Source organism: Salvelinus fontinalis, chromosome 17, assembly GCF_029448725.1.
Source record: "Salvelinus fontinalis isolate EN_2023a chromosome 17, ASM2944872v1, whole genome shotgun sequence".
Classification (NCBI taxonomy): Eukaryota; Metazoa; Chordata; class Actinopteri; order Salmoniformes; family Salmonidae; genus Salvelinus; species Salvelinus fontinalis.
In genome coordinates, this window is record NC_074681.1 from 25,022,207 (window position 1) to 25,093,822 (window position 71,616).

Genomic DNA, 71,616 nt, shown 5'->3' on the forward strand with positions numbered 1-71,616 from the left:
CACCAAACTTCAATCCCCATTAAGTCCCTTTAACTTTAACCCTCAATGTGTTGTGCAATCTGTCATTATAATCTCACATGGAGAACAAGGATTAACATACATTTAAACAGATAGACACTTTGTGCATGTGAACCGTAATACCATGTCTCTGATCTGCCGCAGGGGGAGTGAGGCGTCGGGAGATGGGGGTGTCAATAAATAGCCAATGCCATCAAGGGCGAAGGTCTCAAACTGAATGTGACACCATTAAATGCCAGTCTGAAGCCCATTGTGTGGACCCTATGATAATGAGGATTTCCATCCTTGTGTATTGTGAATATGTTATTATATAAGAGTGGCTTGTTTATTCATAGTGTGTTCAGTTTGTGCGAAAGCCCCCTTTTGATTTCACTGGCTTCATTATTGGGGCACGGTTAAAGCCTTTTTCAAACTTCAAACATAAGAAGTTCTCCCTCCCTCGCCTGGCCATGCACACTAACACTGGCCTGGTGGTCTGAATGAAAATGCTGAAATTAAATTACACTGACTGTACGTGCGTAAATGTATTTTTTTCAGAGTGAATGAGACAGTGTGAGAATGTACAGGTAACGGCCAAAATAAAGGAAACACTTGAGTAAATGAGGGATACAAAGTCTATTGAAAGCAGGTGTTTTCCACACACGGGTGGTTCCTGAGTTCATTAATCAATTAACATCCCATCATGCTTAGGGTCATTTATAAAAATGCTGGGCAGGCCATTATTTTGGCCATTATTTTGGCTATCATGGCTATGCCCCCATTGGATGACATTGCTCCCATCCACAGGGCAAGGGTGGCTACTGAATGATTTGATGAGCATGAAAGCTATGTATGTCATGTCTCATGGCCATCTCAGTCACCAGATCTCAAACCAATTGAACACTTATGAGAGATTCTGGAGCGGCGCCTGAGACAGCGTTTTCCACCACCATCAACAAAACACCAAATTGTAGAATTTATCTTGGAAGAATGGTGTCGCATCCCTTCAATAGAGTTGAAGGTGTCCTGGCTTGTAGTGGCCCAACGGACTATTAAGACACTTTATGTTGGTGTTTCCCTTATTTTGGCAGTTACCTGCATGTGATGTGTGAGTGGGTGTGTGGCTGTGTGTGTGTGTGTGCGTGTGTGCGCATTGCGTGCGTGTGTGGTTATGTATGTGTGGGGTTAGAGTGAGGGTGTAGCAGGCAGCAATCTGCATCCGTATCCTCTTTTGATGTGCATTCTTGGAAGCACCTGAGATCAGCTGTGTTGCTGGGGCTTTATTCATATGGGCTTAAGCCAGGTGGCGTAACTCACCCATACCCTGTAACACCACAGAACACCGCAGTAACATAGGCACGGCTGAGGACTCTTCCATTGACCTGTTCAGTGATACTGATAACGGACCCCAGGGTTTCCGGTATGTTCCGCACATAAGCTCACTCTGGTGTTAGCTAGCTAGTAATAGCCACAGCATCACAAAGGAGAGGAGGGCACCAAGCTGTGGTGTTGTTCCTGGCGGGCGCCTGTGTTGTAACGTGTCAAGCCTCATTAAGAGCTGATTCCTGTAAGCCTCTTATGGTGCTGGCTGCACCAGTCACTGCATGCACCAGGTACAGCAACAGCTATGGGCCAACGCAGAGGCTCAGGGGCTGGAGGAGATGACCTTGTGTGACCTGAAGGTTGTTGATTCAAATCCCATTTCCAGGAAAATGCGGGAAAAGATCTTCAGAGTATTTGTTACATTTTTAGAATCATATTTAAACAGGCCTTACACTACATCCTGTAGTCTATATAAAACAGTTTATAATAGTGTTATGATGGACAAATGACCTAAATAGAGAATGGTACTCCGAGAGAGTGTTTTTTTCATAAAAGTTATTAAAACAGTGCCCCACCACCAGTGAGGTTCAAAGTCAGGCGATTTGGTTCAGGCAAGCCTGTTTCTTCCCTCTATACAGTAGATGTAGATGAAAGCCACAGCAGGATTAACAGCATGGTTAGCTCCGGGAAAAGATTCCAATCCTGGAACCACTTCCTCTCCTCTCCTCTCCTCTCCTCTCCTCTCCTCTCCTCTCCTCTCCTCTCCTCTCGATCAGAATACGTTTTATGTAAGAAATATTTCTATGTGTACACAGATCTAAGTTCATACATACAAAAACAGCATTTATATTAATGTTTTTTGGGCCCCAAACAACCCGCATCCCTCTGATCCCCTAAACAATCTATTTGTTGTATTTACATTAAACTGGTTGATATTCTTTGCATAGAACAAGAGATTAAAGCTCAGGTGGCAGTTGTGTGAAACCTTCTCTCTCCTCTCGCCAATACTCATCATGATGTCTCTAGTAGTTTACACACATTATGTAAAGACTTTGGTTTGATTAATTGTCTTCCAGCACCACATTATTATTATGTCTGTCTGACCTATGACTTAATAACTTGCACCATATTCAGGTCTACTACATTTCTGAGGATGCAGAACTGAATGCAAAACCAAAGCAGTGGAATTGTGATTATCAAGGTAAATATATATACATTTTGAATACACTACAGGCCAGTATTCATTTGCCTCTCTTTCTGTCAGAGAACATATGATGTAATGTCATGTAAGGGCTAAGTACTTCATCACCTTTGGAGCTTTTATCTTTATTGACCATGAAAACATCCTCATAACTTAAAAATAAGAACTACCTATCCCTTGTCTAGTTGTGTCAATGGAAGGCTCTCTTATGGCATCTGGAGTATGCTGACATCACTATCACGCTGGCAGTGTCACAAGTCTAGCCGTATGTCAGTCTCAGGGTGAGTGACAGTGACACTGGGCGCAGCCTTCTTGCATGGCATCTATCTATCAACCCTTTGATCTCTACAGCAGGGAGGAACACTGAGTGGAACACTGACAGGCAGTTATGTAAAACTGTCTGGGCACAAAGTGCTACTCAAAGTAAAAGATCTGCTACTCAAATTATAACTGATAGCTTGTGAGTGAATTTCATAAATTTCCTGCGTAGGTAGACATAAGGTAGTTATACTGAAATATTCAGACTATTTTTTTAAATATTTTATGCAGGATGCATTGGTTACACTGCATGACAATCCACCACATATGTAACATGATAAACTAATGACATGCACAAGAGAGGTCCACATCACATAATATTTCTATCAAGAAAAATATTACAAATCAGATAGGGAAAAAATGGGAATATGTCCACTGCCCATTATTCACAAAGAAATACAGGGGGATGCGGGTGCTTGTACCCAAACTGGTCGAATCTGGTCCAGACTGGAACTGTATTTGTATTCCTCTATTCCCTGCCCCTCTGCAACCCCCTCCTCTCCTGCAGAAATCGGTTATGTAACAGAATATACTGAGACCCAGTTTTGCACAGGCTTCCCTTTCTCAGGATCGCTGCCGGAGCACTATGTTGTTGTTTAGGGTGAAGTCTGCATTAGTGGGATATCAGGTGTAGTGGGACATTTGTGTTTGTGGTAGACTGATTAGGATTTTCTACATAGCGATGTACCAAAAAGTGTCCCGCTAATGCTAATTTCACCCTACACTTCCACAAGGACATGCATGCACCCATTCCAGATTTCACGTTCATTTAGATCCTTTGAAAAGCCATGAACGGATGTTTTTATTGCTACTTTTCCCGCCTAGAGAGAGTCTATTTCCATCGACATATCCACATGAATTTGTAGGGGGTGATATGGACATCAAACAAGTGTATTGATTCAACACAGTCAATTCTGTGAGCTAGGAACTTTTTTAGTAAGAGAACATTTTTCACGCATCAGGAAAGCACTACATTTTCACACACTAGCAAAGCATTAAATGTTCCCTTGCAAAAAAAAGACCCTAGCTTACAGAATTGACTGTGTGACAGGAAGGAGATGACCTTGGAGGGTTGTGACATTCTGAGCTACAAAGAACTGTGCTTGACAATATCCACCATAAGCAAAAATGTTGTTGAATGAAGGGTGCAGCAACACAGGGTGGGAACCACTATTATCGCAATTAAGTTGAATAGAAAGAAGTATTGTGAAATTGTAAAACAAAACCTAAAATCCAGTAAACCTCAACAACCCTCACATTGAATCAGGAGTCAGGAGTCCAAATTAGGACACATTAATAGTTTCCTGTCTGTATCTTATTTCATTCATCAGTTTCCACATTATTGTGTAGTGTGTAATGTTTTCATGCACCCCCCCCCTCTCTCTCCCCCTCGCTCTCTCTCCCACCCCCCCCCCACCCCTCTCGCTTTCTTTCTCACACACATACACGCACACTTTCTCTCTCTTATTCACTCTCCACATAATATATTTAAAGCAAAGTGTTCATTCCATGGTTTTTCTACATTGTAAAATAATAGTGAAGACATCAAAACTATTAAATAACACATATGGAATCATGTAGTAACCCAATGTAAATTGTTCGGTGGTGATTTTATGAATTGTTCAACAGTCTTATGGCATTGGGGGTAGATGCTGTTGAGGAGCCTTTTGGTCCTAGACTTGGCGCTCCGGTACCGTTTGCCATGCGGTAGCAGAGAAACAGTCTATAACTTGGATGACTGGAGTCTCTGACAATTTTATGGGCTTTCCTCTGACACCGCCTATTATATTGGTCCTGGATGGCAGGAAGCTTGGACCCAGTGATGTACTGGGCCGTACGCACTACCCTCTGTAGCGCCTTACGGTCAGATGCCGAGCAGTTGCCATACCAGGAAGTCCAGGATCCAGTTTCAGAGGGAGGTGTTTAGTCCCAGAGTCCTTAGCTTAGTGATGAGCTTCATGGGCACTATGGTGTTGAACGCTGAGCTGTAGTCAATGAACAGCATTCTCACATAGGTGTTATTTTTGTCCAGGTGAGAGAGGGCAGTGTGGAGTGCGATTGAGATTCCGTCATCTGTGTATCTGTTGAGGCGGTATGCGAATTGGAGTGGGTCTAGGGTGTCCGGGAGGATGCTGTTGATGTGAGCCATGACCAGCCTTTCAAAGCATTTCATGGCTACTGACATGAGTACCACGGGGTGGTAATCATTTAGGCAGGTTAACTTTCCTTCCTTGGGCACAGGGACTATGGTGGTCTGCTTGAAACGTGTAGGTATTACAGACTCGGTCAGGGAGAGGTTGAACATGTCAATTAAGACACTTGACAGTTGGTCCGCGCAGGCTTTAAGTACACGTTCTGGTAATCTGTCTGGCCCAGCGGCTGTTTAATGGTTTTGTTCACATCGGCTACCGAGAGCGTTATCACACTGCCATCCAGAACAGCTGGTGCTCTCGTGCATGCTTCAGTGTTGCTTGCCTTCGAAGTGAGCATAAAAGGCCTTTAGCTCATCTGGTAGGCTCGAGTCACTGGGCAGCTCGCATCTGGGTTTCTCTTTGTAGTCCGTAATAGTTTTCAAGCCCTGCCACATCCGACGAGCGTCAGAACCGGTGTAGTAGGATTCCATCTTAATCCTGTATTGACGCTTTGCTTGTTTGATGGTTCGACTGAGGGCATAGCGGGATTTCTTGTAAGCATCCTAATTAGTCTCCCGCTCCTTGAAAGTGGCAGCTCTAGCCTTTAGCTCAATGCGGAGGTTGCTTGTAATCCATGGCTTCTGGTATGGGATATGTACATACAGTCACTGTGGGGACGATGTCATCAATGCACTTATTGATGAAACCGATGACTGAGGTGGTGTATTCTTCAATGCCATTGGATGAATCCCGGAACATATTCCAGTCTGTGCTAGCAAAACAGTCCTGTAACTTCCTCCTGTAGCATCCATCTGACAACTTCCGTATTGAGCGAATCACTGATACTTCCTGCTTTCGATTTTGCTTGTAAGCAAGAATCAGGAGGATAGAATTATGGTCAGATTTGCCAAATGGAGGGCGGGGCAGAGCTTTGTATGCATCTCTGTGTGTGGAGTAAAGGTGGTCTAGGATTTCTTCCCCCTGGTTGCACATGTGACATGCTGGTAAAAATTTGGTAAAACTGATTTAAGTTTGCCTGCATTAAAGTCCCCGGCCACTAGGAGTGTCGCTTCTGGGTGAGCATTTTCTCCTTTGCTTATGTGTCACGCCCTGGCCTTAGTATTCTTTGTTTTCTTTATTATTTTAGTTAGGTCAGGGTGTGACATGGGGAATGTTTGTGTTTTGTTGGTTTTGGGTGTTTCTATGGTAAAGGGGTTGTTGGGTGTAGTATATGGGTTTGTGTTGAGTTCATGTGTCTAGCGTTGTCTATGTATGTTTAGTTGTCTAGGAGAGTCTATGGTTACCTGAATGAGTTCCCAATTAGAGACAGCTGATTTCGGTTGTCTCTGATTGGGAGCCTTATTTAGGGTAGCCATAGGCTTTCATTTGTTGTGAGTAGTTGTCTATGTGATACGTTTGTAGCCAGTGTGTGCACATCGTTGTTTAGCTTCACGATCGTTTTCTTGTTTTGTTTAGTTCGGAAGTGTGTTTGTTTCGTGTGCCTTCTTCTTCAATAAAAAGGAGATGGCTTATTTTCCTAAAGCTGCGTTTTGGTCCGTCAATCCTCCACACGATCGTGACAGAACTACTCACCAATACAGGACCAAGCGGCATGGAAAGCGGCAACAGGACCCACCTACACAGGATTCGTGGACATGGGAGGAGATACTGGATGGTAAGGGGCCGTGGGCACAACCGGGAGAACATCGCCTTCCTCGTGAAGAGCTGGAGGCAGCTAAAGCCGAGAGGAGGCGATATGAGGAGACAGCACGGAGACAAGGCTGGAAGCCCGTGAGTACAACCCAAAAATTTCTTGGGGGGGGCTTAAAGGGAGTGTGGCGAAGTCAGGTAGGAAACCTGCGCCTACTCCCTGTACTTACCGTGGAGAGCGAGAGTACGGGCAGACACCGTGTTACGCAGTAGAGCGCACGGTGTCTCCTGTACGCGTGCATAGCCCGGTTCGGTACATTTCAGCTCCACGTATCGGCCGGGCTAGACTGAGCGTTGAGCCGTATGTCATGAAGCCGGCCCAACGCATCTGGTCACCAGTGCGTCTCCTCGGGCCGGCGTACATGGCACCAGCCTTACGCATGGTGTCCCCGGTTCGCCTACATAGGCCGGTGCGGGTTATTCCACCTCCCCGCACTGGTCAGGCGACGGGGAGCATACAACCAGGTAAGGTTGGGCAGGCTCGGCGCTCAAGGGAGCCAGTACGCCTGCACGGTCCGGTATTTCCGGCGCCACCTCCCCGCCCCAACCCAGTACCACCAGTGCCTCCTCCACGCACTAGCCATATGGTGCGTGTCTCCAGCCCTTTACCACCAGTGCCTAAACCACGCACCAAGCCTCCTGTGTGTCCCCAGAGTCCTGTGCGTCCTGTTGCTGCTCCCCGCACTAGCCCTGAGATGCGTGTCCCCAGCCCGGTGCCACCAGTCCCGGCACCACGCACCAGGCCTACAGTGCGCCTCAGCCGGCAGGAGTCTGCCGTCTGCACAGCGATGCCTGAACTGCTCGTCTGCCAAGCGCCATCTGAGCCATCCGTCTCCCCAGCGCCATCTGAGCCATCCGTCTCCCCAGCGCCATCTGAGCCATCCGTCTCCCCAGCGCCGTCTGAGCCATCCGTCTGCCATGAGCCTGCAAAGCCGCCCGTCTGCCATGAGCCTGCAAAGCCGCCCGTCTGCCATGAGCCTACAGAGCCGTCCGCCAGACAGGAGCCGCTAGAGCCGCCCGCCAGACAGGAGCCGCTAGAGCCGCCCGCCAGACAGGATCTGCCAGAGCCGCCAACCAGACAGGATCTGCCAGAGCCGCCAACCAGACAGGATCTGTCAGAGCCGCCAACCAGACAGGATCTGCCAGAGCCGCCAATCAGACAGGATCTGCCAGAGCCGCCAGCCAGCCATGAGCAGCCAGATCAGTCAGCTAGCCATGAGCAGCCAGATCAGTCAGCTAGCCATGAGCAGCCAGATCCGTCAGCTAGCCATGAGCAGCCAGATCCGTCAGCCAGCCATGAGCAGCCAGATCCGTCAGCCAGCCATGAGCAGCCAGATCCGTCAGCTAGCCATGAGCAGCCAGATCCGTCAGCTAGCCATGAGCAGCCAGATCCGTCAGCTAGCCATGAGCAGCCAGATCCGTCAGCTAGCCATGAGCAGCCAGATCCGTCAGCTAGCCATGAGCAGCCAGATCCGTCAGCTAGCCATGAGCAGCCAGATCCGTCAGCCAGCCATGAGCAGCCAGATCCGTCAGTCAGCCATGAGCAGCCAGATCCGTCAGTCAGCCATGAGCAGCCAGATCCGTCAGCTAGCCATGAGCAGCCAGATCCGTCAGCTAGCCATGAGCAGACAGATCCGTCAGCTAGCCATGAGCAGCCAGATCCGTCAGCTAGCCATGAGCAGCCAGATCCGTCAGCCAGCCATGAGCAGCCAGATCCGTCAGCCAGCCATGGGCCGTCCCTCAGTCCGGAGCTGCAGTCCCTCAGTCCGGAGCTGCAGTCCCTCAGTCCGGAGCTGCCGTTCCTCAGTCCGGAGCTGCCGTTCCTCAGTCCGGAGCTTTGGTCCGTCAATCCTCCACACGATCGTGTGGAGGATTGACGGACCAAAACGCAGCTTTAGGAAAATAAGCCATCTCCTTTTTATTGAAGAAGAAGGCACACGAAACAAACACACTTCAGAACTAAACAAAACAAGAAAACGATCGTGAAGCTAAACAACGATGTGCACACACTGGCTACAAACGTATCACATAGACAACTACTCACAACAAATGAAAGCCTATGGCTACCCTAAATAAGGCTCCCAATCAGAGACAACCGAAATCAGCTGTCTTTAATTGGGAACTCATTCAGGTAACCATAGACTCTCCTAGACAACTAAACATACATAGACAACGCTAGACACATGAACTCAACACAAACCCATATACTACACCCAACAACCCCTTTACCATAGAAACACCCAAAACCAACAAAACACAAACATTCCCCATGTCACACCCTGACCTAACTAAAATAATAAAGAAAACAAAGAATACTAAGGCCAGGGTGTGACATTATGGCCTTATAGAGTTGGTTGAGAGCGGTCTTAGTGCCAGCTTCACTTTGTGGTGGTAAATAGACGGCTACGAATAATACAGATGAGAACTGTCTTGGTAGATAGTGTGGTCTACAGCTTATCATAAGGTACTCTACATCAGGCGAGCAATACCTCGAGACTTCTTTAATATTAGACATTGCTCACCAGCTGTTATTACCAAAAGACACACACCCCCACCCCTCGTCTTACCAGAGGTAGCGTCTCTGTTCTGCCGGTGCATGGAAAATCCCTGCCATGTCTCTGTGAAACATAAGATGTTACAGTTTTTAATGTCCCGTTGGTAGGATAATCTTAATTGTAGGTCATCAATTTTATTTTCCAATGATTGCACGTTAGCAAGAAAAATGGAAGGCAATGGGAATTTACTCTCTCGCCTCCATATTCTCAGAAGGGTGCCCGATCTGCGGCCTCTTTTCCAATGTATTTTCTTCAAGCAAAAGGCGTGGATCTGGGCCTGTTCCATGTGAAGCTGGTTGAAAGAATGGCAAGAGTGTACAAAGCTATCATCAAGGAAAAGGGTGGCTACTTTGAAGAATCTCAAATATTGTCACGTTCTGACCATAGTTCTTTTGTATTTTCTTTGTTTTAGTGGTCAGGGCGTGAGTTTGGTGGGTTATCTATGTTTTGTGTTTCTATGTTGGGTTTGTCCTTTGGCCTGATATGGTTCTCAATCAGAGGCAGGTGTTTTTCATTGTCTCTGATTGGGAACCATATTTAGGTAACCTGTTTTGTCTTTTGTTTTGTGGGTGTTTATCTTCCGTGTCAGTGTTTGTCGCCACACGGTACTGTTTCGTTTGTTCACTTTGTTTATTGTTTTGTTCCAGTGTTCAGTTTTGTTTATTAAAAAGACATAAACACTTACCACGCCGCACCTTGGTCCGATCCTTCTTCCACCACAGACGATCGTTACAAATATAAAATATATTTTGATTTGTTTAACACTTTTTTGGTTACTACACGATTCCTTGTGTGTTATTTCATCATTTTGATGTCTTCACTATTATTCTACATTGTAGAAAATAGTAAAAATAAAAGAAAAACTCTGGAATGAGTAGCTGTGTCCAAACTTTTGACTGGTACTCTATCTACAGTATATACTGTGTTCTAGTCATATATAACTACTACTGTACACAGCTTTTCTATTCATATACTGTCCATACTATTGATATTCCAGACTCTGACATTGCTTGTTCTGATGTTTCTTATTTTATTTATTTTTTAACTTTTTGAATTATGTATGTATTGTTTTGTATTGCTAGTTATTACTTCACTGTTGGAGCTAGAAACACAAGCATTTCGCTGCTCCTGCGATAACATCAGAGACCAATAAACTTTGATTTGAATTGACATTTACCCAACCGCCTAGATTGTATGATAAAGGGTGTGTTTCCATGGCTCAGTCAAATTCTTTCCTCCCACACTCCTCAGGTCAGTGAAGTATTGTTCATGTGTCATCTGATGTCACAGAGCAGGAGGAGGGGTAACTTATTGTTTATTGGCTTTCATGAGTCAGCTGTGTCTGTGTGGGCTGCACTGATTCTGGGGAAACCCCGGAAACAGGTGTTTCCTTCATGCCTGGTGCTACCCATTAATGACTTTTCCCTAACAGAATAATTGTAAACACTGTTGAGAGACATCTGGTGGAATTAAGTTACAATAGCCTGCTATGCAAACTTTCAAAACATTTTTTTTTAAATAAATTCCTCGAATTAAGAGATTCAAACGTGAATCTTTTTAAGATTTTAATATTAGAGATCATGAGATACAACTTTTTGATGATTACATGAGCACATTGACCAAAGTTTTGAATAGTCAAACAATTTTACACAACTTTACACATACAGTATACTGCAAGTACTGGCTCCAACAGCAGAGTCTAGACTTATAGCTTGACCTCTGTGTGAACAGGGGTTGACACAATGGTGGTATTACTTTCATTCTACTCGTATTCTGTCATAATCATGGCCAGTTTAACATAATGCCTGGTTTCAGGTTTCCTGACTTTCTGTCTCCACTTTCTCTTGCTCTCTTGCTTTTGGACGGAGAGGGGGAGTGAATGTAATCAGATCGTAGACAGAGGGTACAGGGGAGAAGGACAGCACAGCAGCACCTTGTTATGTGAAGAGCCTACCCATGAGGACACAATGAAAGCCCAGGATGTAATAGAGACTCAGCAGCCAAAGGAGTAGTTGTGTGACCAACCTTTGTCATTGGCCAGGTCAGAGACAGTGTAGTTCTGTACCATGAACCTGTAAACTGTCTGAGAACACTACTTTATTTATGTGATAACACCCGAGAAGCCAGAGTTTGGAGGATATATTGGCGTGGGTGTTGTTATGACGAGATTAATTCAAATAACGATTTACATATTTTCATTAAAAATGTTATTTTCATAAATGTATTCATACTATTTCAGTCTTCCACAAGATACAGTTGAAATCGGAAGTGTCCATACACCTTAGCCAAATACATTTAAACTCAGTTTTTCACAATTCCTGACATTTAATCCTTGTAAAAAATTCCCTGTCTTAGGTCAGTTAGGATCACCACTTTATTTTAAGAATGTGAAATGTCAGAATAATAGAAGAGAGAATGATTTATTTCAGATTTTATTTTCAGCTCACATTCCCAGTGGGTCAGAAGTTTACACATACTCAATTAGTATTTGGTAGCATTTCCTTTAAATTGTTTAAAACCTGTTGAGGACGGAGGGCGCTGTTTTCACTTTGGGGGAAAATCGTGCCCAATTTAAACGGCCTCGTACTCAATTCTTGCTCGTACAATATGCATATTATTATTACTATTGGATAGAAAACACTCTCTAGTTTCTAAAACCGTTTGAATTATATCTGTGAGTAAAACAGAACTCAAGTTGGAGAAAACTTCCTGACAGGAAGTGGAAAATCTGAAATCGATGCTCTGTTCTAGGGCCTGCCTATAAATGGGCTTCATATATATCAGTATACATGCACTTCATACGTCTTCCACTAGATGTCGACAGGCAGTGAGAGAAGAAATGGAGTGTATAACTTGATCTGGCGTCTAATAAAAGCTCTCGGCATGACGTGTCACCAGTTTCCTGTTTTCTGGAGAGCGTGTGAAGGGACCTGATTTTGCCTTCTGAAATGCTGCCGTTATAGACGACTAATATCTCCGGCTTTGATTTTATTTGATACATGTGACAATATCATCGTAAAGTATGTTTTTCCAATATAGTTTTATTAAATTATTGAAATTTATTCGGGACGTTAGGCGTGTTGCGTTGTGTGCCTTTGTTCAGGAAGGAGAGCTTCGCGCTACTTTGCTAGCTTTCCGTGCTAATTGACTGGAGAAGAGGACATTCTAAATCCAAACAACAATTGTTCCCGACAAAGGACCCCTTGTACAACATTCTGATGAAAGATCATCAAAAGTAGGACCCATTTTATGATGCTATTTCATATATCTGTCGAACATGTGAAATAGTCGTTTGCGCCCAGATTTTGGGTACTCTCTCGCTATACCTAAGCTGGATGTCGTAATGAAGTTATTTTTAGAATTCTAACACGGCGATTGCATTAAGAACTAGTGTATCTATCATTTCCTATTCAACATGTATTTTTTAGTAACGTTTATGTATAGTTATTTGGTCAGAATAGTTGAGTGCCATAAAAATATCTGCACATTCTGGGAAAAAGATGCTACGTTAGCACAATGTATAACCACTGATTTCAGCTCTAAATATGCACATTTTCGAACAAAACATAAGTGTGTGTATAACCTGATGTTATAGGACTGTCATCTGATGAAGCTTATCAAGGTTAGTCAAAAATTATATATATTTTGCTGGTTTATTCGCTATCGCTAACGTGCCTATTGCTATCGCTAACGTGCCTTGATGAATGAATGCGGTAGTGTGGTAGGCTATTGTAGTAAGCTAATATAATGCTATATTGTGTTTTTGCTGTAAAACACTTAAAAAATCGGAAATATTGGCTGGATTCACAAGATGTTTGTCTTTAATTGGCTATACACCATCGATTTTTCAGAAATGTTTTATGGTGAGTATTTAAGTATTTGACGTTGGTGTCTGTAATTACTCTGGCTGCTTCGGTACTATTTGTGACGGTAGCTGTGATGGTAGCTGCAATGTAAAACTGATTTATACCTCAAATATGCACATTTTTCGAACAAAACAGATTTATTGTATAACATGTTATAAGACTGTCATCTGATGAAGTTGTTTCTTGGTTAGTTTGGTTGGTTCTTGGTTAGTTAGGTTGGCTTTGTGCATGCTACCTGTGCTGTGAAAAATGTCTGTCCTTTTTTGTATTTGGTGGTGAGCTAACATAAATATATGTGGTGTTTTCGCTGTAAGACATTTAAAAAAAATCGGACATGTTGACTGGATTCACAAGATGTGTATCTTTCATTTGCTGTATTGGACTTGTTAATGTGTGAAAGTTAAATATTTCTAAAAAATATCTTTTGAATTTAGCGCTCTGCCTTTTCAGTGGAATGTGGGAGGAGTTCCGCTAGCGGAACGCCGGAGCCAGACAGGTTAACTTGGGTGAAACGTTTCAGGTAGCCTTCCAGAAGCTTCCCACAATAAGTTGGGTGGATTTTGGCCCATTCCTCCTGACAGAGCTGGTGTAACTGAGTCAGGTTTGTAGGCCTCCTTGCTCACACACACTTTTTCAGTTCTGCCCACAGGATTGAGGTCAGGGCTTTGTGATGGCCTCTCCAATACCTTGACTTTGTTGTCCTTAAGCCATTTTGCCACAACTTTGGAAGTATGCTTGGGGTCATTGTCCATTTGGAAGACCCATTTGCAACCAAGCTTTAACTTCCTGACAGATGTCTTGAGATGTTGCTTCAGTATATCCACATACTTTTCCTGCCTCATGATGCCATCTATTTTGTGAAGTGCACCAGTTCCTCCTGCAGCAAAGCACCCCCACATTATGATGCTGCCATCCCCGTGCTTCACGGATGGGATGGTGTTCTTCGGCTTGCAAGCATCCCCCTTTTTTTTCCAAACATAACGATGGTCATTATGGCTAAACAGTTCGATTTTTCTTTCAACAGACCAGAGGACATTTCTCCAAAAAGTACGATCTTTGTTCCTATGTGCAGTTGCAAACCGTAGTCTGGCTTTTTTTTATGGCGGTTTTGGAGCAGTGGCTTCTTCCTTGCTGATCTGCCTTTCAGGTTATGTCGATATAGGACTCGTTTTACTCTGGATATAGATACTTTTGTACCCGTTTCCTCCAGCATCTTCACAAGGTCCTTTGCTGTTGTTCTGGGATTGATTTGCACTTTTCGCAACAAAGTACGTCCATCTCTAGGAGACAGAACGTGTCTTCTGCCTGAGCGGAATGACGGCTGCATGGTCCCATTACATTTACATTTAAGTCATTTAGCAGACGCTCTTATCCAGAGCGACTTACAAATTGGAAAGTTCATACATATTCATCCTGGTCCCCCCATGGGAATTGAACCCTGGTCCCCCGTGGGAATTGAACCCACAACCCTGGCGTTGCAAGCGCCATGCTCTACCAACTGAGCCACACGGGACCTATGGTCCCATGGTGTTTATACTTGCGTACTACTGTTTGTACAGATGAACGTGGTACCTCCAGGCGTTTGGAAATTGCTCCCAAGGATGAACCAGACTTGTGGAGGTCTACATTTTTTTTTGTGAGGTCTTCGCTGATTTCTTTTGATTTTCCCATGATGTCAAGCAAAGAGGCACTGAATTTGAAGGTAGGCCTTGAAATACATCCACAGGTACACCTCCAATTGACTCAAATGATGTCAGTTAGCCTATCAGAAGCTTATAAAGCCATGACATCATTTTCTGGAATTTTCCAAGCTGTTTAAAGGCACAGTCAACTTAGTGTATGTAAACTTCTGACCCACTGGAATTGTGATACAGTGAATTATAAGTGAAATAATATGTCTGTAAACAATTGCTGGAAAAATGACTTGTGTCTTGCACAAAGTAGATGTCCTAACCGACTTGCCAAAACTATAGTTTGTTAACAAGAAATTTGTGGAGTTGCTGAAAAACGAGTTTTAATGACTCCAACCTAAGTGTATGTAAACGTCCGACTTTAACTGTATAGTCACAACACACATCTAGGGTTGCTACCCAAGCCGGCTGGTCGTTTGTTCTATCGGTTTGGTTGCTTGAGCCGCGACCCAGTCGTGCTGTCTTTTTGCTCTGTATCTATGGACGCGACCCAGTCATTCGTTCGAAATGCTCCATTTGCATACTGGCTGGCAACGTTCTTATCCCTTGGTTGCTAGCTAGCCAACTACGGCTAACGTACAGTCACATCAAAAAGTGCAGCCAGAATAACAGCAAGTAGGTCCATTTGCATTTGTTTAAGCTGTTTTCTAGAGATATTTATTTGGATGCATCCATAACAATGAGCTAATGAGGTGTGATTTCGCCTGGCATAGAAAATGTGCTCCCCCCTTCAGGACACTGTTGTTCAGAGGAGCTAGCCAACAACACAGCTAATCACTTCAAACTGAAGTTGGAAAGACTGCAAACTAGCTGCAATTCGTTAGACCTTTTTTCAATTGACATTTCTTTGTATATATCCATAAAAATTGTGCCAGCTGATTCATGATATCGACTGTTTGAGAAGCGTTGCCTGCCTGTCTGTCTCGTCCCGACTCCCGACATGTTCATTACTATGGGACAGCTGGAGATCGAATTTTAATATTTTAACAATGTTGCAAGAGAGAGAGAGTCTGTCGGAGAGACAGACAGCAAGGTTTATACAAATCTCCTCTGTTGAAAATGAAATGTTAGTCTAAAAGAAACATGAGAATGTCTAGGTGCTTTTTATATTGGAGATCAAGGTTATTAATTGCTTGGCTGGGCTGATGAGACAGTGGATTGCGCAGTCCGATGGAACAGAGTAAATAGGCATTTTAACATCATAGATTTAGCCGGTAGTAACTTGTGGAATAGACACCGGCTGGAATGTGGTTTTAACCAATCAGCATTCAGGATCTGTCTTTACTCCAATTGTAAAGACAGATAAGGGACAGTTCTGTAAACTGGGTAACTCCTTTATGTGACACAGCAACCCAGACTGTAACTTTGTATCAATGTCCGGGAAAGTGAAGGTGATTTACCAAACCTCTTATTGTAAATGGTACTACTACACACAACAAGTTTTACTGTTTTTCTACACTATTAGGCAGTTGGCACTCTTGACTGTTTTTGCCATTGCATTACTGGGTGTGTTGCCTTGTTTAGTGATAATTAGGTGCCAGTGTTCCATCTTGTATACATTGGTATGTGTGTTGCCATATTTGCACACAGTAGGACAGGACGGTATGTAATTTCTGACATAAGCACTCACACACAGATGCATACACACACACACACACACACACACACACAAACACACACACACACACACACACACACACACACACACACACACACACACACACACACACACACACACACACACACACACACACACACACACACACACACACACACACACACACACACACACTCTACGTGTCGGTCTGCATATCCCAATCCCTCTAGGGATTATCAGTGTTATTAACTGGTATGCGATTATGTTGTATTACATACACCATCTCTTGCTCAGATCCACATCAACAGCTTCATGTTTCCACACTGCAGTTCAACAAAACATCATCATTGATGGGCTTCTATGTGGTTTCTTACTCTCCTTCTGTCCTACCTTCAAGTATTACCAATTGATGGAAAGATGAGTTTCTATCAAATGAGAGTAAATCAATTGCACTGAAAACCTTGATTAAAAAGGGAACTATCCACAGCTTCATTGCCAAGCCAGTTAATTAACAGGGGGTGATAAGTGTTGCCTAGCAACTGTGCAAAGTTAAGCATCTCTGTCTTGCTTGCTACATCTGACTATAGCATTCTCCATGATGAGCAATGATGAGCCATGGAAGTAAATAACTATGATCAGCATATTTTTAGTGGGACTGCCTACTGTATATGTCATTACAGCACAGCACAGCCAGGAGACAAGGTGTCTATCAGAGATGAATTATGATAATGTCTTTCAATAGAACCTTTTGTAGAGGTACTGTAGGGTAGATTGCAAAAAGTATAGATATTGTTTTTACTTGATTAGTGATTTGTTATTAACTTGATTTGTTATTCCTGGTGCTGAAGGTGTATGCCATCATACTTACTGCTACTAAAGTGTAAGAGTTAGCAGAAAAACTGTTAAAATCTTGCGTAATTCCCCAAGGTTTCAACCAGCTTTATGTTCAAAGAAATAGCAATTAGTGTCCTAATACTTTATGGTATCTAATGATTCAATGTGCCTACATGAATGGGCATTTGTTGCACAACTTCAGGACAAATATGTTCAGCGGCTAGACACTGGGTTTCTTAGATGTCCTAAGACAGCCTTTTACAAGCCTGACCTCAATCACTGACCGGTAGATGACAGAGTAAAACAACACAAACTGTTCAGAGGATGTGAGAGGATTTTATGAGAGATAAAACAGTGACGTAACAAATAAAAAAACAAATCTAGAAAGCCCTAGAGACGCGGTGTGGGGGAGGAGTACAGATCCTGCCTTGTTCTTACTACTTAAAAAAAGTAGTGTTCTTTGAGAAGTTATGTAACAAGCTTTAAAATAAAACCTGAGAGCATGATAATTAATGCTAAAAACAGCCCCATCGAGATCTGAGGCAGTAAATTAGTGTATTCTAATTTCAGTCCTCTCCCAAAAGGACGGGACAAAGTCACACACTGGTAACACCTTATGGTCCCCTACCGACATGTATAGATGTTACAGCAGCAGTTAAATCTATGGAATGTTTCCTCTGCAGTTCTAATGACACACAGCATCAGTGATGTTTTACCATTAACAGACTAGTTGGCTTCCGTTTCAACACCCTGCATCCTATATGCAACCATGTAAATCACAGCTCTGAAAGAAGCCCCTTCCTTTTAGCCATTTTATCTGCCTAAAACTGGTCCAGGAAGAGTTGCCTTGTCAACATTGTGGTGCCTTGTAAACCTTATGGTGCCTTGTAAACCTTGTGGTGCCTTGTAAACCTTGTGGTGTCATTAGCTGAATGACCTGGAGGGACAATCCATGTGTTTTGTATTGAAGGGGGACAGCAGGGGGATGGGGACACACCAACGTTAGGTTGGAGGGGGTGCCCCAACGTGACCCCATGTTGGCTGTGGAGGACAATCAGGCGAGGACAAGGGGGGGGGGACGACAATGCAGTGGCTGTCCCTAGCAAGCCCCATGGATGCCACATAAAGACCCGATTATTCCCCCTGTTGACTGGCCCAGCCAACTGGACAGACACTGGACCCTGTATTCATCCAGCAGCTTTAGTCCACTGAAGAATATCCTCTCTCTCTCTACCCTCCAGCTTCGGCCAAGGCAAAGCAATATAGGAGGGGGCTGTTGTTTTGGAGAGAGCCTCTGTGGGAAAGTCATTAAAGTGTAAAGCATCTCCCTTTATTCTTTTCTAAGGGACTCCTGGAAGAGGGATCCGATGAGCTCCTCGACGGTAATGAGTGGTGACACCGACTGCCCAGCGCTACCATGGTGAACCAGCAACCCGGCCCGCCGTGCTGCGCCATTAAGAACCAGCCTGTCAGACACTTTTCAGAGACACATCCGCTCCTCTACAGGTGGCCACCGTCCACCAGCGACGCAGTAAATGTTTATTTTCTCAGCGCAGGAAAGGGCCTTCAGATGTTGAGGTTGGTTGTGTGGAGGGAGGTGGTTAGTAGTGAGTTGTGAGGTGAATATTTTATTACACCACACAGAGTTAGACAGAGACAGACCAAAGATCACTGAATCATCATTTACTTAGAAAGGCCCAGCAAGCACCTGTTATGCAACACTAGTTGACTGGCCTCGAGGCCTGAGGAGATGCCATGCATTTAGTTATAAACTGACCCAACTGAGTCTGCTCCCACCCCTACGTCACCATGATCATCCTACACTCTTAGAAAGAAGGCTTCCAGAAGGGTTTTTCGACTGTCCACATGATGAACCCTTTTGGGTTCAGGGTAGAACCCTCTATGGAAAGGGTTTAACGTAAACCCCAAAAGGGTTCTACCTGGAACCAAACAGTGGTGGAAAAAGTACCCAATTTTCATACTTGAGTAAAAGTAAAGATACCTTAATAGAAAATGATTCAAGTAAAAGTGAAAGTCACCCAGTAAAATCTATCTATAACTAGGGTAGCTGGAGTCTTTGAATTTTTTTTAGGGCCTTCCTCTGACACCACCTGATAGAGAGGTCCTGGATGGCAGGAAGCTTGGCCCCAGTGATGTACTGGGCCGTACGCACTACTCTCTGTAATGCCTTGCGGTCGGAGGTCTAACAGTTGCCATACCAGGCAGCGATGAAACCAGTCAGGATGCTCTCGATGGTGCAGCTGTAGAACCTTTTGAGGATCTGAGGACCCAAGTCGAATCTTTTCAGTCTCCTGAGGGGGAATAGGTTTTGTTGTGCCCTCTTCAGGACTGTCTTAGTGTGTTTGGACCACGATAGTTTGTTGGTGATGTGGACACCAAGGAACTTGAAGCTCTCAACCTGCTCCACTACAGCCCCGTCGATGAGAATGGGGGCGTGCTCGGTCATCCTTTTCCTGTAGTCCACATTCATCTCCTTTGTCTTGATCACGTTGAGGGAGAGGTTGTTGTCCTGGCACCACACGGCCAGGTCTCTGACTTCCTCCCTATAGGCTGTCTCATCGTAGTCGTGATCATGCCTACCACTGTTGTGTCATTGGCAAACTTGATGATGGTGTTGGAGTCGTGCCTGGCCATGCAGTCATGAGTGAACAGGGAGTACAGGAGGGGACCCCTGTGGGGCCCCCGTGTTGTGTGGCGGATGTGTTGTTACCTACCCTTACCACCTGGGGGCGGGCCGTCAGGAAGTCCAGGATCCAGATGCAGAGGGAGGTGTTAAGTCCCAGGGTCCTTAACTTAGTGATAAGCTTTGAGGGCACTATGGTGTTGAACGCTGAGCTGTAGCATTCTCACATAAGTGTTCCTTTTGTCCAGGTGGGAAAGGGCAGTGTGGAGTGCAATAGAGATTGCATCATCTGTGGATCTGTTGGTGCGGTATGCAAATTGGGGTGGGTCTAGGGTTTCTAGGATAATGGTGTTGATGTGAGCCTTGACCAGCCTTTCAAAACACTTCATGGCTACAGACATGAGTTAGGAAGGTTACCTTAGTGTTCTTGGGCACAGGCACTATGGTGGTCTACTTGAAACATGTTGATATTACAGACACAGACAGGGAGAGGATAAAAATATTGGTGAAGACACTTGCCAGTTGGTCAGCGCATGCTCGGAGTACACGTGCTGGTAATCTACCTGGCCATGCGGCCTTGTGAATGTGGACCTGTTTAAAGGTCTTACTCACATCGGCTACGGAGAGAGTAATCACACAGTCTTCCTGAACAGCTGATACTCTCATGCATGTTTAAGTGTTACTTGCCTCGAAGCGAGCATAGAAGTAATTTATCTCATCTGGTAGGCTCGTGTCACTGGGCAGCTCGCGTCTGTGCTTCCCTTTGTAGTCAGTAATAGTTTGCAAGCCCTGTCACATCCGACGAGCGTCGGAGCCGGTGTAGTACGATTCAATCTTTGTCCTGTATTGACACTTCGTCGGAGGGCATAGCGGGAGTTCTTATAAGCTTCCGGGTTAGAGTCCCGCTCCTTGAAAGCGGCAGCTCTACCCTTTAGCTCAGTGCGGATGTTGCCTGTAATCCATGGCTTCTGGTTGGGGTATGTACAGTACATACAGTCACTGTGGGGACGACGTCATCAATGCACTTATTGATGAAGCCAGTGAATGATGTGGTGTACTCCTCAATGCCATCGGAAGAATCCCGGAACATATTCCAGTCTGTGCTAACAAAACAGTCCTGTAGCTTAGCATCTGCTTCATCTGACTACTTTCTTAATGACCAAGTCACTGGTGTTTTCTGCTTTAGATTTTGCTTGTAAGCAGGAATCAAGAGGATAGAATTATGGCCAGATTTGCCAAATGGGGGGTGAGGGAGAGCTTTGTAGACATCTCTGTGTGTGGAGTAAAGGTGGTCTAGAGTTTATTTCCCTCTGCTTGCACATTTAACATGCTGATAGAATTGAGGTAAAATGTATTTAAGTTCCCCTGCATTAAAGTCCCCGGCCACTAAGAGCGCCGCCACTAGATGAAAACGTTCCTGTTTGCTTATGGCTATATACAGCTCATTGAGTGCGGTCTTAGTGCCAGCATCGGTTTGTGATGGTAAGTAGACAGCTGCGAAGAATATAGATGAAAACTCTCTTGGTAAATAGTGTGGTCTAAAGCTTATAATGAGATACTCTACCTCAGGTGAACAAAACCTCGAGACTGCCTTAGATTTCGTGCATCAGCTGATGTTTACAAATATACATAGACCGCCACACTTGTCTTACCAGAGGCCGCTGTTCTATTCTGCCGAAAAAGCTTAAAACCTGTCAGCTGTATGTTATTCATGTCGTCGTTCAGCCACGACTTGGTGAAACATAAGATAATACAGTTTTTAATGTCCCGTTGTAGGATGTACGTGATCGTAGTTTGTCTATTTTATTTTCCATTGATTGTACATTGGCTAATAGGACTGATGGTAAAGGGAGATTACCCGCTCGCCGTTGGATACTTACAAGGCACCCAGACCTTTCTCCCCGATATCTCCATCTCTTTCTCCTGCGAATGACGGGGATGAGAGCCTTGTCGGGCATCTGAAGTAAATCCTTCCCGTCCAACTCATTGAAATAAAAGTATTCCTCCAGTACAGGGTAAGTAATCGCTGTCCTGATATCTAGAAGTTCTTTTCGGTCATAAGACACTGTGGCAGAAACATTATGTACAAAATGAGTTGCAAATAACACGAAAAAACACACACAATAGCACAATTGGTTAGGGGATCGTAAAACGTCAGCCATCTCCTCTGGCGCCATTAGCACTTCATAGCAGTGCTATGAGTATAATATTGTCATCGCTGTGTAAATACAATACATAAGGAAATGGATGATTTAATAGTGTTCCTGCTTGAATTTTTTAAATGATTTACTTAATAGAGTGAGTAAAGTATAACATTACTTTTTACTTGAATACATGGTCTTACCTCGGCTAATGTGACGTTATAGCCAATGGCTTTATGGTTACATTAGTTTTTCAGTAAAGGCAGCATTATAAACTTGCAATGTGAAGATAGTTAACACAATTTTTTTTTGACACACAAAGCAAAACTGATCTGAAGCAATCTGCTTTGGACACATCAAGTATGTTTTTTCCATTGTTCCATCAGTTCTATGAATGATAGAGGCCTCTGCTGGAGAAGACCATTAATGCGTGTTGTTTACCAGCCTGCCTTTGCACCCAAAATGGCCCCTGCAGGAGTACCAAACATGAAATGGAAATGGAACATTTTGTTCATACGTTTAGGTGACCCATTTCTCAATCCAGGACTGGAAAAACAATCTGAATATGTCTGACTATACTTAATCGGACTATACGGTTAAATGTAAAAACACAGACAACCAGAGTCACTAAAAGAGAGTTCATCTAAGTGACTCTCTTCACTGCAGCATTATGTTGTCTCAGGGTTGTCACCACTAACAACACTTAGACATTTGTGCAACAGTATACTATTTTGGTTGAGCTAAAATATTGATATGTTTGAGTAGGCAGCACACCAACCGTGGAGGATAACATTTAGAGAGGAGCTCCAGGTCAAAGATCCCCAGTTGAGATAAAAACGAGAATTCCCATTGCCACAGTTAGCATACGGCAGTATATGGGAGCCAGTGTGTCTTACTGGAGCAAAAACGGAATGTGATTGATCGACTTTGCTAATGGTGGAATACATGAAAGGCTAATTGATTTGTGTACCAGAGCATCAATGCAGTTTACACAACGCTGACAGGCTCATTAAGTACCTCACAGTCTCCACGGTGATGCCTTTATTTCGCTGTGTCAGAGAGAAGGGGTCAAAATTGCTTTTCCGGAAATACTGTACATTCTGTTTTTTCCCTTTAAACAAAACTACCTATGTTTTCATTCCCCAGGGTTCTAACATATAGTCTCTAACATATAGAGTGAGTGGTGAAAAGGAGGTTATGCAACAGCATTGGTCACTTGAGTAACTGGTGTTTAATGGAAGTGAATGGAGAGGCCTTAGAGGCATTGTAGGAGACCATTAGTATTCACAGCGGCACGGTATTGGTATTAAGACGCTGCTGCTGCTTAGATCACAATCTGCTCCCAGATCTGTAGTGGTCTTTCTTCTCCACGTAGCCCCACAACAGCTCCTGTCATGGAGACCAATAGTCCAACAGGCACTGGACATAGCCATGCTGTGGCAGACCAAAACATCCCCACATCTCAACAACTAAGGAAGTTTCCTGTATATACTGCTTTGAACAGTAACCTACTGTAATCATAGCAACTTAGAGTTTAAATAAAACATGTCTACTCTTATTAAGGGCTTCGGGGTTGGATTGATTTCTGTGTTTTGTGCCTTGGTTCATAAATCATATGTTTCATCCATTGCTTGATTGATCTTTTTTTCAAGACCCATGCATATGTACGTTATTCTGTAGCATTGTTGTGTATATAATCAGCTCTGCTCTGGGAATGAATGTCATTCCTACTTTCACATGTTGTATGTGACTTGTTGCTTTGGTGATCACACAGATGATATGACTCACTGAAATAGAAGAAACAACTTTAGGTCATAAAGTGTAAATGTCCTCCTGTATTCATTCATTCACACTGAAAAAAATAAACAGTCCAATTGTTTGTCAAGGACCCTTAGAGTAACAGACAATGTGATGAAAAAGCAGTTGAGAATCTAAATCCCAGTGTTAATACAAGCAAACTGAATAAAAAACATCAAGAATATGCAATAGAATGTATAGACCTAAGATTAACGTTTTTCATATTTTCTGGGGACAAAAAGTCCAACATTGGCCAAGTGAAAGTCTTCAGTATTCCTTTGCAGTCTTCCTTCCAGAGCGGAGAGGAGCAGAGCAAAGTAAACTGGGTTATTTGGGTTATGTAACCACTGTAGATCCTCTCTTCAGCACAGCAGCTCGTCTTCCCCTGATCTCTTCTGCCTGATTACTCCCTCCCCTCCCTGACTCATTCAAACTGCTGAGTTTCTATCGCTCATACACAGCCACGCAGGACACACAAACAACTGAGCAACACACAGAGCATCGGGATCCAGATGAAAAAGAGCAGATTGGAAGCTCTAGGTCTTCTCCATCTTCGGTGTGTGTGTGTGTGTATGAAGTGGGATTGTATGCTTATGTGACTATAGTGTATGTGTGTGTGTGTGTGGGTGTGTGTATGAAGTGGGATTGTATGCTTATGTGACTATAGTGTGTGTGTGTGTGTGTGTGTGTGTGTGTGTGTGTGTGTGTGTGTGTGTGTGTGTGTGTGTGTGTGTGTGTGTGTGTGTGTGTGTGTGTGTGTGTGTGTGTGTGTGTGTGTGTGTGTGTGTGTGTGTGTGTGTGTGTGCATACGTACATGCATGCATTTGTGTGTGCAGCCATATCTCAACAGTTGCTCTATGTGACCTGAGAAGAAATTTGATGGCTGTTTCTGGGTTTGGCTGAAACTACAGTATCATAATCGTTCTTGTCATTCCTTTTTGGCCCCTGGTACAGTTGAAATGTTTGTCTTTAGGCACAGCTGCTCTTGTGCTCTTAATGCTAACCAGCTTTCAGAGTTCATCGATCAGGCCAGTGTCTTAACAGATGTATTTGACGCTCTACAACTGTCTACACACCATATCTCTATTGTAGACACATGTTTGTTGATAACTCTTGATATGAGCTTTTTTGTTAGCGCTTACCAGGAGATTATCACAGACTTTGTATGACATAGTGATAATTGCAAAGCCTTTGTTGTAAAACAGTTCCTAGTTCCGCTGAAGTAAAATAGTAGGCAAAGGTGAGGCAATAACCAGCAGCATACCACCCTGCATCCCACTGCTGGCTTGCTTCTGAAGCTAAGTAGGGTTGGTGCTGGTCAGTTCCTGGATGGGAGACCAGATGCTGATGGAAGTAGTGTTGGAGAGCCAGTAGGAGGCACGCTTTCCACTGGTCTAAAAAAAATCCCAGGGCAGTGATTTGGGACATTACCCTGTGTAGGGTGCTGTCATTCAAATGGGATGTTAAATGGGTGTCCTGACTCTCTGTGGTCACTAAAGAGCCCATAGCACTTACAGTAAGAGTAGGGGTGTCAACCCTGGCTAAATTCCCAATCTGGCTGTCAATTTATCATCCCCAGTTTACAATTGGCTCATTACTATTCCCTGGGTTGTTGCTGAGAATGTGTTCTCAGTCAACTTACCTGGTAAAATAAGGGTTAAAAAAATAACACTTGATGCTGCACGTATTACTGCAGTTAATTAATGAGGATATAATACCACTGTTTTTAGTCCAGTATATACACAGGGTGCTTGAACTTAATGGATGAGCCCTAGAATAATAACCAAAGAGGAGACTGGGTCAAATATAATGATATTCATATTCACTGTTGCTGTTGCTGTTATGCAACATTAATTGACAGCATTTTTATGTCATTATCATATAAAACTCCCCATCAAATGGCTAATCCTTGAATTATAGAGAACAAAAGAGCATGCCGTGTAAACTAACATATTAGAACATAATGTTGATTCCTAAGCTCATCCAGTGTGTCACATTATGTTGACTCTCCGGTAATAGATTAAAAGTGATTTCCAAAAGTAGGCCGAACCCCATAGCTGACAAATTCTGGATTGTTGTTTTCTGCTATGACTATTGAAATGTTGGCCAATGTTGCAGATGACACCAGTGGAATCATATTGGATATGTTGGAGAACAATGTTGAATTTTAGGAGCAAGTGTCTAAAAATGTCCAATGTTTAATCCTGTGAACTATTTGTTTGGCCAATCATTGCTTGTTCAGCATTTATGTCCCTAACTTTAACAGTAGGCTATAGTTGATCATATCAAATCGACAGTTGATAACCTACAAAGCCTAGGGGTGACTTCAAATAGTGGCACAGTGGTCTAAGACACTGCATCTCAGTGCAAGAGGTGTCACTGCAGTACCTGGTTCAAATCCAGGCTGCATCACATCTGGCTATGATTGGGAGTCCCAGAGGGCGGTGCACAATTGGCCCAGGTTTGGCTGGGGTAGGCTGTCATGGTAAATAATAATTTGTTCTTAACTGACTTGCCTAGTTAAATTCTAAAAATAAAGCTCATTATCACAGTGAAGTGTTAAAAATGGGAGAGACTGACTGCTCTTTGAAGTGGTTCTGATCAAGCCCATGCAGCATCCAAAAGGGTTTCAAAATGTATCTACACCAAAGGCTTCCTTATCAACAATTAATATCACAAGATGTTAATCAATGTGATTTGTGATGTCTATTTTAAGTGACTACCATGTTGTTTAATCAGTGGTCACTGATGAAAACATGCTGTGAATGATTAGGACATAAGACCCCTGTGCTATTAGTGAAGAAATAAACATGTTGCTAACATTTGTGGCATCAAACATTATCACTATGTTTAGAGATGCTGTGCAAGTGCAAATACATTGACATACATTTACATGAGACACTATCACACCCACATTCACAGTCTGCATTGTCTGACATAAACTGTAATACTCTGCTGACACCTACTGGCTCTATTGAAAATGACATTGTTACATCATTTGAGAACAATGGATATATACGGAAGCTCTATCATCCTCTGCTGGTACAGAGAAAGTATACATAGAATTTACAAGCATGACAGCCATGCAGGCAAAATCATAGAAATGAAATTATTAGAGGGGCTCTGTCATCAACCCTCAAAGTTCTAGAATGGTCTGAAAATGGCAGGGAGAAATCCAAACCAGTTGAATTGAAATTAATGGTAGTAGAAGTGTAGGTGATACATTTCCTGTTTTTAATTATGCAGGCAAATAAAGGTATTGCATGTGAAAAGGTGCAATATAATATAAATTATAAATACAGTTATATGGGTTTATACACAATTTCTGTATAAATAGCCTCTAAAATATATGTAAACAGACCATACGTGTCTCAGTTTGTTTTCTTGGAACACTGTGAGTGTTATTATATGATACAGAATCAGTACTTGTTGCATTTACAACTTGTCTAGCTAAGTCCTTAACTGATTTCAGCCAGTGTACTGCTGTGGATTGACTGCATTGTTTGCATTGAATGTTGGCATATTGGCAGTTATTTAGAAAAAAATATGGAATTATTCCTCTAAAACTGTCTGGCTAGCTAAGTAACAAACATACCATGAAGATAATCTTCAAATTCATTGTTTTACACAATATTTTATCACAGCACTGGCTGACCATGGTTGGAGAACTCCCTTACCAAAATGGCTGACCTTTTATACCATAATTTAATTGACTTATCGGAATGGATCAGGCATCATTGACTGAAAGGACACAAAGTGTTTTTTCTGATGATGTTAAGTCAGATTTCCTTGATATTATGAAAGTTGTCCCACAGGGATCACTTTTAGGTCCTGTACTTTTTACTATGTGATTTTTATTTATTTATAAAGGCTACACCTGTATCCAGATGCCACTGTTTTGTATGCTATTACCCCGGAGCACTGGTTGATCAACAGTGCCTCGTTTCCCGATAACGATGGAACTTAAAAATAATGCAACTTAAGTGTGTCCTTACAGGAGCTGTCCCATGATGAAAATTATTCCAGAATATAGGCTAAAGAGCTTGCTGCAGCTCTTAAATTATTTATGGCTATTCAAAGTAATCTTTTTTACACAATACAGATTTCCCATCTGTAGCCTGTTATGTATTTAAGTATTTGGAAGCCTATTATTTTGCAATCTGTTATGTATTCTAAGTGTTTTCTCATACTATTTTGTATACAACGTTTTATTACGTAGGCCTAAATTCTGCATTTCTTCATTTGTGTAAACTGTGAGCAAGAATAAATAAAGTCAAAGTCGCTCGTTCCTTCGTTCGCTATAGAAAATATCAATGTGACCAAAAAACAGGATATGACGACAATGGTTTTCATACTTGCTCAAGAAATAATGTATATTTCAGCAGACACTTTTATCCAGAGTGACTCACAGTAATGAGTGCATACTTTTTGGTACTGGTCCTCCATGGGAATCGCACCCACAACCCTGCAGTTGCAAATGCCATGCTCTACGAACTGAGCCACACAGGACCCATTGCGGCCTAACGACAGGCAGGAATTGAGCTTCATGTAAGCCTACAGATATTTTACAATTAAACAATTTTAATATTTAACCATTAAGGAGAAAGTTAAGCGACGTTGCCACAGATCTAATATGTTGACCTTTAGATTAGGCTACAGTGAAATGTGTGAGTTTTAGATAAAAGTAGCCTATAGGCCTAATAGATACGAATATTGATGCGGCTCAGATGTAGCCTAATGGCTTAATACTAGGTAGGTCTATCATATTGCACATACATGAAAGTGGTGTCAATATTAAGCCTAATATTCTAGCTATTATATGTAACATTGCACACTTTTTAGGCTATTTACACACTGAGTATACAAAACATTTATAACACCTGCTCTTTCCATGACATAGACCAGGGCTGCCCAACCCTCTTCCTGGAGATCTACTGTCCTGTAGGTTTTCAGTCCAACCCTAATTTAGCGTATCTGATTCAGCTAGTTAAGGTCTTGTTGAGCAGCTAATTAGTAGAATCAGGTGTGTGAAATTAGGGTTGGAATGAAAACCTACAGGACTGTAGATCTCCAGGAAGAGGGTTGGGCAGCCCTAACATTGACTGACCAGGTGAAAGCTATGATCCCTTATTGATGTCACTTTTTAAATCCACTTCAATCAGTGTAGCTGAAGGGAGGAGACAGGTTCAAGAAGGATTTTTAAGCCTTGAGACATGGATTGTGTTTGTGACATTCAGAGGGTGAATGGGCAAGACAAAATATTTAAGTGCCTTTGAACGGAGTGTTACTAGGTGCCAGGCGCACCAGTTTTTGTCAAGAACTGCAACTCTGCTGTTTTTTTTTCAATAGTACTCCTAGCCAATCCCGATCATTTTAACTTTGTGGACTGGACATGTGCATTTCAATGAAGTGCTATTACTTTTTGCTGGGTTTTTCATGCCCAGCAGTTTCCAGTCTGTATCAAGAATGGTCCACCACCCAAAGGACATACAGCCAACTTGACACAAGTGTAGGAAGCATTGGAGTCATCATTGGCCAGCATCCCTGTGGAATGCTTTCGACACCTTGTAGAGTCTATGCCCCTACGAATTGGGGCTTTCCTGAGGGCAAAAGCGGGGAGGTGCAACTCAATATTACGAAGGTGTTCTTAATGTTTGGTATACTCAGTGTATATTCAACTGTGAAGTTTTTGGCTGTCACAGAGAGACCGATAAACATCTTCATTGCATATTTAGCGTAGATGTGTGTAAAATGTGTAGGAGGACAAACAGTGATTTAACGATGCATTTAGCTGTGATCTGAGGCAGGCGTTAGATTATGAGCAAATTCAAGTGCAAAGTTAGTGAAGATGGTTTCGGTAAACGGCTCATGTTAAGATGCAATTAACTTAGCCTTAAAGCTGCAATATGTAGCTTTTTTGGGTGACCTGACCAAATTCACATAAATGAATTATAGATCCATCATTCTCAGAATACAAGTCTAAGAAGTGGTAAATCTTTCCTAGTCTATTTCTATGCTTTCCGTTCTTAAATTCAGTTTTTGCATTTTTTTACTTTCTGTTTAGTACACCATGCAAACAGCGAAAAAAAACAAACAATATTTTTGGTTCTGGAAAATATATTTCCCAGAAGTTTAGATCATACAACGATTCTCTACACAATGACTGCTTGTTTTGTCACATAAAATGAAATTAGGCAAACTATTAGCATTTTAGCAACCAGGAAATGGCGGAGCGATTTCTGCGTACAGTATTCTACCTTTAAAATGCTTTTGGGAAACCGGACCCAGGTTCGTTTGGAGCCTCAATCTGCCTTCATTGCTTTGCAGAAAGCCTTCACTGAACTGAAATTGGTTCTTAATGCAGGTAAAACCAAGTATATGTTTTTCTCCAAATCATGTAAAAATCGATCTGGTGATTTATGCATATGCACATTGGATGTTGCCCTCAATCGTGTCCACGCTAATACATATTTGGGCATCTGGATTGACGAAACGCTATCGTTCAAAAAGCATGTTGATTAGTTAGTTATAAATTTAAGAATTAAAAATGTGCTTATTTTTTTAGGAACAGGTCATGCCTTTCATTTAATAGCAGAAAACAAATCATTGACAACGGTTATAGACTATGGAGATAGTCTATATGACTGCAGCTGCCACTGTATTGAAGCCATTAGACACAGTTTATCATAGCTCACTACGCTTGTTACAGGTGATATGTTCAGTACACATCACTGCATTCTGTATCAGAAAGTAGGCTAGCCCTCTTTGAAATATCGTAGATCTTTTTTCCCTCCTGCATAAACGTCTGCTGTACCTTACTTCATTGTTAATTTATAGACAGACGTAGGCGATATCAGACGCAGTCTCAGGGATTGCTAACTCTGGAGATCCCTTCAATCTCCACTGAGTTAAGTAAATCTGCGTTGTCTTTTTGCACCTTGTGTGGAAAAATCTAAAAAAATAAAAAACAAATGTGATGAATTGATGTCTCTAGGGTAGGGGTAGGCAACCCTGTTCTGGGAGAGCAGCAGATACTGCAGGATTTTGTCCCATCTAGGCACCCCACCTGACCATCTGAGCTTATTGATCAGTGCAGTGATTGCCTAAATACAACACACCTGGTCTTCCAAGTCAGTTAAAACAAACACATGAAGTTCCTGCGGCTCTCTCCAGGACCGAAGTAGCTTGCTCTACGGCAAAAGGCTGATTACCTTTTTACTGAATAATGTATTTGTTTTTTTATGATTGTGTTTTGCTTTTAGTGTATTCATGTGAATATTGATGTTATAATAAATTACATTTGTAAAGCCCTTTTCATTATAAAGAATAATCTCAAAGAGCATATAACAAATACAATTATAAAATGTGCACAACTAGACCAGGCAACTGACACAAAGAACCCAGTTGATGCTCCAAGGGACAAGGACACCAAGGAGCACAGCTATCAACAGAAACCTTCCTAAAGAGAAAGCTCGTTTGGGCTCCTTTAAAAATGGCCAGAGTCTGTGGTGCCTTTAGGTGATCCAGGAAGGCATTCCAGAGGCTGGGGGCATGATGTGTACTATGTGTATAGTGTATATTTGTGTTTTGCAGGGCTCATCTGAGGAAAAAAAGACAGTGTTCCTAATTCCATGGGCAAAATCTTGCATGGAGATATTGTTCTATACCTTTATGGAATCTTGCTGAAGTAGTAGCATGTTGGTTTCAGCTGACATTCAGTAGAAACAGTTTACTGGCAAATAAGACAAGTCTTTTTGCTCACCAGTCATGGAAATCTTCTGCTCTCTTTTAGATGTCCAGGCACTCTTTCCCTCTCTGAGGGTCGATTCTATTTGCCAACCTGTTTCATCGAGGGTGACTCTGCAGACGCGGTCTCAGCCTCTTGATCTTCTACATCATCTACATGATAGGAATGATCCTGGTGTTTGGTGTGGCCCCTTTGGTGGTTAGTCTGTTCAGTGTGTTCAGTCTAATCAAGCAGCTGAGGATGTTCTGGAGGCAGTTCGTAAAGTCCATCAATAGGAGGAAGAGGAGAAAGGGCATGTGGTTGCTTCTACCAAATGACCCCCCTCCCAAGTACAGCCAAGGTGCACAGACGTCGAGGTCAGAGGTGCCTCAGCATCTACAGTGGTCACATCTCTGTGCTGCACCTGAACCAGATAGAGGACTAAGACACTAAGGAAGAGGCTAGACCAGGACACACAGCTGGAACAAAGACACGTTCACAGACCAAGACACAGCAAGTGACTGGACAGGAAGGGTCTGACAAGGATGTGAACCAGAAGGGACATGGAGATGTCTCTACCTCGAGGAACCCAAAAGCCAGTCTGAAAAGAGACACCATTCCACAGACAACCAGCCATCCCAGCAGAAGCAAGAACAGATGCAGCCACAGGAACCAATGAAGTGCAAACAACCATCTTTTTATTTAAAAGAAACTTGTGCAGTTTACTGCAAACAAACTCTTTCTCTTTGTCATCCTTTTTATATGAACATATTTTTATTTACAAGTATCACATGTATTGTTATCAAATGAAGTAAATAAAATTCACAAAAAGAATACATTGTTAAAGATGCTATCAAAACAGAATACATTTTCAAACATCTTGACACTACACATTTACAACAAGTTCTCTCCCTGGACATGTAAATCACACTCATGCTGCATGTCATCCCTCAAACTATGACCTTTCTCTTTTCCTTAGGGGAGGTTGTTCCCATAAAATATAAATTACTTTACAAAGACATTACCCCCTTTGTGATAATAACATGGAAACGTGTCGTGCAAAGTTTGCTGCATGGCACTTTTGTTTTCAAAACAAATGACAATATAGGACAAATATTGGGGAATAAAAAAAATACAAGTTGAAAATATCATCCTGCTGTGATACAAACTGATTTCTCCTGACAATGTCATCACACATTGAAATAGCCCTAATTTGTTTGATCCTGAGATCTCAGTCTAAGGCAGCATTACTTTCAAAGTGAATCTGGGATACTGTAAGGTCTCAAAGACTAGACGTAACATAGTAAACATAAGTCCGGGACACTCAAATTAGTATATGTTATGTTTGGTATGGTTACATAAGACAGAAAGTTACTTAAGGCAAAAACAAAGTAGGGTGGTTGGTCGGGGTGGGTGTTAGTGGTGCGCGGGTAAGCTGTTTGTTCAGCCCACCTACCCGCAATTGCTAATAACCCATCCACAAACACCCGACTCTGTGATAAGGTGAAAACCTGATGGCTGCACCCAACCCTAACCAACTAATATGCTGCTGTAGGCTACAGTCAGATGACGGAACTATAATTTGGCAAGTGGTGCAGATTTTTTTGGCCTGATTCAGATGTTTTGGTTTATAATTTGGTTTATAGTCAACTTGTCTATAAATAGATACATGCAGCGTCTCTTTTGTCATTATGTTGCCCTAGAATAAACCCTTGCTCACTAGAATGTCATAAATCGATAGAATGAATGTTTCAATTTAGTTGACATCGGTAGTTCTCTATCATCTCTGCTTCTTTTGCGGTTGAAAGCGTTTAGGGACCGGCAAAATAAAACAGGAAAGACTGTCTGTGCAACATTTTCAAATGACATCAGTTTGACCATTTGTAAGGAAATAGAAATCTGTTACAACGACCCAACATGTTTCTGATAAGATTTCAGTTCAGCTTGGGTGCATATTTTATGTGGTTGAATTACTATCCATTTTTATGATACTGATAAAGATAGCACCTGTAGAGGTGCATTTTTTGAAGATGCACAAAGACAGAAATCATATTTCTCCCTTCCTGTGTAAACATTATACACTACATTTGGTGTATAATTCTACTGCAATAAATGCTTAATTCTGCAGGAGTTAATATTAAAGGCTATGTGAGAGGTTATAGACCTACAGTCAGTGTCCAATCCCATCGAATCAGTAGGCTACTGTTCCCTTGACATGCCACGGGGCCTATTTGAAATCCCCATCTTGTGACTTTCAAATTTGCATAGCGCCTCAATCGTCACACATAACATCTGGGACTGCTATCATCCTCTTTTACCACATCAACAAATCTTTCCCAAACATGAGTTCTGGCCCTCCTTTCTCCATTTCGCAGCTCTTCTCTTTTTTAATTAAACTCAGACGTTGCCCCTTTTGCCTTCGTTCCCAAAAGCAATTTGGCGTGTAGGATATTTGCCGTGTGTACAGTTAAGTCTAAGCTTTAGGACCTATGCACTAATGCTAGATAACCTAAAATAATTACAGAAAAACCTCAAATGTAGCCTATAGATATAAATGACATAAGAATGATAAATGTATAGATTATTTAAGGTATTGTTTTTTCTTTATTCAACTCGCCTGCCACCCACCCGCCCTTCATCCACACAATATTTCATGACCTGTCCCACCAGTCCTGAAGATATATAACCGTGGGCACTGCAGGTTATGAGTCAACCTGCGCATCACTAGTAGGTGTTTAGCAAACCAAAGGGTTTGTGTCAAATCTTATCATGGACAACTTTAGAATTTTTGCTAATTAGCAATTTCTTAGCATTTTAGCTAACCCTTCCCCTAACACATAGCCTTTAACCTGACTCCTAACCCCTTGCCTAGCTAATATTAGCGTTAGCCTCCTAGCTAACGTTAGCCATAACGAATTACAATTCACAACATATTGTATGAATTGTAATTCATAACATATCATACGGAATGGATGGACATCCACAATGGAATAGATACAATGGGAAAGGTAACATATCATACTAATTGTAGTGACCCAGATTTATATATACACACTATCTACCCCTGAGTCCAGATTGCTATGTTTGGACACTTCAACATAGAATCGGTAGAGTAACTGTCAGATCATCAGGGGGGCCAAATCCAAAATAATAGAAATGCTGGAGTTCATTCTGTATAGAAGTTTTTTTTTAATTCAAACTTTTGAATAAATATTAAATACGTTTGCATCTTGGTTTGAGCCCCACGTTGGAAACAGAGCTATAGTGAATATAATGTTGTTGGTAAGCTTATACAGTGAGGTTTAGAAAGAAATGTGTTGGTAAATGATGAATGCTAGTAGGGCACATGTGCAAATACTATTCATTCCTTTTTTTAAGTGTAGTGTTGATAGCGTTTTCCTTTGTAAACACAATGGCTGTTTATGTATTCTGTCAAAGTGTCAGTGAGTGCTGTGAAAACTCAATTGGCTCTAATATGAAGCTCTTTATAGTAGGCCTATGGGGAGTGGTAAAAACAAGAACATAATAGTCACACAGTAAGTGCAGGCGAGATTCACTCAGTGATATTATGAACACTCCGTGGATGCTGCCATGTTACTCAAATATACTCACCCTATGAACCCAACACATACAGTGTACATTGTATATCATACATAATACGTTTTGACCGTAGAAACAATTTTGGAAAACTTAATGCGAAGAAAGTAACATTAGTCCTCTGTTGCTGATCCTTTCAACTGAGATTATATTGCAAAGGAACCGTGTGACCCCATAATAATAAATGCCTTTTAGTTAATCCAAAGCGATTTAGTCATGCATACACAATCGAACCCATGACCATATGTTATTTGCATTTAATTTAAGACCAAAGCAGCACATACTGTAATGCCAAACCAAACGTAACTATAGGAATTGAAATGATGGCATTAAACTTGTTGCAATTTCGTGTCAAGTCTTTCAGTTCTGGCAACAACAAAAAAATTGCTTCAGAATAATGGGCTGAAATGTTGAGCACAGAGGTCCAGACAGTCAACAACAAAAAAAGGGACACATGAGTGTTACCCCTCAGGAATGCCACAGAGAAAACTCTTCAATTCTCTCATTCTGCTCTCCAGTTAGAAACCGCTTACAATAATGCCCCATGGATGTTAAGAGAGGGAGCTGAATAGAACAGCTCTGAGGTAGGAACATCAATTCCAACAGAACCATCATCCACGTTCTTTCAACATTGGATTGGATGTTAATTACTGGTTGGCTGCTGCACAAAAGAAAAACAAAAGCTCCATTAATAGCTTGTCATAAATATGAAAAATGGCACTTCACAAAATGGCTAGACATAGGACTGGCACAATTACTGTATAACTGTATAACCGACGGTTATGGATGAAGACCGTCATGAACATAAAATAACCGCCATAACCGTAAAAAAAATGATATACAGTACCAGTCAAAGTTTGGACACACCTACTCATTCAAGGGTTTTTCTTTATGGTTTAGAATAGTAAAGACATCAAAACTATTAAATCATGTAGTAACCTAAAGAAGTGTTAAAAATATCAAAATATATTTTAGATTTTTCAAAGCAGCCACCCTTTGCATTGATGACAACTTTGCATGCTCTTGGCATTCCCTCAACTACAGTGGCAAGAAAAAGTATGTGAACACTTGGAATTACCTGGATTTCTGCATAAATTTGACATAAAATTTGATCTGATCTAAGTCACAACAATAGACAAACAGTGTGCTTCAACTAATAAATACACAAATTATTGTATTTTTCTTGTCTATATTGAAAACATCATTTAAATATTCACAGTATAGGTTGGGGAAAGTATGTGAACCCCTAGGCTAATGACTTCTCCAAAAGCTAATTGGAGTCAGGAGTCAGCTAACCTGTAGTCCAATCAATGATATGAGATTGGAGATGTTGGTTAGAGATGCCTTGCCCTATAAAAAACTCACAAAATTTTGAGTTTTCTATTCACAAGAAGCATTGCCTGATGTGAACCATGCCTCGAACAAAAGACCTATGATTAAAATTTGTTGACTTGCATAAAGCTGGAAAGCGTTACAAAAGGAAAGGGTTACTAATGGCCTCGATGTTGACAAATTGTCTATAAATGGAGAAAGTTCAGCACTGTTGCTACTCTCCATAGGAGTGGCCGTCCTGCAAAGACGACCGCAAGAGCACAGCGCAGAATGCTCATTGAGGTTAAGAAGAATCCTAGAGTGTCAGCTAAAGACTTACAGAAATCTCTGGAACATGCTAACATCTCTAACATTTCTGCACGTCTGAAGTTCGCAAAAGAGCACATTGATGTTCCACAGCGCTACTGGCAAAATATTCAGTGGACAGATGAAACTAAAGTTGTGTTGTTTGGAAGGAACACACAACACTATGTGTGGAGAAAAAAAAGGCACAGCACACCAACATCAAAACCTCATCCCAACTGTAAAGTATGGTGGATGGAGCATCATGGTTTGGTGCTACTTTGTTGCCTCAGGGCCTGGACAGCTTGCTATCATCGACAGAAAAATTAATTCCCAAGTTTATCAAGACATTTTGCAGGAGAATGTAAGACTATCTGTTCGCCAATTGAAGCTCAACAGAAGTTAGGTGAAGCAACAGAACAACAACCCATTAGACAGAAGTAAATCAACAACAGAATGGCTTGAACAGAAGAAAATACACCTTCTGGAGTGACCCAGTCAGTCCTGTCCCTTGTATTTATATTTTTATTCGCATACCTTTTAAAAATATTTTCCTAAACAGCAACTTCTAAATACTCTCCTGCAACCCGCCTCACCCAATGTGGCGTGGATCTGCTTTTTTTCTAAAGTATTTCTCTATTTACTTCGGATCTGGAATCCCTCAACTGAAGATAGCCAGCTAACTACCTACCAGCTATCAGTTAGCAAACCATTGCTAGCGGTCATCAGCTAACCTTTAGCTCGGAAAGCTGAACATTGTTCCACAATATTCTTGGCATATCTGATGTGAACCGCTCTCTTGAGGTCATGCCACAGCATCTTTTTATTTATTTTTATTTCACCTGGTTAAATAAAGGTGAAATGAAAAAAAATTAAAAGATGCTGTGGCATGACCTCAAGAGAGCGGTTCACACCAGATATCCCAAGAATATTGTGGTACTGAAACAGTTCTGTAAAGAGGAATGGTCCAAAATTCCTCCTGACCATTGTGCAGGTCTGATCCACAACTGCAGAAAATGTTTGTTTGAGGTTATTGCTGCCAAAGGAGGGTCAACCAGTTATAAATCCAAGGGTTCACATACTTTTTCCACCCTGCACTGTGAATGTTTACACAGTGTGTTCAATAAAGACATGAACAAATATAATTGTGTGTTATTAGTTTAAGCAGACTGTGTTCGTCTATTGTTGTGACTTAGATGAAGATCAGATAAAAATTGTATGACCAACTTATGCAGAAATCCAGGTAATTCTAAAGGGTTCACATACTTTTTCTTCCCAATGTAGCTTCACCTGGAATGCTTTTCCAAAAAGTCTCAGAGTTCCCACATATGCTGAGCACTTGTTGGCTGCTTTTCCTTCACTCTGCGGTGCATTTCATCCCAAACCATCTCAATTGGGTTGAGGTCGGGTGATTGTGGAGGCCTGGTCATCTGATGCAGCACTCCATCACTTTCCTTCTTGATCAAATAGCCCTTACACAGCCTAGACCTGTGTTGGGTCATTGTCCTGTTGAAAAACAAATGATAAGCGCAAACCAGGTGGGATGGCGTATCGCTGCAGAATGCTGTGGTAGCCATGCTGGTTAAGTGTGCCTTGAATTCTAAATAAATGTATCAGTACCACCAGCAAAGCACCCCCACACCTCCTCCTCCATGCTTCACGGTGGGAACCACACATGCAGAGATCATCCGTTCACCTACTCTGCGTCTCACAAAGACACGGCGGTTGGAACCAAAGATCTCAAATTTGGACTCATCAGACCAACGGACAGATTTCACTGGTCTAATGTCCATTGCTCATGTTTCTTGGCCCAAGCAAGTCTCTTATTCTTATTGGTGTCCTTTAGTGGTGGTTTCTTTGCAGCAATTTGACCATGAAGGCCTGATTCTCCTCTGAACAGTTGATGTTGAGATGTGTGTTACTTGAACTATGTGAAGCATTTATTTGGGCTGCAATTTCTGAGGCTGCTAACTCTATTGAACTTATCCTCTGCAGAGGTAACTCTGGGTCTTCCTTTCCTGTGGCTGTCCTCATGAGAGCCAGTTTCATCTTAGTGCTTGATGGTTTTTGCGACTGCACTTGAAAAAACTTTTAAAAAGTTCTTGGAGTTTTCCGGATTGACTGACCTTCATGTCTTAAAGTAATTATGAACTGTTGTTTCCCCAAATAGGGCTACCAACCCTACATTGTCACAAGACAACCGATTGGCTCAAACGCATTAAGGAGGAATGAAATTCCACTATTTAACAACCAAACCTGTTAATTGAAATGCATTCCAGGTGACTACCTCAAAGCTGGTTGAGATAATGTCAAGAGGGTAAAAAGCTGTCATCAAGGCTCCCGAGTGGCACAGCAGTCTATGGCACTGCATCTCAGTGCTAGAGGTGTCACTACAGACCCTGTTTTGATTCCAGGCTGTATCACAACCGGCTGGGATTGGGAGTCCCATAGGGCGGTGTACAATTGGCCCAGCATCGTCCGGGTTAGGGTTTGGCCAGGATATGCCGTCATTGTAAATAAAAAAACTGACTCGCCTACTTAAATAAAGGTTAAAGTAAAAAAATGAAAAGGCAAAGGGTGGCTACTTTGAAGATTAAATATATTTTGATTTGTTTAACACTTTTTTGGTTGCTACAGGATTCCATATGTGTTATTACATACTTTTGATGTCTTCACTATTATTCTACAATGTAGAAAATAGTTCTAAAAAAAGAGAAAACCCTGGAATCAGTATGTGTGTCCAAGCTTACACCTACACAATTGCTCTACATTGTAGAATAATAGTGAAGACATCAAAACTATTAAATAACACATATGGAATCATGTAGTAACTAAAAAAAGTGTTAAATCTAAATATATTTTAGATTTCAGTTAATTCAAAGTAGCCACCCTTTGCCTTGGCATTCTCTACCTGCCCTAATGCATAGTGCCAACTGTAAAGTTTGGTGGAGGAGGTCTGGGGCTGATTTTCATGGTTAGGCCCCTTCGTTCAAGTGATGGGAAATCTTACCGCTACAGCATACAATGACATTCTAGACGATTCTGTGCTTCCAACTTTGTGGCAACAGTTTGGGGAAGACCCTTTCCTGTTTCAGCATGACAATGCCCCCATGCACAAAGCGAGGTCCATACAGAAATGGTTTGTCAAGATCGGTGTGGAAGAACTTGACTGACCTTTTAGCAACATGAAATGCATATTTTTTATTTATTGAATTTTTTTGCTTTTCGAATGGTTATTACGGAGACCGTACTCACTTGGCTGGCCAATTACCATCATCCATAATTCCATGACCGTCACAGCCAACATTTACATAGTGTCCCCTGGGGCAGGAGGCTCATGCTACAATGTGTTAATCAGGGGTGTGCTAGGTGGCCACATCATCACGTGGCAGGTTGAGCCTCACAGCCCCTCCCCCTGCCGAGGAGGCGGAATAGCAGGCCGTGGCGGAGGTGGGGCCATTCGTCTCCATGGTGAAGAGCTTGAAGGTCCCTGGGGGGCCGGGGTCAGGAGAAGCATCCCGCTCAGGGCTGGATGCCCGGGATGACCCAGGTGAGGCTGAGGGGCTGAGCTGTACTGCTGTCGTGTCCTGCAATGTGTGCTCACTCGTCTCAATCTCAAACGTCGCTCCCCCGGCTAAACCTCCACGCCCCATCATCCCCATGTTCCTTCCGCCCACCTTAGACCTCCGGGAGCCCTGGGCAGGGGGCAGGCGGCTGCAGACACAGCACGCTCCGAAGAAAGAGAAGGCCACCAGAAGCAGGATGGGCCCTATGATGATGGGAGGGTTGGCAGAGGGTACCATGGTGCTGAAGGCGAACGCCCCCACCAGGGTGATGTTGATGCCTGCCAGCATGACGCACACGCCGCATGCGCAGCAGAGCGCCGGGGAGGGCAGGCCACGGGGGCGGGATGTCCTCTTCTTCGGTTCCTTCTTCTTGGGCCCAGGAGTGCTGGAGCTCCTGTCAGTGATGACCATCTCTTCTTCTGCACCGCAAGGCTGCCTTTTCTCTCTCTCTCTCTCTATCCTTCAGCCAGGACTATTGCCCTTGGCAACAGACCACCGAGTGAGGCCATGGCTGTGCTGACTGATTGTTCACAGTGAAAAGCACCTGAATCAGAGCAGGAAATAAAATGTAAGACTGATTAAGTTACATGTGTTTTCAGCTATATCAGATTTTGATTTAGAGTAGGGAAAAAATAAAGGACAAGGACACTGGAAAGGAGCATACGGAACAAATGTTCAATGATGGTGTAATTCATACACCACAGTGTTTCAATGATAATTGTAGTTTATGTAATGACATTATGATGATAATTCTAGCCTTGGTTTGAACACTAAAACACAATTAAAATGCTATCAAGAGTCCCATCAAGGGCCCGTGGTCAGGAAGCTCATGTCGTGCTTAACTTAACTTGGTCTCTGGCTCATACAACACTGAATACTCCACTGCAACTCCTCCAGTCCACTGCACATTACAGTATAGCAGTATAGTAAACACAATAATTTCAAACCTTGATTAGGCTACATTGGGACGATCACATATGCTTCTCTATTAATGTGTGGAAATACTTGGGAACAGCTAAAAATGAAATAATTTTGAACTGATTCATCCTAAATTAAAATCACTTTGAGATAATTTTCTGGTGATTTTACAGTCCTATGTCCAACAACAAACTTTTAAATAAATAAAATATGTTTTTGCTCAGAAGACTTGTGGGGACAAATAAAATCCCCAACAGGGCACCTATTGGGAAACCCAGGCCTATCTACATTTGTATTTACATTTGAGCCATTTACCTACAAAATGATGATCATAACCAATGACTGAGTAAATACATTATGACTTGTCTGTTGAAGTATCTTACATAGATATACAACATTATATGTAAACTTACTGAACAGTGACTGCAGTCATTCATGTCAGGCTTGTAAGTGAATACGGTTTTAATTGCAGAGTAGCAACCAGACAGACCCTTTTCATTCATCATCATACATACACCCCACCAAAATGAAATGAAAATCAGTCAAGTGCATAGACGGTTTTAGGATTTATTTTTTAAAACCTATGATTTCATACAGATTATGTTTGCTATTATCTATTGCCCCCGAAAAATGAAAAGGCATGTTTGGTGTAGCTGTATAGCCTATCTGAGCATTTGGACATTGTTGTAGAACGCGCCCAGCAATCAAATAAAATATAATTGTATTCATAGTTGTACTGATCTGTTGCATATAACATTTAAATTAACTGGTTTCAGCGCTTCATCCTACCTTCTGTGCTGATATTCAGAATACCTGAAGATTCCTGAAGAATTACATCGCCAACACGCATTTTCAATCCGAATAACATTCGCACATGGCTGGTCAGGTTGGAACTACTTGTAGACGCCGAAGAATTGATTTTCAGATTGATCACATCACATTGAGCCATTCAATCAATATGACATGTCACAACAATGGCCAGTCAACGTAGTGCAGTGCATCTGTGGGAGAGGCTTATTCAGGTGAAGGTATTGGTCTTGACATATGGTGTCCACGTGACTGTGCTGTCGGATACATGACGCCTATACAATTATAGGATACATCAACCTCTTAGTACACAGCAAGATTATGTCCATTGCAATAGCAGCACTGTTCACAATGTAGCCTACATAAAACCTGTCTAATTATCGTAATATTCTTTGCTCAAGAAGGTGGTGCTCTTTAGAGAAAAGCATCGCTGCGTTTCCATAATCCCGCCAGTATTGTGAATGACAACGCTCATATTTTTTAGGGGTAGGCTATGTAAGGTTTCTGCGAATGATCCAGTCTTTAAAAAGCACTTAGATCAAGTTTTCTCAGTGCTTGAGACGTCCTCCCTCTCCTCACTGGGTAGCACAATATACTATGTGCTTCTACACCTGCATTGCTTGCTGTTTGGGGTTTTATGCTGGGTTTCTGTACAGCTCTTTGATATATCAGCTGATGTAAGAAGGGCTATATAAATACATTTGATTTGATTTGACTATGTGTGATAACGAGTGTCTTGCCTCCATACAACACCATGAAATTCACTGCTCCCCTTGGTGTAGTGGAGAAGGGGAGGGGGGCGACGACAACGGCTGACAGATCCCGGTCCTAAAACAAGCTATTCAAAGCTAATACCTCATTGAACATATTGCAAGTAGGCTAGCCATACTTTTTTTGAGTACCTTGATACTGCATGATCTGTTTGTGTTCTAGCCAACTCCATTGCTTATTATTGTTTGGCATGACAATGAGCGACAAGGAGTTGGCATGATAGCACAAACAGACTGGCATTCAGGCTATAAACACGGGAATAAACCATTCTTCTTTCAAGCATTTGGAATTGGAAACTAGCTACATCTGAAAAACATATGCTCGCCAAGGAGAGAGTGTCCTCATGTAACCTCAAAAGAGCAATGGCATCTAGTCCACACCTTGAAATTGTATCTTATTTGACCATCTTTCAATGCCTACAATGGAAACACAGTAATGTCCAAGTATTTGCATTGTTATTCAGAGAAAAAGGCACTGTAAAGTAAAAGTCCTGCATTTGAAATTAGTTGTAATTATGTAAAATGTAGCCTTACTGAAACGTTGTATATTCATAAGAGGTTTCTTCCAAATCAGACAGAAACTTCAGCCACAGTCTTCTGCTATGAAAATAGGTATTGTGGTAGACAATAACTTCCTAATTTCAAATGAAGTTGTGGATTTAAAGATCCTCACAGTGAGACAAGAAGCCAGCACAATACTGCATTGATCAATCCCAGGCTCAGAGCACACATCATGCTTTAGTCTACATCAGAGCACAGCGTTTTCCCCACACCGCTATGCATGAAGCAGTCACTCTGCCTAATGTACTCTGCCTCTCCTGAATATAAATGCATTGTGTTTCACTATGAGGGTGCATTGTGGTGTGCGTGCGTGCATGTACTTGGGTGTGAGCATGTCAGCAAATGGTGTTCAGTCATAAAATCTGAGGGACGATAAAATAGGTTGCAATTGTGCTGCCTCCTACAGAGTCTAAGATATTTATATTGTAGCGAATTCAGGGGGAAGCTCCGACCGGTACTCAAATCCAGGTCCAGGGACCGTCAAGCCAATGCCTTCACCATTATGCCAAGAGGTCCAAAGCCTTTGATGAGTTTGCTATGCAACATGCTGACTACACCGGTCGCATTGTGTGCGCGCATACATGTTATTCAATAATTTTGTCTAAACTGCTCGCCCGCTTCAACTGGCGTTGGAGTTTGGTTATATTTTTGACGCTTAACATGCTGCAAGTCCCCCTCTCACATCTCCTCATGGTTTTTAGGAGCTTGTACAGACGTGGGTGATTGAAAGATTAACTGAGGTCCACAATCCAGTCCAGTTGGGGGTGGTAATGCACCTTAAAGTTGGTTGCCAAACAACATATAAAGTCCACAGAAGAAGAATAGTAATAATAATAAGAAGAAGAAGAAGACTACTACTGAAGGAGGAGAGATTACTAGAAAGTATTAGTTTCCCCTTTTATCTGTGGATTTAATGTCAGAGTAGAGAACACATGATTTTGTGTGCTTCAAAATGGGTCAGAATTCTACAAAGACTCCCGAGTGGCGCAGGGGTCTAAGGCACTGCATTGCAGTGCTAGAGATGTCACTACAGATCCAGGTTTGATCCCGGGCTGTGTCGCAGCCAGCTGCGACCGGGAGATCCATGAGGCGTCACACAATTGTTCGGGTTAGGGGAGGGTTTGGCTGGCCGGGGTTGTCCTTGTCCCATCACGCTCTAGTGACTCATGTGGCAGGCCGGGTGTGGGCATGCTGACACGGTCGCCAGTTGGACGGTGTTTCCTCTGACACATTGGTGAAGCTGGCTTCTGGGTTAAGTGAGCAGTGTGTCAAGAAGCAGTGCTGCTTGGCAGGGTCGTGTTTCAGAGGACACATGGCTCTCAACCTTTACCACTCCCGAGTCTGATCATGAGTTGCAGCGATGGGACAAGACTGTAACTGCCAATTGGATATAACAAAAAAGGGGTACTACATTTTTTTTTTTTTTTTTTACCTTTATTTTACTAGGCAAGTCAGTTAAGAACAAATTATTATTTACAATGACAGCCTACCCCGGCCAAACCTGGACGACGCTAGACCAATTGCGCACCGCCCTATGGGACTCCCAATCACGTCCGGATGTGATACAGCCTGGATTCAAATCAGGGTCTGTATAATCTACAAAGATCCAGAAAAAAGGACCTTATGCATTTCAGGTAAAATATCCCAGGACAATTAGCTAGCAAAAGCAAGCAAGCTAGCTACATTTCCATGAATGTAATGTGTTTCGACCTGTCTCCAAATGAATATAGTTGGTTCAGAATTTGTTTTGATATTTCAACCTGCTGTCTGGATCGCATCTGGTGTGGATGTATAAAATCAACATGCGCACCCCCGGTCTAGAAAGCATGAAAGGGTTCACCCATCAGTTTCAAATAGTAGCAATGCAGATGCCCCACCCACCTGAGGATCTGTCTTTTTCAGCCAGCTATATATTGCAAGAACAACTTGTCACTTAAATCACACTGTATTGAATGCTTTTATTTTACTCCTGTTACTCTTTCTTACTCTTGCTTGTACCTGTCATTTTTCCCAGTTCACATTACAACCACAGCAATGTAATGCCCTGTCAAACAGTAATGGCCTCTATTGGCTTTCCGTTGATAAATGGCCATAGATAAAATTACGTCAAATCACGTTATACAGTTGAAGTCTGAAGTTTACATACACCTTAGCCAAATACATTTAAACTCAGTTTTTCACAATTCTTGACATTTAGTCCAAGAAAAATTTCCCTGTCTTAGATCAGTTAGGATCACCACTTTATTTTAAGAATGTGAAATGTCAGAATAATAGTAGAGGGAATGACTTATTTCAGCTTTTATTTATTTCATCACATTCCCAGTGGGTCAGACGTTTACATACACTCAATTAGTATTTGGTAGCATTGCCTTTAAATTGTTTAACTTGGGTCAAACGTTTCGGGTAGTCTTCCACAAGCTTCCCACAATAAGTTGGGTGAATTTTGGCCCTTTCCTCTTGACAGAGCTGGTGTAACTGAATCAGGTAGGCCTCCTTGCTCGCACACGCTTTTTCAGTTCTGCACACAAATTCTCAATAGGATTGAGGTCAGGGCTTTGTGATGGCCACTCTAATAGCTTGACTTTGTTGTCCATTTGGAAGACACATTTGCGACCAAGCTTTAACTTCTTGACTGATGTCTTGAGATGTTGCTTCAACATATCCACATAATTTTCCTGGCTCATGATGCCATCTATTTTGTGAAGTGCACCAGTCCCTCCTGCAGCAAAGCACCCCCACAACATGATGCTGCCACCCACGTGCTTCACGGTTGGGATGGTGTTCTTCGGCTTGCAAGCCTCCAACTTTTTCTTCCAAACATAACGATGGTCGTTATGGACAAACAGTTCTATTTTTGTTTCATCAGACCAGAGGACATTTCTCCAAAAGTATGATCTTTGTCCCCATGTGTAGTTGCAAACCGTAGTCTGTATTTTTTATGGCGGTTTTGGAGCAGTGGCTTCTTCCTTGCTGAGTGGCCTTTCAGGTTATATCGATATAGGACTCGTTTTACTGTGGATAGAGATACTTTTGTAACTGTTTCCTCCAACATCTTCATAATGAGATAATGTACCTGTTTCTTTCAGCATCGTCACAAGGTCCTTTGCTGTTATTCTGGGATTGATTTGCACTTTTCACACCAAAGTACGTTCATCTCTGGGAGACAGAACACATCTCCTTTCTGAGCGGTATGACGGCTGCGTGGTCCCATGGTGTTTATACTTGCGTACTATTGTTTGTACACATGAACGTGGTACCTTTAGGCTTTTGGAAATTGCTCCCAAGGATGAACCAGACTTGTGGAGGTCTGCAATTTTTTTTCTTAGGTCTTCGCTGATTTCTTTTGATTTTCCCATGATGTCAAGCAAAGAGGCACTGAGTTTGAAGGTCGGCGATGAAATACATCCACAGGTACACCTCCAATTGACTCAAATGATGTCAATTAGCCTATCATAAGCTTCTAAAGCCATGACATCATTGTTTTGAATTTTCCAGGCTGTTTAAAGGCACAGTCAACTTAGTGTATATCAACTTTTGACCCACTGGAAATGTGATACAGTGAATTATAAGTGAAATAATCTGTCTGTAAACAATTGTTAGAAAAATGACTTGTGCACAAAGTAGATGTCCTATCCGACTTGCTAAAACTATAGTTTGTTAACAAGAAACTTGTGGAGTGGTTGAAAAACGAGTTTTAATGACTCCAAACTAAGTGTATGTAAACTTCCGACTTCAATTGTACCTCTCCTGTATGTTAATTTATTAATATATGCAAATACACTCAGTGTGTGTATGTATGCAAATGAGGTACAAATAGTTTTCTTTATTGAACACAAAATATAATAAAAGACCTGATACAGTAAGAAACGTTACATATGAGTGTATCCTAAGAAAAAAGTGACATTTTACAATAAATTGAATACCTGAATTCCCATCAAAATCACTGAACTCCATTCATTATTTTTCCATGCCAGTAAAATGTTTTATGTACTAAAATTCTGTCAATATCTGATGGATTATACAAATTCTAAACGTTGGGAGTATCTTCATCCATTGTCCAACTGTTGCATTTATTATAATTGTTTTTAAAAACTTTTAACAATTTCGATGACCGTTGCTAATTGCTAAAAGTCATAATCACCACTTGAATCTTGTTTTTTTAACAATACAAAACATATGCACACAAATATCAAGAACATCCCACCTGCCCAGACCTACCAGCTCACACCCCCATGTCCATAACCCAATCACTCTATGGTTTCAAACTGCAACATATTTTTCCCTCCGTCACCCACGCACTTTCAACATTTAGATAAGAAAGCATTTGACTTTTCCATTGTGTTGAAATCACATCGCGTCAACACCCACCTTGGGCCTTTTCCGATGCTTTGTTTTAATTAAACAGTCGGATTCCCCTGGTCCGCACCAGTTCTAAGTCTTAACGATGGAGGATGCGTTGATTTCCAGCTTTTAAGTAGACGTTTTTTTCAAAATGATTGAAGAGAAAAGTATAGTCCACTGCACCCTCATATGCCATGTCTTGAAATATGCAGACAGATGGATTAAAAGTACATTTACATTGTAATACTTCTGACAGACAACTCTGCCCATGACTTTAACGTTATAGCATTCCCAGAAGGCATGGATTATTGAGTCATTGTTAGTTTTACACTTAAGACGTGATTCTGCTTTTGTGCTGTAGATTTTGTGAATTTTGTTTCTTGTATTTTAAATTCTATACATTAGTTTATAGTGGATTAAACGTAAACAATTTAATTTAATTTTCTTAGTTATGTTCCAAAATTCCCTCCATCTTGTGCTAATATCAGTTCAAAATGCACGAGGTATTATTTTTTGGTTCCAATAATGTATATTTGTTTCTAAGAGATTGTTGGTTGGATATGCTATCTGTAAGGTTTTGTATATCTTACCTATCATATGAATATCATTTTCTGACTCAAACGGGACTTCCTCAACATTGCTTTGATGTCCAAAACTATCAGCTTGAAATTGCATGTTATAAAATTTGTGGCCCAATTTATCGGTAAATTCTGAAAAGCTATCCAAGGATTGTTCCATATTGGTCTCTTTTTAGGGAGTGATATTGGTTCTTGTAGAATCTGTTTCACTTTCTTAACTATAAAGTTGTTCATGTTCTTAGCTCCATTCTTTGAAAATAGACACATGAAAAGATTCTGGGTATGAGCATGCGCATATTCAATATGTACCCATTGTTCCTCTTTAGCGTATTTAACAATATGTCGCAAGTTAAAGCCTTGTGTGATGAGTTAATACAATTCCAAATCTGAAAAGTTAAAACCAGCCTCAGATTTAGGGACATGTAAAACTTTCAAATTTATTCTATGAGTTTTATTTGCCCATATGAAGTCTGTTATGGCCAAGAATACTCTTTTAAAGAATGTGTTCGGTGGGGTAATTGGTATTACCTAGAATAAATATAAAAACTTTGGGAGCCATGCCATTCTAAAGAGGTTTATTCTACCTGCAAGATTTGTGGTGAGATTGTTCCATTTAATTAGCTTTGCTTTCATGTTGTTGAATAATGGGATAAAGTTACCTTCACATATTTGTTAAGCATCCTAAGTATTTCATATTTTTTTGTGGTCCACAGAAAGGATTTCGGTAGAGCACGAGGTATTATTTTTCCTATTTCCATTATTAAAATGTGTATGATTCAGGTATATCAGGAGATCTTCAGCAAATAAGTTGAGTTTATATTCATGTTTACCAATACTGATAACTGTTACGTTTGGGTCCTGCCTAATTCTTTCTGCAAGCAGTTTAATTTGCCAGTGCAAACAGGAGGGTAGAGGGAAGACATCCCTGTCTCATGTCATATTATTTGTGTACATTTTTGCTTTATGATATTTATATAATATTTTTATTAAATGTATTATTTCAGCTGGAAAGTTGAACGCTTCCAAAGTTTAGAATATATATATTTTTTAAGAGTGTCTAATATTTATTTTTGGTTGATTTCCATTTTTTTGTGATTCTTTTTTATCTGCTGATAGTTACTTCAGGGTTATTGTGTCTACCAAGGCTGTAGGATCAGTCCAGCTGTTGTTAAATTCTGATTTATATAGATTTTCATAGAAGCTTTTTAAAATTGTCATTAAATCGCATTGTTGTTTCTAACAAATGCATTTGTATCTTTATCTTTTCAGATTATAACTGGTTTGGCATGTGTTGGTTTGTGAAGGCTGTGAGATTTTTACCAGGTATATTTTCCATGAAGTAGTAGGCTTTATTTGAGTTTAACCTGTAGTTGTTGGTTCTCTTCAAAAGTAAAATATCATATTCCTGTTTAAATTCAGAAATTATATTTTCTTCTTTACCTTGTAAAGATTTTTTATGGACTTTTTCTACGATATACATTTTTTTAAATTTGTATTTAATTTCTAACTCAGATTTAACTTTTGCCGAGTATGAGATTATCATTCCCATAATGTATGCCTTAAAAGCATCACACATTTTCTCTGTCCTCTGTCTACATTTGTAATGGTAAAGGTTGACGTATTTTCATTTACAGATTTACATTTAGGGTCTTGAAGATGCACTCTGTTCATTCTCCATATACTGTTGCTAAGTGTATTTTATGTTGGTGTAATTAAGCATGATACCGGAGAATGATCCAATTTCACTATTTCAGGTGTCCTGTAAATTATTTGTAGAGATGAAAATGTTCAGTCTCTTTGGAGGCTCCTTGAATTTCCTTTTTTATTGCTACGTCTGTCAATCTTATCGAATATATAATTTAGGTTGCCTGATAAAATAATTGTTTCTGTTTGGATTTTATCTAATATAGCTTGACTTCCTTCTAAAAACACCAGACTTGCCCCTGGTGGGATATACAATGAAATCAGTGTGTATTTTTCACTATGTCAGTTACAATTCAACATTAGAAAACAGCCTTCTCAGTCCGTGTACTGGGATTCTTTTATTATCTTGTGCGATGAGCTGAGATGTTACTATCCACTACTTGATTATCCTTGGTTGATACCTCTTTGCCTAATTCTCTCTCTCTCCCTCTCTCCCTCTCTCCCTCTCTCCCTCTCTCTCTCGCTTTCTTTCTCTCTCTCTTTCTCTCTCTCTCTCTCTCTCTCTCTAGGATAAGGATAATATTGCTAATAAAATGAGACATTGTGGAAAAAAACATGTATTCCTCTGGATAGTTAGGAGAAGGCACAGTATGTAGCTTTTGAATTGTATTGTTGAAGTAAGTAAACATCTGATTCACCAACTTGTGAAGTCCATTTGAAGGTGAACTCAAATCTGAGTAGGCGTGCATGAGAGATGTGTGCTGTGTGGCTGCTATAAAACCAATTTACGGGAGGTCTGGATCAGGGAGGGTCTGCTTGAACTTTCGTCTGGACAAGATGTCTGGCATGTCTGAGGATGTCCTGCAATAGAATAGTGGGAGTGTTAGTAGAGCTCATGATGAATACATTTTTGTTTGTGAGGTACTGTATGTGTGTGTGTGTGCATGTGCATGCATGCCCACGTGTGTGGATGCGTGCACAAGTGAGTCTAACTGGATCAGACATGCATGCCCTGCAAGGTTGATGAATATCAGCCAGACTCAGACAATGAATGAAATCAGCGGTCTCTTGGTTACCAAGGCAACAATATCCGGAGCAACTTGATTTCTTGGTTATGACAAGGGATAGAGGTCTCCTTCTCTTCAGTACATTTTGGTTCTTATAGTACTGTTCTAATCGACTTAGGAGACAGGACAGCCATATCGGTCCTTTGTCCTGAATTGGTTCTGATCATGTTTCCTTATTATTGAGGGGGAGAAAGAATACACACAAAACACACTTGATCTATGAAAATATACATTTGTTAGATAGCAATGCTAATGTTTTATATGCTTCAGTGCTTAACTTGTTTCATTTTCTACATCAACAGTTAGCCTCTATATTCTCACTGTTGCCTTATGATTTCATTTAACGCTGTGTGCATCCTCTGCTATTATCCTCTATGTTCATAATAGCTAAATGTTATCATGAGAAGGTCACGGTAGTAGCATCACAAAGCAGGGTAGTCTGCCAGTGCCACTGACTCCAAATGATGCCATTAGCATTCACCTGGTCCCATCAGAGACTATCAAACACCTTTATTGAACTGGGTGAGAAAGAAGCAGGCAGGAGCATAGCAGCATACATACAAGCAGGCTGCAAACCAAGTCATTCCATTGCTCTGGAGTGCCACTGAGTGGCTGTCTGTTAACTAGGCATCACCAGCTGATTACATTCACAAGCAAAGGGATTCCCCAGGATACACTGTGAAACTAAAATGTACATGTATATTTCAAATGTGAAAAAATATTCGATCATGCATGTGTCTGTGTGTGTGTCCAAGTGTGTGTGTGTTTGTGTGTATGTTTGTGTGTGTCTGCATGTCCATCTGTCTGTCATGTCTCACCCCTCATCTGCGGAGGCCTCAGCCATCGGTCCGGCATCAACAAACGTCCCCATCCGGCTCTTAGAGCGCTCCAGATTCAGCTGGCTCTGAGTCGCTGTCAGATGAAAGGAAAACACAACAACAGCCTCTGGGTCACATTGAACAATCGGAGTATCTATGAAGTATACATACATTATCCAACATCTACCTGAAGACAAATATATGTTCATATACAATGTGAATGAAATATCTATTATTAGCCCATGCCTGTCTGAGAAATGAGAGAAGTATAACCAAATAAACACTACTGGCTATGCAATGGTTTGGCTGTCCTTAGTTATCTGTAGCTTATACATCTTAGTCTAGCCATCTCTCCACATCATTTTTATTATAAACTGCGATGGTAAGTGACTGCGGTGCCTGTACAGCATCCTTCAGACATAACTCTCTCCAGCCCAATTGCTGTTGTTCAAAGCAATCTCCATCTCATCAAAGAGTATAAAGGAGTGAGTGTGATGAGTATTCTCTAATGTAATGGGCATGCTCTTTCATCACACACTCTCCTGGCAGAGTTCATTATCATGTCCTATCTGGCCCAGCCTGCAGATTTAGTCAGATCTCTGCCAAGGTATCATGGATTAACTGTCACTATTGTTCACAAAAAATGTTTTCTCTACAATAAATTGGATGAGTTTGAACTACGTAGAACTGACTCCAACACTGGGGATGACAGCAATTGAACCACAGCAACTAAAAACTACAAACATAGCCATCTGACATTTACCTTCTCGTTTCAGTGTCTCTGGTTGCTCAGGGCCAGGAGGGTTAGCAGGCATAGGGTGCACTCTGAAGTTTCCTGTGAAGAGCAGAGGACTTTTCTTCTAAGAAACAATTTTCTTACAAATGGATTTGCTTGAAATCAAATATAATGGGAGACATTAATAACTTGCCCAAGGTAGGGAGAATGTTGTTAATGTTGAGCCAGGCTCTTATGAAGGGGAAGACAGCGATGAGGAGGCCTGGAAAAGAAAAACAATGTTGACACTAATTGATATCAGTTGACCATGGTGCTGAACTACTAATAAGAGTGTAGTACTGCAAGTGTGGGAGTTTACCTTCTTTGACTGGTTTGTATTGATTGTAGCATATTAGGGTGGTTTCAAATATCCTTTTGGATACTGTAAATGTCAATTAACAAACAGATGGAAGCTAGTGTTTGGTCTTAGGCACGGATCAGAGTTAGTGATGTAATAGAATCACTGATTAATATATTTCATTGTGGGTTCTCAAAAAACAAATGGCAGATAAACAAAGAAAGTTACAATGACACAGGGACAGCACAAACATACACTGGGGAGATATAGGAGGCATATCTCATCAAAATGATATTACATTGCCTTCAAGTGGCTCAACAAACACAATCCTAAATGACTATCTCCCTGCTCATGCATATTGTATTTAATGACAAGTTGCTAACTTAATTTTAAAGGGACATTTCAAAATGTTTGAACTTCATATTCATCATATCCAGCACCACCCCAATGGCGTGTTTCTATGTTTTGTAGTAAAAGAAGATACAGGAAGATAAGTGTTTCCAATGACATCATTAACAGTTTAGTATACAATTGGTAGGCAATTAGTAGGCAATGATGTCATTGGAAACACTTCTCTTCCGGTATCTTTTTTTTTACTACAAAACATAGGAACCACCATTTTTACATATAATATGTTGATATTCGGTGGCGCTGAAAATGATGAATATGAAGTTGAACATTTTCGAAATTTCCCTTCAAGTGTTTTTAAGATGTTTTTTGACTGAAATGGATGTTTATCAGCATCATGGTCAGTGTGAAAAAAGGAGACAGATTCCCGTTTGGTGCTACTCAACTATAAATTAGCTCCCATACGATGGTTAGCCTACTGGTAGGCTAAGTGGATTTTCTCTTACCCTGACCCTCCTGCAGTCTCAGGAGCCCACTAGGACTTGTGAATGCATCCAAATAGCTCTAGCTACCCTTGGGCAGGCAGGCTGAACACACTTATTGATTTCCCTTCTGAACCACAGAGAGAGCTGCTATTGAACAGTGGCTGGTCCTGAGTGTGCCTGTGTGTGATGCATGTCTATGCTGTCAGAACATCTCACCAGTCGCCAGGCGGCAACAGGAGCGAAAAGATCCTCCCAAGAACACTGAGTTTTGTTCAGTCAGTTCATAGCCACAGATGTAGACTACCTGGATCAGTGATTGTCTTTGGAGCAAATAATAAGAGGACACCTGCACTTCAGGAAACAACATTTGAGTTCTCCACATAAAATGTCAAAGATGCTACCATATTGTTTTGTTAAGAAGCAATAAGTTGTTGTTTAATTACAAGGAAAAGCCACAAAAGTTTTTTGTTTTAGTTTTGGGATGTTCAAAATCAGTGGTCAAAGTTGACTTTGAATGACTTCTACTCTGCAGTCAGTGTAGATCAAAAGCCGGTCACTTGTTTTCTACTCTCTGACACTGAACTTAATTTCCTGGGTTGAGTGGAATACCCTGCTCCCCATGATGCTATCAACTGTCTTAGATTACACCAGCGGATCAAATGATCCCCGGGTGTGTTTTTGATGGAAGTGGATGGAAAATGGCAAGGGCCACTGATCATTCACACAGTCTGCTACAGGACTTCGCAAATATTAGACTTTGCAGCAGGCCTTGTACACCTGAAAAAGGAAAGCCTCTTAGACCCATATGACACCTTAGCACAGAGATCAAATTGTCTACTGCTTCAACATTGCAGTATAAAATCCCCCAGTTACAGTTAGGAATAAAGATAGATGTGTTTTTTTTAAGAAAGAAAGGACAGCCAGGAGTGTAAATATTTTCAAGATAGACCACAGAGATTAAAAAAAGAGAACATTCAATTTGCATGAAGTTTTATCTATTCGGGAAATGACCCACTTGTGGTGCCACCATCAAAGAGGCAGTAGTTTCTGAACTGAATAAGCTACCAGTACATTTCTGTAGGCAAGCTGTATACTGTAGCTATAAATAATGTCTACATTCCTCTTACAATGCTATGCACTGCAAGTACCAATGGAATTTTGCATAGCATGTTTTACATAGCACATTGCAGAGCACTCAACAAAATGAAAGACTAGTTGGAGTTCTGGATGTACTCACCCAGCCCCCCCGCACCGAGGAAGATTCCCCCTACGGCATCCGCATCACACTCCCTCGACACCCCGATAATGATGCACCCTGCCACGATGCTGAGCAGGGCCGAGCCCACCCGCAGACCGTGGTACCCCCCAATGCTGACAGCGCTCATTCGGCAGGTGGAGAGGAGAACCCCCACCTGGTCACCAGACGCTGCCCGCTTAAGGCCCTAGACATGCAGAGGGACTAGGACTGGAACAGACTGGATCTAACTTGGGCCTTCAGAGTCAGACCCAACTGTAGCACCTGTGTCAGCACCAACTCTAGTTGCAAGTACCCACCGCCACTCTCACTCTCACTGTCACAGGACTCCTTTCTCTGCCAGCCAGGCATTGTCTCTGCTCTGGCCTGCTTCAAGACTCCTCATGCATCATTAAAGACATGGCTCTGGTTTCCCTTTGCCACCGTTCATTCATTCACCCTCCAGACAGGGATATACAAACTACTCTATAAATCTGATCACAGCTGCTCCTCCCTCCCTCTCCCCCACAGGAATACTTAGACCACTGATAGCTCAGTCAGTGATGGTAATTAGGACTACACTGAGAGTGGTCACAGAGCGTCTGTAGTTCCCCTCTCTATAATACAGTGGTAAAAGGATGGGTGTCATAAAGCATAAATGCACAGTCACATTGCCTTCTGCTCTTGAGACCCTGGCTGACATGTGGAATGTGCTCTGAGATTAAGGTAACAGCATGCTTGTGATTATGCAAAAGAAAAGCAGGAGAGAGAGGTGGAGAGAGAGGGGGGGTGAGAGAGAGAGACCGAGAGAGAGGGGGGCGAGCAAGAGCGAGAGAGAGAGAGGAAGAAAGAGAGAGAGAGCGAAAGGAGAGAGAGTGAGAGGGTGGAGAGAGGATGAGAGAAGGAGAGAGTCTATAGAGGGAAAGAAAAGGAGAAAGGGAGAGGGGAAAAAGAGAGATAGAGGAAGAGAGAACACTGTCATTGATAACGTCTGTGAGCTAGAAAGGAATGTAATGAAAGGTTCTGAGAGTCCTCTGTGGTCGGGACCTGAGGCCGTCCACAAAGGCCCGTAGTTGCCATAGGAATAGTATATCCATGGCAACAGAGGGAGCTGAGGGTGAGCGGAATTAACACCAGAGAGTTGGGTAACAAATGAAGATATCGGGAGGGAAGAAACAGTGACACATATCCTGTTCAAGCTGCATAATTTTTCATTTTTCCCCTTTAATCGTAACATCTCATATTAATGCATTGTGGTAATATCCTGATGCTTGAAAGACATATGATTGCTTTCAGCCAGTATATTACTTTGTAAGAATATGACAGGGTAATAAAAAATGTAAGGAGCAACTGTGTGTGTGTGTGTTTGTGTGTGCGTGTGTGTGTGTGTCAGAGAGAGATAAAAGAGAAAAAGAGAATGAGAGAGAGAGAGAGAGAGAGAGAGAGAGAGAGAGAGAGAGAGAGAGAGAGAGAGAGAGAGAGAGAGAGAGAGAGAGAGAGAGAGAGAGAGAGAGAGAGAGAGAGAGAGAGAGAGAGAGAGAGAGAGAGAGAGAGAGAGAGAGAGAAATAGAGAGAGGCACCATGCAAAGAGCTAACTTGTCCCTGAAGTGACTGATCAAAACTTGGTGTTCCCTTGTATAATACAAATACATTAGGATTGTGTAAAATAAATTATGGCAGATGTGAAAAATGTATAACACTACATTGCTATCTCCAACTTCTGCAGCAGTTGATGCTTCCCTCTGATCCTCAGATATCAACAGCAAGTAGCCTAGTGCCAATTAGCCTAAGCTGAGAGAGGCCTCTTGGTGAAACCAGGCTGGCTGAATCCTTCATGATAACTTCTGTGTGGCAATGGGCAGGTGATGGGATCTGTCTGCTCTCTCTGTCTATCTGTCTGTCCATCTCCACCTTTCCAGCCTGAAGGTATGCATATCTAGGGTGGGGAAAAAGATACGTCAGAGAACAAATGTAAAGGTTCATTAAAGATGTGCAGTAGGAGGAAAATGAGCTCCATCAAATTAATATTGTGGAAACATTGTCTCAGTGAATGGTCATCTAGGACGGTCTCAATAGCAGGGGATGGACAACAATGACGAGTGGCGTGGGTTTAGAATGATTATGCCAAGTCACTGTCAGTTTGCTTAAGCTGAAAGCAGATCAGCCCATCTCCAACACTGATGGCGTGCAAAAACCTTGGACATAGGTAAACCAACAACTTAATAACTTACTGTATTAGGCTCTCATTTATTAAGTAATTGGAGGTAGAGAACAACATTTTTTGGGGGACATTGTGTACAAGCATCAAACGTATAGTATTTGACAAATATATAAAACATTACATTTAATCTTGTTTATTTAAATCTGACTTTTATTGCAATTCCACAACCTTATGTGATCCTCCTACCTGGCACCCATAGGCCTGCTGGGTCATTCCTATTATGCAGTGCCTTTTCTGTCCACAGGAAATATCACATTTTATTTGGTGTAAAATGTGGATTCCAAAAGGCTTTAAATATAAAGTCAGGTGTTCTTTTCCTTAACACAAAAATATGGATCTTGAAACTGGATTTTCTGCTGTGTTTTTTCAGTGGATGAAGGAGTTTTTGACATGACCCGGGTGTTATTCATCAACTTCCATGAAAAATATAAGCCATAAAATAATGCAATATTTAAAATCTTTCTTCGTTATTTTATAGTCCTAGATAAATTCTCTCTCATCGCTAATGTTTTTTTCAGGATTATTGCATGTATTATTTTTTTAAAGATTTTTTGTTTGTCTTTGGTGGGAAAACAATGGTGCAAAGCTAAATAAATATAAACACAGTTTTATCTATTTTTCCATGTTGTTAGTCTGTATGTCCCACTCATAAATGTCCACCCTGTTAGGCTAAATTATGGAGAAAATTAACCACATTTCAAAATGTTAAAATGTGTTTGATAGAGAAGTTTATAAGCCTGTTCAAGTGTTCACCATTATGCTAGCTCAATCTTTCTCACTCACAGAGCTATAGCTGATCTAGGCTCCAAATTTCCACCCTGTTAGAAGTATGCACCGAACAGGTTAGAAAATGCTCCAATATGTTTTTCGGAAAGGCAACGCATAAAGGAATTACCCTGCTAACGATTTAAATTCTATGAAGTGGGCAACACGTGGCAAACAGCATCAGGAGAAAATGGCATCGCTTGAGATGGCAAGAATGAGATGAATGTTAGGAGAAGTACAATATTATCACATGGAGACGTATACTTGGAATATGGAGGAGGAATGGAGGGAAAAAGAGAGGCAGAGGAGGCCGAAGAGAGAGGTAAGGGTGAGCTTGAGTCATGTAGAAATGGTGGGGAAAAAAGAGATGGTTGTCGAAGAAGAATGGTAGAAAGTGTCAGCAGAGTGAGCCGTATGCCTAATCGAGGTCTGGAGGAGAAATGGAAGCGAATGAGGGCAAATTATTGGAGGTGGCAGGTGTGGTCCTCTGAGCCTGAGGCTTGCACCGATGGTCAGAATAAAGATGAGTCTGTGACAGTAGGAGTGACCATTTTTGGAGAAAGTGGACCCTTGCCTTTTGGTTGATCCATTTGTGGTTTCAGGGTGGGTGAAAAAGGAGTTGGGTGCTATGGAATCAGTGAAGGTAACCCGAAGTGGTCTTGTGAAAATTGTTTGTGTTTCTGCTGTTCAGAGAGAGCAGGGGCTTCACACCAAATGAATGGGGACAAGAGATGTGACTTGTTTTGCTCTCGATAAAAGGGTGCAATTGAATGGAGTGATTATTGGGGTAGCGGTAAATGTGAAAGTGGACCAAGTGAAGGGAAAGATTCTGGTGTTTGTGATGCTTGTCGTTTGGTGCGACGCAGACAGGGTGGCATGAGTGGGGAAACAGAAGAGTCATTGTCTGTTCTTTTGAGTTTTGATGTTGAGTCTCTGCCCGACAAAGTGATGTAAGGATATTTCAGTTATCCTGTATGAGCTCACGTGCCGAATACATTACGTTGTTACAGGTGTCTGGCTTATGAGCATGTGGCAGCAGTGTATAGGAGGGAGGTTTCTAGGTGTGAGAAGTGTCCAGAAGGGCATGAAACAAAGTAATGTGTAGCATTGGGGAAAGCGGTATGTGCTAATTGTAAGGTGTACCCATGGGGCTGGGAATCAGAAATGTCTGGTGCGAGAGAGGCAGGTTGAGGTTACAAGAGTAGAGCAAAAGGTGTCGTTTGCTGAAGCAGTAAAGAAAGTTGAGAAAACTGGGTCAAGGGGGAGAGACCCTGAGAGGATCTGTGTGAGTAGTAAATCTGTATTAGTACAGAGGGATAGGCCAACGAGTGATATATCCGTCAGTAAGATTCGCTTTTTAGCATTCATAGCAATGGTTATCAACTGTACTGCAGGGATGGAACGTACGTCGCAGAAAATAGAGGTTGTGGTGGCAGCTACAGAGAAGTATTTGGGTGTACGAGATTTGAAGGGGTGTTGAGTGGTAGTGTCCCGTCCTTTCAGGTTGTTGGCCTGAGGTAGGACTAGATATGTTTAAATAGTGGAGTAGGGTGGTGAGTTTTTAATGAGGGTAGGGGTAGATGATATGGTATTTGTTGATTTATTTGACTTTTTCAAGTAAAGTTCAAAGGAGTTATACTCAAGTCTAGTAGTTGGTGGTAATACAACTATTATTGGATGCCAACCGACGTTAAAACTCATCGAAAAAGAAAAAGAAGAAGAAGAAGTAGAAGTAGTAAACAGCATCAGCTTCTGGTCAGAAGAGGGTTTGCATTGTGTAGGTTACACTCCATTCAATTTGATCCAAGCGCGCGGTGACTTCGCTAGAGGGTGAGCATTTTAGTAGCGAAAAAGGTTATACAGTTACCTAGAAATCATTTGAAAAGTTCAGCGCTGGCTAATTAGTGGGTACTGGCAAGGGCTTCAGCACTGCAACCCTGGAGCGACTTCTAATACAGCCCACCAAACCTCAGGTGAGCGCATGCATGCAGAAAAAAAAGGTTTTATCCACCTGCATGTATCTTTAGGAACGAACTTCAACTACTTCAAATCTAGAGACTGATTTGGTCTAAGGAGTTAACTTTAGCTGTATAAAGAAAGTTGATTAGGGATGGGTGTGCTGACACTAAAGCTATGCTTTCACGAGTAACTTTGGCTATTGTAATGGTTTGCCAGTGTCATTATCATTATCATATGTTCATCATTATAATAAAAGTGGTTTGTCCCAACACAAAATTATGAGTGAGTGACTGAGTAAAGTCAATCCCAGTCTAGAAAAACCTGTACAGTAATAGTTTTAGTACATCTAGGTCTATTAGGTTAGACCTAATATAGGTTAGGATCTTCCTAGTCACCCTAGTCTGTTTTCCTTCTTTCATGCATGACTGTCAGCAAAGATAGGAAATGCCCATGCCATTTGTCTCAGTTAGTGTGTCCTTGCCTTCTTCAGGTATTCAAGCATCAGCATCCCAACTGGCATCATCTGTCTAGGTGAGGGTCACGCTCTTCAAAAAACACCCACCCTTCTCTTTCTCCAAGAGTTAAACATGGCTACAAGATCAAGTTGATCTAAGCAGAAAGGCTATTCTATTGACTTGTATAGTAGAGAAACCTATACATTTAAGTCTTGTAATTTCCTTTTAGGTCCTTGAATATGTTGTGGCACTGGTACACAATACAGAGCAATATGTGACTAATGACATCATGCACACACATGACATGAACATATTACCAAGTAAAAACTAGGCCAAGTTCAATGCTATATTGTTTTACTGCGGCTCTCGTAGAAATTAACCAACAGCAACCAACAGCAATTCAGAGAGTTTGGTTTGAAAAGCTGTTTAGCCATGTTCTATATGTAATGGAATCTGTGATTTCCTCATAAGTCAAATCCAACCTGACATGTAGGCTACAACACATGAAACACAATCAGGATTCCAACTATGTCACTGTACTAGAAAGAGAAGTTTGGGGATGAGGTGACTCACCATTAACAGACCTCCCCCTTTCCTCCAGTCCAGAAGACCAGAGTATTTAGATTGTCTGTCCTGTCTATAGGATAATTTAGCAGATGCGTACATCCAAAGCAACTTACAGAACTGTCTACATTAACCGTGAGTGACATATTCTGTATGTGGTCAATGGGGGAATCAAACCCACAGCTCTGTTTTTGCCAGTACCCTGCTCTAACCACTGACATGATTGAGAGCGAACGGCTAGTCTAGTGGACATTGTCCATTCTTTAGCAATGAAGTTGGGCAATGACCAGCAGACACTTAAACAAAGAACATACCCATGGGGGATGATATTGATATTGCTGTACATGTCTTTGTCTACTTCACACACCTCTGCTGTGTGGGTAAATTACTGGCCCATCTAAAGGAAGAGATGGGGGAGCTTTTGTATGCTCCTTTGTGACATTGACCACCAGTTTACCATTTTAGCAATTCGCCTCGTGTACTGTTCAGACTCGAATCATGGGATTTACTTCTCAAAAGTAAATACTCATAGAAACTATTTTGTAGGCTAGAGCAGGACCGAGAGGTTGTTTAGTTAGTTCAGCTCTTACAAGACTCACAACCTTTCACCCAGCAAACCACCCCAACCCAGAGGGGAAGTTGGTATCTAGGCTAGTTAGGCCACCGTATCTGTAGCCTGTGGTTCATTTTTCATTCATGATCTCATTTACTGTTTGTCCGAATATTTGCAATAGTATTATATATGGTTTCTGTAGAATATAGTGTAGCTGTCAGTTGTTTTGGAAATGTACACTTGGTTTCAGTCTTGTGGTTATGATATTGATCAAATTGTAATTCAAACATTCAGGTGGATGGGGCTCTGGCCTCTGCATTTGGTTTGGAACAAGTTATGCAGCTTCTAAAAATAGAAAATGCTTTTGTTTTACTCACGGGTAACATCATAGGCCTAGTATATTCTTGTTTGTATGGTAGGATGTCGGGGATTTTTAAGATGAAAACATTAAATGCCACCTAATGCTGAGACGGCAGTGAAACTTGTGTTGTTCATGAGCAGAAAGTACCCCTGTTCTCGATGGCCTATAGTGGTTGACAACTACACCCAGTGTGAGACTACAGGTCCAGTCAATTCCCCATCTATATCGTTGCTGAAAAGAGGGACAAGAAAGTGATTACCCTCTGTAAATACTGGAGATTTGGCTAAAACTTCAGTCCATAGGGAAGTGGTGTATCTGACTGAGAAAGAATGAGAGAATGAATGAAGGGAAATCTGTTATGTGTTGTGTGTGTGATTAACCTTGTCTGTGTTTGTTAAGGTGGAAATGTTCCTTGATTTGTTTCAGCTCCTATCACATTTTCACTTTAGAGATGTGATGGCGTCTTCCTCCTCCCCTCACCCCATCTCACTTCATCATCCCTCCTCATCCTCTCGTCTCAGTCTCAAACACTGGCTCTATGCCTACATTTGAACACAGAAACTCGGTAGGAGAAATATGCACTCAAAGCCCTCATTCCTATGATGATGTTGTCATGTCTTACAGAGCATTTCGACATAACACAATGGGACGATGAGACAACCACGCCCCATTCATTTTCAATAGAGGGAAGCAAAGTGGGCGGAGGGACCATGGGGCGACGCGAGCATGGGCGTGGGTGCGTGAACAAGGCGGACCAAAGTTGGGGAAAACTTTATGCAAATACTCTGCGATATCACAACGTTATTGACCAATCGAAGCTCACTATAGCTTCCAGCCCCTACTTGATTGGAAGTTGATATACAGTTGAAATCAGAAGTTTACATACACTTAGGTTGGAGTCATTAAAACTCGTTTTTCAAACACTATGCAAATTTCTTGTTACCAAACTATAGTTTTGGCAAGTTGGTGAGGACATCTACTTTGTGCATGACACAAGTCATTTTTCCAACAATTGTTTACAGACAGATTATTTCACTTATAATTCACTGTATCACAATTCCAGTGGGTCAGAAGTTTACATACACTAAGTTGACTGTGCCTTTAAATAGCTTGGAAAAATTCCAGAAAATTATGTCATGGCTTTAGAAGCCTCTTTGCCTCTTTGCTTGACATCATGGGAAAATCTAAAGAAATGAGCCAAGACCTCATAAAATAAATTGTAGAACTCCACAAGTCTGGTTCATCCTTTGGAGCAATTTCCAAACGCCTGAAGGTACCACGTTCATCTGTAAAAACAATAGTACGCAAGTATAAACACCATGGGACCACGCAGCCATCATACTGCTCAGGAAGGAGACACGTTTCCGTCTTCTAGAGATGAACGTACTTTTGTGTGAAAAGTGCAAATCAATCCCAGAACAACAGCAAAGGACCTTGTGAAGATGTTGGAGGAAACAGTTACAAAAGTATCTATATCCACAGTAAAACAAGTCCTATATCGACATCACCTGGAAGGCCACTCAGCAAAGAAGAAGCCACTGCTCCAAAACTGCCATAAAAAAGACATACTACGGTTTGCAACTGCACATGGGGACAAAGATTGTACTTTTTGGAGAAATGTCCTCTGGTCTGATGAAACAAAAATAGAACTGTTTGGCCATAATGACCATTGTTATGTTTGGAGGAAAAAGTGGAATGCTTGCAAGCCAAAGAACACCATCCCAATCATGAAGCACGGGGGTGGCAGCATCATGTTGTGGGGGTGCTTTGCTGCAGGAGGGACTGATGCACTTCACAAAATAGATGGCATCATGAGGCAGGAAAATTATGTGGATATATTGAAGCAACATCTCAAGACATCAGTCAGTCAAGTTAAAGCTTGGTTGCAAATGGGTCTTCCAAATGGACAATAACCCCAAGCAAACTTCCAAAGTTGTGGCAAAATGGCTTAAGGACAGCAAAGTCAAGGTATTGGAATGGCCATCACAAAGCCCTGACCTCAATCCCGTGGGCAGAACTGAAAAAGTGTGTGTGAGCAAGGAGGCCTACAAACCTGACTCAGTTACACCAGCTCTGTCAGGAGGAATGGGCCAAAATTCACCCAACTTATTGTGGGAAGCTTGGGGAAGGCTACCTGCAACGTTTGACCCAAGTTAAACAATCCTACCAAATACTAATTGGGTGTATGTAAACTTCTGACCCAGTGGGAATGTGATGAAAGAAATAAAAGCTGAAATAAATCATTCTCTCTACTATTATTCTGACATTTCACATTCTTAAAATAAAGTGGTGATCCTAACTGACCTAAGACAGGGAATTTTTACTAGGATAAAATGTCAGGAATTGTGAAAAACTGAGTTTAAATGTATTTGGCTAAGGTGTATGTAAACTTCCAACTTGAACTGTACCTAGCACTAACTAGCTTGATTGCTTGCTTGCTAACACCCACATGAAAGGGACGCTAATGTAGCTATCCAAATTGTGTAATATGGAAATGCACTGTAAGTAGCCAGGTAATCATCACGTAATGATGATGGTATATGGCCTTTTACAGAGTATCCCCCGTGTGCTTTCCCCCAGTGAAAGTCCTAAAGCACTGTGTAAACCCACACAGTTCTCAATGTCTTTTTTAATGTTTTTTTTTTGCCTGTACACTGCTCGTTTCCAGATTCTTCTTATTCCAGTAGCCCTTTAATTCCAGTGTAAGGATGAGTGAGCACATTTCAAGGCCATTCTTCCACTACCACACCCATCACCAGTTCTCAGTGCCTGAGGAACAGGTAGAACCAGTGCTACTGGGAGATAGTGGAACCTGTCATACTGTGGCGGTGTACAGTAAGTAGGACCCACCAGCGCAAACTCCATGCCTGTCGCTGGGTGACGATCCCTCAGGCAGGGTAGGGACACATTGAATCCCCATTATTCCCCGTCAAATCCCCCTGCCTCATAATTATTCACCTGTAGCTCTGACTCTGGGTTGACGATTGGGTTTTATGATTATGATGATCAAAATTACAATGATGAAAAGATTGATGATGATATTATTTGAAACAGGGAAATTATTGGAGCATTAGAAATGGATGATTGCTCAAATTTCAATATCACTAACATGTACTAAAAAATCGAAGAGAAAAATTCCTCCAATTATATTGTCGCTAGCAAATTATTCCTGAATATCAATGCTTTGCAATTTTATGTTGAGCTCCCAAGCAATGGGAAGACATATTTTCCAACCCTTTTACATTTTCATTAGTCATTCTTGTTATTATATGGGATGTTAGTTTTTGTTACATACATGTGTGCTATGTGATGGGGCCCGCAAAGAGACCATTCAAACTCTCCAGAGGTCGCTACTGGTTTCTCCCTCACTTACTACCTTCAGATACCCAACCCTTCTCAGACGACCAATGGCCAATCTCTCTTTTTCTGCTGAACCAATCAGAGAGAGGTAGTGGTTAGGGGAGAGTGAGTCTAGATGTTGAAACAGGGTGTGGTCCTGAAACTAGGTGGGCGTTGTCACTAAGTAGTGTACTTGGCCTTGGGGGTTTAAATCTGAGTTGAATGAGTCCTATAGCTGTACACATCTCGCTCTCTTTCTGACTTAATCTGCCCTGGCTTTATGTGGCCTATTTCTAGACCGTCAAACATTTGAGGACTTCAAGGAAGAAACAAGCACTCTTTTTTTTCTTCAGTTAATCTCTCTTTGACTCTTCTGTTTTGCTGGGCCTGGTTCATTGTGAGCTCAGTGGTTGTGACTCTCTTGTATGTGTGCCTGAAGGACTGACGATTTGGGGAGAGTACTGAGGACAACTCGGCAGGTGAGTCTTGTGTTACCAGTGATGCTCAGTGTTATACTCCATCTAACACTGCTGTCTATTTACTTTACTTCAAGTTTTTTACTCTTATAACACATACCCAAACTGTCAGGACAGGTTTTCCTTTTACCTGTAGGCCTTGTATTGAGACCTGTATGACTTGGTGGATATGATGACACTGTCCCATCTTTGTCATGTGTGCAATTGGATTTATTGCTATTGCATGGAAAGGACAAACAGTAGTGTCCCACATTTTCTCTCTCTCGCTCTCTCTGTCCTTAGTTTGCCGGCTCACCTCCAACCCATTCCATCTTCCTGTCATTTTTCTCAATCAACTCCTCATCCATTCCTATCTAGTGACCTCATACCACATACTGGCTGTTCAAACCGGTTCACCTCTCTGCCTCACCTGTTTGACTGTCTGTTAGTCATTGAGAGAACACTTCATTGTCTCTAAGGAGTAGCTAAGGAAATGTTAAATAATGCTGACCAAGCACTTTGCAAAACTGCTGCCATCTTTTATTAGCAGCTATATACAATTAAAAAAAACATTACATTTCACAAGACATTAAGGGAGTGCCCTTTTGTACATGTGTGTATAGTGCGTATGTTATCGTGTGTATGCGTGTCTGTGTCTCTTCAGACCCTGCTGTGTGCTAGCAGTAGTTTAAACAGACAGCTTTGTGCATTTAACATGTCGATACTTCTGTAGTGATGAAGTCAATCTGTCCTCTACTTTGAGCCAGGAGACATTGACATGCATCTTTATTATTGTTCGCTCTCAATGTACATTTAAGGGCCAGCCGTGCAGTCCTGTTCTTGGCCAATTGTAAGTCCCTCTGTGGCACCTGACCACATGACTGAACAATAGTCCAAGTGCGACAACTAGGGCCTGTAGGACCTGCCTTGTTGATCGCGTTCTTAAGCAGGCAGAGCAGAGCTTTATTATGGACAGACCTCTCCCCATCTTAGCTACTGTGGCATCAATATGTTTTGACCATGACAGTTTACAATCCTGGGTTTCTCCAAGCAGTTTAGTCTCCTCAACTTGCTCAATATCCACATTTTTCATTATAAGGTTTTGCTGAGGTTTATGGTTTAGTGAATTATTTGTTCCAAATACAATGCTTTTAGTTTTAGAAATATTTAATACTAACTTGTTTCTTGACACCCATTCTGAAACTGACTGCAGCTATTTAAGTGTTGCAGTGATTTCACTTGCTGTGGTAGCTGACGTGTTAAGTCATCAGCATACATAGCTATCAGGCTTTACTCAGTGGTAAGTCATTAGTAAAGATTGATAAAGGTAAGTGGCCTAGACTGCTGCCCTGGGGAATTCCTGACTCTACCTGGATTATGTTGGAGAGGCTTCCATTAAAGAACACCCTTGGTGTTCTGTTAGACAGGTAACTCTCGATCCACAATATAACAGAAGTTTTCCCAGCAGCAGATTATGATCAATAATGTCAGCCACTGAAGTCTAACTAAACAGCTCCCACCTTTGTATTATCAATTTCTTGTAGCCAATCATCAGTAATTTGTGTAAGTGCCATACATGTTGAATGCCCTTCCCTATAAGCGTTCAGAAAATGTTGTACTGTGAAATGGCGTTGTATCTGGTCAAACACATTTTTTTCCCCCCAAAGGTTTACTAAGGGTTGGTAACAGGCTGATTAGTTTGCTGTTTGAGCTACTAAAGGGGGATTTACTATTCTTGGGTAGTGGAAGGATTTTAGCTTCCCTCCAGGCCTGAGGGCGCACACTTTCCTGTAGGCCTAGATTGAAGAGATGTAAAATAGGACTGGCAATATCATCCTCAGTAATTTTCCATCCAAGTTGTCAGACCCCGGTGGCTTGTCATTATTGATAGACCAAAACATTTACACCTCTTCCACACTCACATTTTAGAATGCAAAATTACAATGCTTGTCTTTCGTTATTTGGTCAGTTATGCATGGATGTGCCAGACTTGTTTGCCATTCCTTTTGCCTCATCCCTCTCAAACATAAAATGTTTCAATTCCTCATCAATCCACTGGGATTTATATATTTTTACAGTCATTTTCTTAGTGGGTGCATGCTTATTAGTAACTGAAATATTTCCTTTCATAAACATTTCCAGTGCAGTGTTTGGTTGCTCCTCATTACACACCACAGACCGGTAAATATGCTTTACATCTTCAGCATAGGAATCACTACAGAACTTCTTGTATGACCTCTTATACACTATATTAGGACCAGCCTTTGGAACTTTGGTTTTTCTAGATATGGCTACTATATTATTATCTCAACATCCTATGGATTTGGATACTGCTTTAGAGCATATTTCTGCAGCATTAGTTAAGATGTGATCAATACATGTGGATGATTTCATTCCTATGCTGTTGGTAAATACACGGGTAGGTTCACTGATAACCTGAACCAGGTTGCAGGCACTGGTTACAGTTTGAAGCTTTTTGGGTGGGCAACTTGATGACAGCTAGTCAATATTTAGGTCGATATCACATACATTATCAAGCGTTTCACACATATTATCCAGATACTGACAATTAGCACTTGGTGGTCTATAGCAACTACCTACAAGAATGTGCTTTAGATGAGGCAGGTGAACCCTGTAGCCATATTATTTCAACAGCATTTGACATGAGATCTTCTCTAAGCTTTACAGGAATATGACTGAACATAAACGGCAACACCTCCACCATTGTCATTCCTGCCTCTTCTGAAGATGTTGAAACCATGTATTGCTACCACTGTATCATCAAAGGTATTATATTATTTGAGTTCAGAGATAGTCAGTATATGAATGTTATGTTACTTAGGCTACGTATGTTAATATGGGTAATTTTTTGGCACTTTTCTGGGATTCTTGACAGCTAAATGACAACATGGTGGGGATTATCTGAGCAAGGCTTGGGTCACTGATAAGTCATTGTGTCTGTTTGTGAGAAGATACTTTTATTAGTTAAGTGGACAGATTGTTTTTAGTTTGACTCAATGCTAAAGCCTACATAGTAGATGTATTATACAGTGCATTCAAAGTATTCAGACCCCTAACTTGCACCAATTGTGCAAGTTCTCCCACTTAAAAAGATGAGAGGCCTGTAATTTTCATCATAGGTACACTTCAACTATGACAGACAAAATTTGGGGGAAAAATCCAGAAAATCACTGTAGGATTTTTTTATGAATTTATTTGCAAATTATGGTGGAAAATAAGTATTTGGTCACCTACAAACAAGCAAGATTTCTGGCTCTCACAGACCTGTAACTTCTTCTTTAAGAGGCTCCTCTGTCCTCCACTCGTTACCTGTATTAATGGTACCTGTTTGAACTTGTTATCAGTATAAAAGACACCTGTCCACAACCTTAAACAGTCACACTCCAAACTCCACTATGGCCAAGACCAAAGAGCTGTCAAAGGACACCAGAAACAAAATTGTGGACCTGCACCAGGCTGGGAAGACTGAATCTGCAATAGGTAAGCAGCTTGGTTTGAAGAAATCAACTGTGGGAGCAATTATTAGGAAATGGAAGACATACAAGACCACTGATAATCTCCCTCGATCTGGGGCTCTACGCAAGTCCTCACCCCGTGGGGTCAAAATGATCACAAGAATGGTGAGCAAAAATCCCAGAACCACACGGGGGGACCTAGTGAATGACCTGCAGAGAGCTGGGACCAAAGTAACAAAGCCTACCATCAGTAACACACTACGCCGCCAGGAACTCAAATCCTGCAGTGCCAGACGTGTCCCCCTGCTTAAGCCAGTACATGTCCAGGCCCGTCTGAAGTTTGCTAGAGAGCATTTGGATGATCCAGAAGAAGATTGGGAGAATGTCATATGGTCAGATGAAACCAAAATAGAACTTTTTGGTAAAAACTCAACTCGTTGTGTTTGGAGGACAAAGAATGCTGAGTTGCATCCAAAGAACACTATACCTACTGTGAAGCATGGGGGTGGAAACATCATGCTTTGGGTCTGTTTTTCTGCAAAGGGACCAGGACGACTGATCCGTGTAAAGGAAAGAATGAATGGGGCCATGTATCGTGAGATTTTGAGTGAAAACCTCCTTCCATCAGCAAGGGCATTGAAGATGAAACGTGGCTGGGTCTTTCAGCATGACAATGATCCCAAACACACCGCCCGGGCAACGAAGGAGTGGCTTCGTAAGAAGCATTTCAAGGTCCTGGAGTGGCCTAGCCAGTCTCCAGATCTCAACCCCATAGAAAATCTTTGGAGGGAGTTGAAAGTCCGTGTTGCCCAGCAGCAGCCCCAAAACATCACTGCTGTAGAGGAGATCTGCATGGAGGAATGGGCCAAAATACCAGCAACAGTGTGTGAAAACTTTGTGAAGACTTACAGAAAACGTTTGACCTCTGTCATTGCCAACAAAGGGTATACAACAAAGTATTGAGAAACTTTTGTTATTGACCAAATACTTATTTTCCATCATAATTTGCAAATAAATTCATAAAAAATCCTACAATGTCATTTTCTGGATTTTTTTTTCTTCTCATTTTGTCTGTCATACTTGAAGTGTACCTATGATGAAAATTACAGGCCTCTCATCTTTTTAAGTGGGAGAACTTGCACAATTGGTGGCTGACTAAATACTTTTTTGCCCCACTGTGTGTGTGTGTATATATTTTTTTTTTTAATAATTTTTTTTATAAATTTGCAAAAAATGTCTAAACCTGTTTTTGCTTTCTCATATATATATATGAGAAAGCAAAAACAGGTTTAGACATTTTTTGCAAATTTATAAAAAATAAATGGCAGCGATTACAGCCTCGAGTCTTCTTGGGTATGACGCTACAAGCTTGGCACACCTGTATTTGGGAAGTTTCTCCCCATCTTCTCTGCAGATACCGAAGCCACTCCTGTGTTGTCTTGGCTGTGTGCTTAGGGTCTTGGCTGTGATGCTGCCACCACCATATTTCACCGTAGGGATGGTGCCAGGTTTCCTCCAGATGAGACGCTTTGCATTCAGGCCAAAGAGTTCAATCTTGGTTTCATCAGACCTGAGAATCTTGTTTCTTATGGTCTGAGAGTCATTTAGGTGCCTTTTGGCAAACTCCAAGTGGGCTATCATGTGCTTTTTACTGGGGAGTGGCTTCCATCTGGCCAGCATCCCAGAGTAGCCTCTTCACTGTTGACGTTGAGACTGGTGTTTTGTGGGTACTATTTAATTAAGTTGCCAGTTGAGGACTTGTGAGGTGTCTTTCTCAAACTAGACACACTAATGTACATGTCCTATTGCTCAGTTGTGCAACGGGGCCTCCCACTCTTTCTGGTTAGAGCCAGTTTGCGCTGTTCTGTGAAGGAAGTAATACACAGCGTTGTACCAGATCTTCAGTTTCTTGGCAATTTCTAGCATTGAAAAGCCTTAATTTCTCAGAACAAGAATGGACTGATGAGTTTCAGAAGGAAGTTCTTTGTTTCTGGCCATTTTGAGCCTGTAATCGAACCCACAAATGCTGATACTCAACTACTCTAAAGAAGGCCAGTTTTATTGCTTCTTTAAGCAGGACAACAACATAATTGCAAAAGGTTTTTCTAATGATCAATTAGCCTTTTTAAAATGATAAACTTTGATTAGCAATCACAGCGTGCCATTGGAACACAGGAGTGATAATGGGCATCTGTACGCCTATGTAGATATTCCATGCAAAATCTGCCGTTTCCAGCTACAATAGTCATTTACAACATTAACTGGTTTCTGATCAATTTGATTTTATTTATTTATTTTACCCCCTTTTCTCCCCAATTTTTCGTGGTATCCAATCGCTAGTAATTACTATCTTGTCTCATCGCTACAACTCCCGTACGGGCTCGGGAGAGATGAAGGTCGAAAGCCACGCGTCCTCCGAAGCACAACTCAACCAAGCCGCACTGCTTCTTAACACAGCACGCCTCCAACCCGGAAGCCAGCAGCACCAATGTGTCAGAGGAAACACCGTGCACCT

General features: G+C 41.7%; 2 protein-coding genes across 3 annotated transcripts; both read right to left on the reverse strand.

Moving 5' to 3' along the window:
• Positions 1–32,213: 32,213 nt before the first annotated feature.
• On the reverse strand, positions 32,214–42,485 carry LOC129814027 (transmembrane protein 275-like). 2 transcript variants are annotated; one of them, XR_008753220.1, is made up of 3 exons: positions 42,017–42,485; positions 39,999–40,853; positions 32,214–35,790 (listed from the first exon to the last, which is right to left on the reverse strand). XR_008753220.1 is itself a non-coding variant. In XM_055866772.1 (2 exons), exon 2 carries the CDS (start codon positions 40,718–40,720, stop codon positions 40,109–40,111), a length of 612 nt encoding a protein of 203 aa, XP_055722747.1. In that variant the 5' UTR covers positions 40,721–40,853; positions 42,017–42,485; the 3' UTR covers positions 37,633–40,108. The 2 variants fall into 2 exon arrangements, 1 of the variants encoding a protein (XP_055722747.1); XM_055866772.1 differs by lacking the exon at positions 32,214–35,790 and having other exon boundaries at positions 37,633–40,853.
• Positions 42,486–47,173: 4,688 nt separating this feature from the next.
• LOC129814028 (kinocilin-like) lies at positions 47,174–55,456 on the reverse strand. The gene is made up of 5 exons (XM_055866773.1): positions 54,957–55,456; positions 52,743–52,811; positions 52,577–52,648; positions 51,814–51,907; positions 47,174–50,789 (listed from the first exon to the last, which is right to left on the reverse strand). The coding sequence occupies exons 1-5, from the start codon at positions 55,102–55,104 to the stop codon at positions 50,714–50,716; spliced, it is 459 nt and encodes a 152-aa protein (XP_055722748.1). The 5' UTR covers positions 55,105–55,456; the 3' UTR covers positions 47,174–50,713.
• Positions 55,457–71,616: the final 16,160 nt, after the last annotated feature.

Bases quoted from the DNA above. Each gene is read 5' to 3' on its own strand.
- LOC129814027 (XM_055866772.1), bottom strand. From the start codon at position 40,720: ATGGTCATCACTGACAGGAGCTCCAGCACTCCTGGGCCCAAGAAGAAG.
- LOC129814028 (XM_055866773.1), bottom strand. From the start codon at position 55,104: ATGAGCGCTGTCAGCATTGGGGGGTACCACGGTCTGCGGGTGGGCTCG. The intron at 52,812-54,956 runs GTGAGTACATCC...TTTCTTTTCCAG, and splicing joins CCTCGGTGCGGGGGGGCTGG to GCCTCCTCATCGCTGTCTTC. The intron at 52,649-52,742 runs GCAAGTTATTAA...TGCTCTTCACAG, and splicing joins CAACATTCTCCCTACCTTGG to GAAACTTCAGAGTGCACCCT.